General features: G+C 32.7%; 1 protein-coding gene across 1 annotated transcript; it reads right to left on the reverse strand.

Annotated features, from left to right (window-relative positions):
- Window positions 1-24,585: 24,585 nt before the first annotated feature.
- LOC107918763 (phosphate transporter PHO1 homolog 7) lies at window positions 24,586-35,238 on the reverse strand. Its single transcript, XM_016848348.2, has 12 exons — window positions 34,521-35,238; window positions 34,104-34,431; window positions 33,951-33,999; window positions 33,783-33,854; window positions 33,524-33,653; window positions 33,332-33,452; window positions 32,979-33,237; window positions 32,782-32,886; window positions 32,495-32,689; window positions 25,306-25,584; window positions 25,083-25,216; window positions 24,586-24,968 (listed from the first exon to the last, which is right to left on the reverse strand). The coding sequence occupies exons 1-12, from the start codon at window positions 35,029-35,031 to the stop codon at window positions 24,869-24,871; spliced, it is 2,283 nt and encodes a 760-aa protein (XP_016703837.1). The 5' UTR covers window positions 35,032-35,238; the 3' UTR covers window positions 24,586-24,868.
- Between the last annotated feature and the right edge of the window lie 36,851 nt (window positions 35,239-72,089).

A 72,089-nucleotide genomic window follows, 5' to 3' on the forward strand; every position in this document is an offset into this window, starting at 1 on the left:
CCGGCATAAATATATGATCCAAGATAATCCAAGAATAAAACACATATTCGTGTATCTAATAAGGCTAGGGTGTAGTTCTACCTAGGGTAAGTTCCTAAGGTTCACTACATGCGGTTTGGCTTCTAGGGTAAAGGTACCCGAACCGACAGATTCCTTGATCATCACCTATCATAGGCTCATATAGATCGAGTTCAGTTCAGGGGAATACTTTTCCCTATGGCCATGCGGAGATGAAAATCTCACGAAGACATAGGTACGAAGTATCCCGGAAGAGATTCACTATCCCATGCGGAGGTGAAAACCTCACTAATGCGTAGTTTCTCACTCTCACTTAAAAGGGTATAACTGAGTGGTCATGCAATGCAATATGCAAAAAGATATAAATCATAATGATGAAGATCGTAATAAAGACGAATGAAAATGCAACGAAAGGATCGTATATTTAAACCAAGTTTTTGATTTGGACAAAAAGTAATCAACTCGTGGCTTGACTCTCGTGTTTGTCCCCAGCGAAGTCGCCAAGCTGTTAACACCATTTTTTTGTAAAACGAGGTCGACTTGAATTTTAAAAATGAAAATGAATATGGGAGTCGCCACCAATCATTTTTGATAAGGTGTGATCAGGCCAGCTTGAACAGTGGTTGTTTTTAATAAACAATTTAATTTTATTAAAACAACAATTTTGGTCCACGAAATTCAGAAAAACGGGTTCGGGAGTCGGTTACATACGAGGAAGGATTAGCACCCTCGTAACGCCCAAAATTGGTACCTAGTTGACTAATTAATGTCTTAGTGTTGAATATTGAAAACTTTAAAGAGATTTAAAATACGATCCTTTATTGAAATGTTGAAAATTTTAGGGAAAATGGCATATTTCACGTTACTCGAGAAAGAGAATTATATCCAGTAAGTTAGGACACAATGTCTTGAATTACCAATGCACGAATGAATGCTGAAAATTTACTTATTTAAAAGATATTTAGCTATCTCGGATTTAAAAAAAAGGATCATGCCCAGTAAGTTAGGACACGATCTTTTCTTAATTTTCGAGATTGTTTAAAACTTGAGAAAAAAAAGGGATCATGCCCAGTAAGTTAGGACACGATCTCTTCTTAATGCTCGAGATCGTTTAAAACTTGAGTTGGAAAAGATTCATGCATTTAGATTTATTGTGAAAATCAAAACCCCGTAAGTTAGGGTACGGCCTTCTCAAATCTAAACACGAGATTTTGGTTATTCAAAAATCATAATTTATGCATTGAATAAAATTAATCTAACACGAAATAGTAGAAATGAAACACGGTGCCAGTATGCGTAACAAAATAAAAATGAATACGATGATGTAAGCATAAATAATATGAGCAATAGCAACAAAAATAAGATAAATAAAAAAGACAAATCAATAGCATACAAAATAACAAGTATATAAGCAAATAAAAGTAAAACATTCTTTTAAAATAATAATGAAAACGTAAATGATTAAGTAAAAAAGATGAATAAAATTATAAAATGCAAAAAGATATATGCATGTACATATATATATAAATTATAAGATATAATAAAAATATATATAAGTATGTATATATATAAATTATAAAAAATATGTGCATATATTATAAAAATGTATGCATGCATATATATATAACGAAATTTGAAATTAAAAAGGTATGAACGAGTAAAAAATTATAATAATAATAAGGTAAGTAATAATAATAAACACGATAATTCTAATAGTAACATTAAAAATAATAATAGTAAAAATAATGATAACACTATTAAAATTAATTAATTTAATAGCAAAAGTAATAAAAAGGGACTGATTTGAACTTAAAACAGAACTTTGTGAGGCAAATCTGCAAATAAAGTAAAAGGGGAACCTTTTTGAACGCGCGTATATTATGGAGGGACTAAAAAGGAAAATTTTCCTTCTCCTCCAAAACGACATCGTTCCAGTGAGGACCAAAATGAAATCGCTAAAAAAAGTGGGGTAAAATTAAAAAATTAAAAATACCTAATTAAAAATACATTAAAAAGCGGAAGGGCTGAATGCAAAAATAGAACCTTCCGCAAAAACACGCGGATGCTGCTAGCGGGTCGGGTCGGCTGGATTGGGTTAGGCCAAAACGTCGCCATTTTCAGACCTATGCGCACAGGCCAAAACGATGCCGTTTGGCCTAGCTATATAAGTCAAAAAAAATTTTAAATCTTTATTTTTCTTTCCTTCCCCAAAAAAATAGAAAAATTTTTTCTCAAAACCTTCTCTTCCTCTCTAGGCACCGGCCCAAAATCTGGCCATCGGCCGCCATGCTGGTCGCCGGCACCGGCCGGCGGCAGAAAGCCAAAAAATTCCCCCTTTTGTTCCTCCTTCCGAGTAGAGCCCGTTTTTGGGGTTTAAAACAGATTAAAACCTTCAAAATAAAAAATGATGAGGAGGAAAAAGGGCAAAAAATTAAAGACCTTTCGGCTTTCATTGCGCGGCCGCCATGGCCAGTGGCCGACATTGCACAAAGAGGGGTTTTTGGCCCCGCCCAGGTAAGTCTTTTCCCTTCCTTTCTTTTTTTGTTATTTTCGTATATATATAAAAATAAAATAGATAAAAAATAGGAATAAGCACCTAAAACGAAAGTAAAGATACCACCTTGAAAGTGTTATGCTTTTATTTCATGTTCGTAAAAAAAAAGAGAGACCTCTACAAGCCTTAGATCTCGATTTTTATAACCGAGATATACATGATTTATTGACGGTTTTTCTTGTTTCTGTTTGCTGCTTGCGTGTTCATCTTCTTCTTGCAGGTGATTTAATGGTGCAAGTGGGGCGGTGCTGAAGAGTTGGTGGAGTGGCGGTGGCGATGATGGGACAATGGCAAAAGGGTCAGAAGGCTGTGTTTTTTTTCTTTCTGAAAATAGGTCTATTGGGCTAGGTTTGGTATTGGGCCTATTGGGCTTCGGGTTTTGGTCTAGGCTATTGGGTTTCTGGTTGTAATTGGGTTAGTTAGGCCCCAAGCAAAATGGGCTTGTACACTAGTAAATTGGTATTTTGAGTTTCACGATATGTGCGAACATTCTAATAAGATCTTAAAAAAGAAAAGCTAATATAAGCTTAGGAAAACTTAAAAAAAAAATTGAGAATATTTAGATTATGTAACAATGAATCCTCAATTGGATGGGAAAAAAGAGGTAAAAATATGGAAACCTATACCATCCTCGATATTACTTAGTCGGGAACTATGTTAATTGAGAGTAAATGTGCTAGATTTTGATAATGTTATAAAATAGAAATTATCAATGTTAGTTGAGAGTGAAGATAGATATCGAGGGTAAATAAAAAGGCTTGTTTATTGTGACAAATAATCCGGGATATTGACTATATTGTAAGAGAGTAAAAAGTATTGGGGCAAAATTAGGAAAATTAAAAGTTGGAATGATTAGATTGAATTGAAAGAAAAAAGAGGAGAGACTAGTGGTGAAACTTTACCAAAAAAGAATATGACTCATGAATGGTATTGTAAAGGAAGTTAAGGGACTAAATGGGTAATATGTATTTTAAATAATTATGTATGTTAATAATTACAGATTGAATTAATGTAAAAGTATGATTGGTGAAAATATTGTAATATTTATTATTTTAATTATTAAATTACTCAATTTTTATTTTTAAATATTTTACAGAGATGATGATATTCATTCATCTTTCTCCCATTTTTGCACCACTCTCTCTTTTATTCCATCTTTACAACTTTTGTTTTTATTATAAATAGATCTTTTCATCATTTCTAAGCTTTCCATGTTTATTCTTCCAATTTCTTTCATGAATAATTAACAAAATCAATAAAAAGGCCTAATAACTATCGTAGTTTTATAGGAAGTGCATCTATAAATATCTTAGAGGAAAGAGAAAATAAGAATCAGAGATTAATCATAAGAAATTAAGGTAAGTATAATAAAATTTTCCGTGAATTTAAAGAACATAAATATGTTATTTGATTATATTTTGAAGTTTATTTAGCTTGTTAAGTTCAATTTTCATCTTGATTTATTCAACTAAATTATTTAAATTATTGATTAATCTTTGAGCAATTGAATTTTAATTTAGTCTAAATTACATCAACTACATTCCATGCCGTAATAATGTATTTTTGTTCCAATTCAATAATTTAATGTTAAATTTTAAGCCAGGCGCAGGTCAGGGACATTTGGATGTCCGTATGGGCTCATTTTAGAATTTAATTTGCATGAATAAATCTGCTGGGTGAGGATGATCATATGCTGGTTTTGAAGAAATTAAATTGACATTGGAGCAAAAGAAGAAAATTCGGTCCAATAGAAGAGCAGCAGGCCGAATGTACAACCGGTCGGCAGGGGAATTATTATTAACTCTCCAAATTTCCTTCTTGCTAGCGGTGGCCGACTCTAATCGAATCAAGGAAATCAAATCAGCCTTGAGAAGTTTAATTAAAGTAAAACTCTAGTAGGCTGGAGCTATTTTTATGCGACGGGTTCAGCTAGGATCAAGGGAGATAAGATCAAATTTTGTTTTGAATTGTTGGAGGTTATTATTATTCCATAAATAGAGGTGACCAACAGCTGAAAAAAAATAGTCGAAAAAACAGAGAAGAACAGAGCAGAAGGGCGTGGAACTCGAGCAAGCAAAATCTCTAATTGAACCAGCGAAAGCCAATCAAGCAGTTGGAGTAGCAGCGCAAAATTTCAGCTAATTGAGAGAAGGGAAGCTCGACGATTTGAGGTAGTTTTTTTTTCTTTCCAAGATTCAATTTGTAATTCATGTTGTTTACAATTGATTTTGCTTTTGTTTTGCTTGCTATGAGTGGCTAAATTACTTATGCTTAGTTAGACACTTATGAAACCTAGTACAAGGAATTTGAAAATTTATTTTGTTTTAAATTCGAATTTGGCATTCTTGAATTGCTTGTTTTATCGTTCAGGGAATTTTTCTAAATCAATTAGATTGATCAGCTATTTAATTTAGGAATTTTCTTATAATAATCTAAGTGAAATTGAGTAATCGAATTTCTTAATTAGACTTAGAGTTGGTGATGATTAATTGGCCTGCAGCTAATTAGAGCAATTACAGATTTAATTTTAGAAGCCGCTGGAGGATTTTTCTTTGATTAATGCAAGGTGAAGTCTCTAAAATGCTAAATGCACCTTTAATTAGTTAACGAAGAGATAATTAAAGGTAGATTCTCAATTATGAGTGTTTTCTAATTGAATAAAATTTACTAGAGATAGGAAGTCACTTCGTAAGTGATTTTTCAGCCTTGCTGCTGATTTAGTCTATTAAATAATTTAAAGTCACAAAGGACTTGTGTTAGGTGGATTAAGGCATCGATAACTACGCATTTTTTCTCTTTAATTTGATAATTTTTCAGCATTCACAATTTGAGCTAAAACTTATTCGCTACTTTAGATTATTTTTAGAAAACGTAGAAACATAAACCCCCATTTTTTTCTTTCTAGCATGCATTTTACATTACCTTAAGTACAACTATCTTCAAATAGATTTAACGTAAGCTTCTTCGTGGGACGATTCCCTATTTACCCTATATTACCAGTTATTGTTGGTTGAATAGGGAATTTAATTCGGTAGTCGTAAACGACAGCTACCAAATTTTGGCGCCGTTGTCGGGGAAGCGACGTAGTCAAATCTTTTTGATTTTCAGAACTTATTTTGTTTTCTTATTTTTGTCTATGCAGGTACATTAATTCCTTTAGTATATGTTATTAAGGAGAGGCTGACGAACATCGAAGTTCCCTGTTAACATCACCAATCAGCAAGACGAATCTTACAATCTCCACATTGAACCTAACGATTTAAAGGACATCGACATGGCCAACCAGACCTTGAAGCAATTGGCTGCACCTAACTTGGCTGCACAACCACCATCTATCACTTATCCCGCCCTTGATAGGCCATTAAAACTCAATTCAGGATTCCTGAATTTGTTGCCGAAATTCAATGGACTTCTAGGTGAGGACCCTTATCGACATATGAATGAATTTATAATTACTTGTTTAACTATGCAGCCAGATGGCATTGAAGAGGAACAAATCAAGCTCCGAGCATTTCCTTTCTCGTTACAAGGTTTGGCGAAGGACTGGTTATATTATATGTCACCGGGTTCATTCACAACTTGGACAGGGTTACATAAAGCTTTTCTTGAGAAGTTTTTTCCGGCATCAAGGATAAGGTCAATTAGGAAAGAAATTTGTGGCATTAAGCAACTGGTAGGTGAGTCACTATATGAGTATTGGGAAAGATTTAAACGGTTATGTGCAAGCTGTCCGCAGCATCAAATTAGTGAGCAGCTCTTAGTGCAATATTTTTATGAGGGGTTAACACCACAAGATCGAGGAATGATCGATGCAGCGAGTGGAGGTGCACTAGTTGATAAAACACCGGAGCAAGCCCGAAATTTGATTGCAATATGGCAAAAAATACACAGCAATTCGGGCTCAGGAGGTCCGACTTGGGTAAACGAAGGGATGAGGGTCAATCGAGCATGATGGAGGCTCAGTTAGCTAATTTAACAGCTATGGTAAGCAAGTTGATGACTGGAAGTAATTCGAAAGCTTCACTATGTGGCATTTGTTGTTTAGAATGACATACCACAGATATGTGTCCGACATTACAAGAAAGGCAAGCTAACGCCGTCTTTCCAAATCAGAGAAGGTATGATCCATACTCGGCTACTTATAATGAGGGATGGAGAGATCACCCTAATTTTAGATATCAAAATCGTGCCACACCCCTGGGATTTGAGCAGCAAAATTCCCGACCATATAATATGTCACAACCAAACCATCAAAACCTTAGTGCCGAAACCAATACCCATATCATGCTTGAACAAATGATGAAGATGATGTCTGACCAAAAGAAGGAGACCGATGGTAGATTCCAAGCTTTAGAAACAGCCGTGAAGTAACTGCAAACTAGAGTCTTATCAACCGATGTTAACCTTGGGAATTTGCAAGCACAAGTGAATAATCAGTTGCCCTCACAGTCAGTGGCGAATCCAAGGGATAATGTTAGTACAATAACTTTGCGAAGTGGGAAGGAATTAAGACCTATACTGAAAAAGGTCCAAAACAGCAATGAGGAGAGTGAGACTGAGGTAAAAAGGGTTCGATTTGGTAATAGAACAGAGGAAAATTTAGCCATGCCAAAGGCTGATTCACAATCATCACAAGCTAACCCAAGAGAGGTAGAAAAATCGCACCTACCACAGTCTACTGTTTCGCGCGATGCAGCAGATTTTGAGCAGGAAGCGCAAACTTTCGAGCCTCAAATAGAAGGAAGTTTACACGCTAATGACCAGCAGCGATCTTATGTGTCGAAAGCTCTGTTTCCACAGCGTTTGAGGAAGGAAAAATCAGATGACGTCAATGCCGAAATCCTTGAGACGTTTCGTAAGGTACAAGTTAATATTCCATTGATTGATGCAATTAAACAAGTGTCTAGATATGCTAAGTTCTTGAAAGAATTATGCACATCTAAAAGGAAATTAATTAGAAATGAGAAGATTAGCTTAGGCAAAAATGTATATGCGGTATTTCAAAAGAAACTTCCAACTAAATGTAAAGATCCGGGAATGTTTTCGATACCTTGTAAGATAGGAGACCTTAAACTTGATAGAGCTATGCTTGATTTAGGAGCTTCTATAAATGTCATGCCTAGGAGCATCTACGATAAGGTACAGTTAGGTTCATTAAAAGGAACGGGATTGACAATTCAACTTGCTGATAGGAGTAATGCATATCCTGATGGCGTCTTAGAAGATGTTCTAGTACAAGTAAATGAGTTAGTCTTTCCAATTGATTTTTATGTTTTAGACATGGGACCTAATGATAATTTGATTGATGTACCTTTACTTTTAGGCAGACCTTTCCTAAAGACCGCTAGAACAAAAATTGATGTTCATAAAGGGAATTTAACTATGGAATTTGATGATGAGATAATAAAATTTAATATATTTGATGTTATGAGATATCCTACTGATATTAATTCTGTGTTTGCCCTTGATGTAATTGATAATTTTGTTCAAGATGTTTATGAATTAGGAAGGGATGACGAGTTAAAAAGTGTTCTAGTTAAAAGCATTTTTGATATCAATGAGCATGAATGCATCATTTCTGATTCCTTAATTAATTTGGTTTGTGCATTAGACTCGTTTACATTGACACGCTTCAAGCCGGTTCTCCCTAGCCTTACAGTGACTGATAGGCAAGTTCCTTCACTAATTGCACCACCTAAATTGGAGTTAAAATAGCTGCTCGAAAATTTAAAATACATATTTTTAGGTGAAAATCAAACCTTGCCATTAATAGTGTCAAATGCCTTAACCGAAATGCAAGAATCCAAGCTGCTTAGAGTTCCTAGGGAACATAGAGAAGCTTTTGGTTGGACACTAGCAGATATTAAGGGACTTAGTACGACTTTATGCACACATAAGATAGCCTTAGAACCAAACTCGGTCCCTAAAAGAGACCCCCAACGCCGATTGAATCCACCGATGATGGAGTTGGTTAAGACTGAAATTTTAAAATGGTTAGAAGCTGATGTTATTTATCCTATAACCGATTCAGAATGGGTCAGTCCGATTCATGTTGTCCCTAAGAAAGGAGGACCTACAATTGTTACCAACGCAGAAGGGTTAGAGATTCCTACAAGAGTGCAGAACGGTTGGCGGGTTTGTATAGACTATAGGAAGCTGAACAAAGCCACTAAAAAAGACCACTACCCCCTCTCATTCATGGATCAAATGTTAGAAAGGCTAGTTGGTCATTCACATTTTTGTTTCTTAGATGGCTAATCAGGTTATTTACAGGTACCCATCGCACTTGAGGATCAAGAGAAGACCACTTTCACTTGCCCGTTTGGAACTTACGCCTTTAAAAGAATGCCTTTCGGATTGTGCAATGCACCAGCCACGTTCCAACGAGGTATAACAAGTATTTTTTCAGACTTTATTTCACATTTAATAGAAGTATTTATGGATGACTTTACTATTTATGGTGATTCATTTGATCAGTGTTTTTATCATCTTGTGTTAGTACTTAGGCGTTGCATTGAGACTAAACTGATTTTGAATATTGAGAAATGTCATCTTATGGTTGAGAAGGGTGTAGTGTTGGGGCATGTCGTCTCAGCTAAAGGTTTAGAAGTCGACCAAGCCAAAGTCGAGGTGATTAAAAATCTGCCTTATCCGAGTACTGTGAAAGGAATTCGATCATTCTTGGGGCATGTAGGTTTTTACCGTCGGTTCATCAAGAATTTTTCTCAAATATCTTCATCTTTATGTGCATTGCTAGGTAAGGATGTTACGTTTGAATTTAATGAGACCTGTAAAAAATCAATTGATGAATTAAAACTGATATTGATTACTGCACCTACCATTCAAGGACTAAATTATGCATTACCCTTTGAGATTCTAATTGATGCTAGTGATAAGGCTGTTGGTGCGGCACTAAGACAAAGAAATGGTAAGAGTCTTATATTATTAGGTATGCTAGCGAGCTATTAAACCCAGCTCAGTGCAATTACACCACGATCGAGAAAGAACTCTATGCCATAGTCTTTGCCTTAGAAAAATTTAGAGCATATTTGTTAGGAGTCAAAGTCGTTTTTTCTGATCATAGTGCTCTTAAATATTTGTTGCATTAAAAAGAAGCCAAGCCCAGATTGATTAGGTGGATTTTTCTCTTGCAAGAATTTGACCTGGAAATTAAAGATAAGAAAGGTAAAGAAAACCTTGTGGCTGATCATTTGAGCAGGATAGAGACTGGGGGCGTAATGAGTGAACCGAGCAATTTATTTCTCGATGAGAGACTATATAGTATGACTAGTGCCTTACCATGGTATGTCGACATAGTGAACTACTTAGTGACTAAAGAGTTTCCCACGAATGTACCTAGGCAGTTGAGAGAAAAAATTAGAAGTCAAGCTCGATTTTACTTATAGGAAGACCCATACCTTTGGTGATTTTGTAGTGACCAAATAATTAGGCGTTGTGTCGATGATAGTGAAATAGAATCGGTGCTTAATTTTTGTTATAGTCGAGAAGGTGGGGGACATTTTGGGCCTAAGAGAACAGCTCATAAGTGTAACACCCCAATCCCGTATCCGTCGCCGAAATAGATAAAGGGGCATTACCAGTCTTGAAACTCATATCAGAACAGTAAAATTTTTTTTTTTGAACATTCCTTTAGATAAGTACTAGAGACAGTCAGGGATACAATTTAAACTTCTATAAGTACACATTCAAAAGATGCCATTTTCGCATGGCTTATATACATTAACCAAAATATCCTCTCACTACTAGTCTATTCTATACATGCCATAAGATAATCCAAAACGTAGCAGTACCAAACAATGGATAGTGATAGTGTGACTAGTTGCTGATGATCCCCGAGCCTCTAGCTTCGCAATGAGATCTATAAAATAGAGAAAACAAAGTAAACGGAGTAAGCATTACAATGCTTAGTAAGTTTTAAGCAGTGACAACAGATAACTATCAAATTATAACATAGTTGTTCATATTTTTATTTCACTCTTCCTTCGGGCATACCATCCCTTTACCGGATATGCGCATCTCATCATATACAATAGGCAGATAAACTTTCACATAAAAGTGAGCTCATGTGACATAGATATATTGTGTGATTTCACATATCCTCTCACACTGATCCGAAGTCACATAATCATAGGAATAGTCTCATAGATTGCTCTCATATGCATCACATAACTACCTTATGATTTAGTTCAAATCAAGCTCACCTATAAACTTGGAGTACATACATGTTTAACCTTTCACGTTGAATATATTTATATGCAATTCTTATTACGAAGTCTTATAGCTCTAACCTCTACTCGGATTATCGGCGAGACCTTTAGCTCAGACGAAATCTCCACATGAAGTTATCGGGTCTTACCCGGACAAAATCTCCACACGTAGTCATCGGGTCTTACCCGGACAAAATCTCCACACGTAGTCATCGAGTCTTACCCGGACAAAATCTCCACACGTAGTCATCGGGTCTTACCCGGACAAAATCTCCAAGTTTCATGTACATTTAATCACATGTTACAACATTCACATCGACTGTCATATTTGTAATTCATTTGCCTCATCCAAAAATCTAATAATACACACCTTTCACCGTTTGTCATTTGGCCACAATATATATATACACATCTAGTACATATCTCACATTAGCCATTTGGCTTTACCACATATCCATCTCATACACGTTTCGCATTAGCCATTCGGCCTTACCACATATATTCATGTTCACATTTATCACATTGGCCATTCGGCCTTATCTCATATATGCATGTTCACATTCATCACATTGGCCATTCGGCCTTATCACACATACGCATGTTCACATTCATCACATTGGCCATTCGGCCTTATCACACATACGCATGTTCACATTCATCACATTGGCCATTCGGCCTTATCACGCATATATATATACAGGTTCACATTCATCACATTGGCCATTCGGCCTTATCACACATACGCATGTTCACATCCATCACATAAAATCCTAAATCAAAATATAAATTTTCATGTATTCACATCACAATTATCCAAATATACTTCACATACCACATATACTTTCACGTATACACACTGTCTTGGCTGAATCTACATCTATCATTTTCCAATATCACAATTTAGAATTCACGTATGGGTTTAATCAATAGCTTATGAGCAACTAAAACAAGTTTATCAAGGTTTACAACATAATCTCAAATTCAGCACAAGCTATTTTTCCTGAGCAATAGTCACTAAATTATTTATAACTGGAGCTACAAAACTCCAAATCACTTTCCGTTAATTTTTCCTGAATATAGACTCGTATATATTCCATCCATAAAATTTCCAGAATTTTAGGTTTGGCCAATCAATACCAGATTTTTCTTAAAGTTTCCCCTGTTTCACTGTTTGACTAATCTGACCACTCTTCACTACGAATCAAATTTCTCATTTTACAGAATTCAAAATGTGTTGTATTTGATTTCATTTGAAACTAGACTCATTAAGGAGTCTAAGCATATAAATTTTATCTTATAACCATTTTTGTACAATTTATAATGATTTTCTAAAAACCGAACAGGGGATTTCGGAGTCATTCTGACACCGTCTCACACAACTTTAAATATCTCTTTATAGGAAATTTCTTTGATCACAAGGTCTCTTTTATAAGAAACTAGACTAATTAAGCCTTGATTACATATTTTATGCAGCCTATAATTCCACACCAACAATTTATAGTAATTTTCTAAAATCACGTTACTGCTGCTGTCCAAAGCAAATTATTACAATTTGCTCTTAAATTTCCAAGTCCAAACACTTATGAACTTACCATTTGAGTTTAAGACATATCATGGCCACATCATATCTTATTAAATCAACTCATTATGTCCTATTATGATTGAATTTACTCAACGTTTAATCACTTAAAACTTACCTCGGATGTTGTCGAACGATTTCGGCGGCTATTCGATCACTTTTTCCTTTCCTTTATCCAACTTTGGTCCTCTAAGCTCTTGAGCTAATTCAAACAAATTTAACTTATTAAAGTCTCATTATGCTAGCTTATGGCCGAATGTACAACATCAATCTATGCATTCATTCGTGTGGCCGAACGTGCATGTTTATGTTGAGGCCGATTGCATACTTAATACATTCTACAAGTATGGTCACTTGTATTGACCAAATACCATTTTGTTTCAAGTTCAAAACTTGGCTAATACACATATATGCACTATTAAAACATCCTCTCCATTCCATCAATTCAACACATGCATTACTCATTAATATACAAAATTATATTCGGCCTTAGCACACCTCTTGCTGGCCGAATTTTTTCTCCATCTAGCAACATTTTATGTACTATGCCGAACCAAAAAGATCAAACACCTAGCTTAATCATTTCCAAAACACTTAACCGGCCTTTGACCAAGACTTTAAACAAAGTCTATGTTCGGCTATCACACATATGGGCATTATTAGTTCAAAGTTTTAACAAGATTAATTTCTTTGATCTTAACCTAAATGACAACCCCCATTGTTCATCTAGATTTAGCATGAATCAAACACCAACCAAGAAAACAACACCCATGGCCGAGTATCATCTTCATCACATAGCAAGATTTAAACCATAGGCTAGGTAGAACTCAAACTAACATAAAAATATGCATGAATCTCATGGAACAACATCAAACTTACCTTAACCTAGCTACAAGCATGGCCGAATCTCTTCAACATTTCCTCCTCCTAAACACCAACCAACCGAACATGAAGCAAGAACTCCTTCCTTCTTCCTTAGAATTTTCGGCCAAAAGAAATGAAAGAGGATGAACAAATTTTCTTTTTTTTTCTTTTCTTCACTCACGGCAATAGGGGGACAATCACACACATCCTTTCTTTTTTTCTTGTTTCTCATCCTACTAACACTAATATTTTATTGCCCATGCCCTTTATTTTATTAATCCTTACATAATGCACTACCCCAACATGTTTATGACATGTTTTTAGCCATAACATCTTGTCCACCCATGCTCTTTATTTTATTAATCCTTACATAATGCACTACCCCAACATGTTTATGACATGTTTTTAGCCATAACATCTTGTCCACCCATGCTCATGGCCGGCCACTACATATTAGGGGGGGAAATTGACATGCAAGTTCCCCCTTTTGATTACATGCACTATTAGGTCCTTGTAGATTAGCCTATCACATTTCAAAAATGTCACCCATAAGTCCTTTTGACTAAATTCACATGCAATTTACTAAATCGAAGCCTAAAACTTTCACACATTCATATTCACATATCTTAGACAATAATTATCATATTCAAATAATTTGGTGACTCAGTTTAGCGGTCCCGAAACCGCTTTCCGACTAGGGTCACTTTAGGGGTGTCACAACTCTTCCCCCTTTAGGGATTTTCGTCCCCGAAAATTTCTACCGATGCATAGTTTAGGATAACGTCCTCTTATTGAATTATATTCATATAAACATTGGCTCATCGATAGCAATTGTAATTCATTATTGATTTCTCATCGATCTATAAAATCATTTTCTTATCTTAAAACAAATACATAAACATTTCTACAAGTATGCACATATATCTCGTTTTCTTGATTTCATAAGCAATAATCACTTAATTTAATTCACAAATGCATTTCAAACACATATTAAGCACATATTAACATGTATAATTCACATCATCAACCCACATATTTGTAACCCACATTTTCATTCATGTATAAGCTGTAACCTAACCGAAAGTACACATATACTCAAACATCCCAATAAATATCCTTTATGACTTTATCACATCTCAATATTCAACTTAACTCATTTCCAAAAGAAAAGTCAACTTCCACGTACCTGAACATTTAGTTCATTTAGCACATTCAATCATAGTTAACGTTACCCGTATACAGTCGAATAGGCATAAAGCCTAATATAATACACTGGCATGAGATTTATTCTAGCGCATAACTCGTATATCCAAAATTATCAACATTCATCAAAAATTCTTTCAAACTTTCGAATGTCGAAACTTAATCAAAATAATTTCTTGAACAAGATTAACAAAATAGTGTCCATTCAGCAATAGCACATATAACTTCATATACCGAGAATCTCATAGACTAATTCCATAACACATTTTCAACTAAGCACTTAAGTGCACATATAACATAAATCTATTCCTTAACAACATATCCACCATTTTTTTTTCATGTATCCACTTATAACAAAATTACAGCCGAAACAATAATCAATCGTCAATTTATATCTATTAATCCCCAATTCAAACTCAAATACCGAATATCATTATCTAATTAAAATTCAACATCTAACTTCAATTCTACTTCTTAAGATTTGTCAATTTAAAGAGCGTCGTACTTGTCTGAGTATGTCACTTACTTAAAGCCATAGTCCAACCATGGTCTTACATATTATCACATATCGAGTCGATGCCATGTCCTAGACATGGTCTTACACAACATCTCAAATCAATGCCTTCATCCCAGACGAGGTCTTACATGAATCTCATTTCACACACTTAGTGCCCACTGATCGATCTCGTACACATAGTGCTTGGTTGAAGAACTCGCACACAGTGCCTCAATTACCGATTTCGCACACATAGTGCTCGGTTAAAAGAATTTGCACACACAGTGCCTCTAATCATTCGCACACATAATGCCCATATTCATTCGTTTACACATTGAAATGACTTAACTAAGTCTATAAAACATCATATATGTACACTTTTAAACATATCATCCCATTTAAATTTGAATTCGTATAGTAATGAACACTTAAACTTTGCTCAAATTACCGGCACGAAGCCTACTAGGCACGAAGGCCCGAATACACGTCACCAGCATGATTGCTCCTCGGGACCTAGCCCGGATATAACACCAGCACGAATGCTCTTTGGGGTTTAGCACGGATATATCATTAGCACGAATGCTCTTCGGAACTTAGCCCGGATACATCACTAGCACGAATGCTCCTCGGGACTTAGCCCAGATATATCACTAGCACGAATGCTCCTCGGGACTTAGCCCGGATATACCACTAGCACGAATGCTCCTCGGGACTTAGCCCGGATATACCACTAGCACGAATGCTCCTCGGGACTTAGCCCGGATATATCACTAGCACGAATGCTCCTCGGGACTTAGCCCGGATACATCACTAGCACGAATGCTCTTCGGGACTTAGCCCGAATATATCACTCTCAATTCTCATGTACATATACACATATAGCAATACACATTAGTATATCATTTACATTACTTGAATACAAACACAACATGCTTATCGACCATTCAACTTCTAGTTCCATAGCCACATACAAAAATCACATTTATAGTCATAACACTCTTTCAAAATTGCATCACTTATACCCTTATAATTCAATCCAAATCGAAATTCAAATACGAGTACATGATACGTACCTGATCAACTTAATAATTTAGGCATATCTAAGTGAAGTTATATCGCAAATTCTCATAGTTAGAAGCTTGCTACAGCTCGATCGGGATCAAGATTCATTACAATACAGCAAACACATTTCAATAGCCAAAAATCATCACACTATCATTTTATCACTTTATGGCATGTATAAATAGACTCGCGCATGCTACGTTAGTCCTAGAATCGACTAAACCGTAGCTCTGATACCAATAAAATGTAACACCCCAATCCCGTATCCGTCGCCGGAATAGATAAAGGGGCATTACCAGTCTTGAAACTCATATCAGAACAGTAAAATTTTTTTTTGAACATTCCTTTAGATAAGTACTAGAGACAGTCAGGGATACAATTTAAACTTCTATAAGTACACATTCAAAAGATGCCATTTTCGCATGGCTTATATACATTAACCAAAATATCCTCTCACTACTAGTCTATTCTATACATGCCATAAGATAATCCAAAACGTAGCAGTACCAAACAATGGATAGTGATAGTGTGACTAGTTGCTGATGATCCCCGAGCCTGTAGCATCGCAATGAGATCTATAAAATAGAGAAAACAAAGTAAACGGAGTAAGCATTACAATGCTTAGTAAGTTTTAAGCAGTGACAATAGATAACTATCAAATTATAACATAGTTGTTCATATTTTTATTTCACTCTTCCTTCGGGCATACCATCCCTTTACCGAATATGCACATCTCATCATATACAATAGGCAGATAAACTTTCACATAAAAGTGAGCTCATGTGACATATATATATTGTATGATTTCACATATCCTCTCACACTGATCCGAAGTCACATAATCATAGGAATAGTCTCATAGATTGCTCTCATATGCATCACATAACTACCTTATGATTTAGTTCAAATCAAGCTCACCTATAAACTTGGAGTACATACCTGTTTAACCTTTCGCGTTGAATATATTTATATGCAATTCTTATTACGAAGTCTTATAGCTCTAACCTCTACTCGGATTATCGGCGAGACCTTTACCTCAGACGAAATCTCCAAATGAAGTTATCGGGTCTTACCCGGACAAAATCTCCACACGTAGTCATCGGGTCTTACCCGGACAAAATCTCCACACGTAGTCATCGGGTCTTACCCGGACAAAATCTCCAAGTTTCATGTACATTTAATCACATGTTACAACATTCACATCGACTGTCATATTTGTAATTCATTTGCCTCATCCAAAAATCTAATAATACACACCTTTCACCGTTTGTCATTTGGCCACAATATATATATACACATCTCGTACATGTCTCACATTAGCCATTTGGCTTTACCACATATCCATCTCATACACGTTTCGCATTAGCCATTCGGCCTTACCACATATATTCATGTTCACATTCATCACATTGGCCATTCGGCCTTATCTCATATATGCATGTTCACATTCATCACATTGGCCATTCGGCCTTATCACACATACGCATGTTCATATTCATCACATTGGCCATTCGGCCTTATCACACATACGCATGTTCACATTCATTACATTGGCCATTCGGCCTTATCATGCATATATATATACAGGTTCACATTCATCACATTGGCCATTCGGCCTTATCACACATATGCATGTTCACATCCATCACATAAAATCCTAAATCAAAATATAAATTTTCATGTATTCATATCACAATTATCCAAATATACTTCACATACCACATATACTTTCACGTATACACACTGTCTTGGCTGAATCTACATCTATCATTTTCCAATATCACAATTTAGAATTCACGTATGGGTTTAATCAATAGCTTATGAGCAACTAAAACAAGTTTATCAAGGTTTACAACATAATCTCAAATTCAGCACAAGCTATTTTTCCTGAGCAATAGTCACTAAATTATTTATAACTGGAGCTACAAAACTCCAAATCACTTTCCGTTAATTTTTCCTGAATATAGACTCGTATATATTCCATCCATAAAATTTCCAGAATTTTAGGTTTGGCCAATCAATACCAGATTTTTCTTAAAGTTTCCCCTGTTTCACTGTTTGACTAATCTGACCACTCTTCACTACGAATCAAATTTCTCATTTTACAGAATTCAAAATGTGTTGTATTTGATTTCATTTGAAACTAGACTCATTAAGGAGTCTAAGCATATAAATTTTATCTTATAACCATTTTTGTACAATTTATAATGATTTTCTAAAAACCGAATAGGGAATTTCGGAGTCATTCTGACACCGTCTCACACAACTTTAAATATCTCTTTATAGGAAATTTCTTTGATAACAAGGTCTCTTTTATAAGAAACTAGACTAATTAAGCCTTGATTACATATTTTATGCAGCCTATAATTCCATACCAACAATTTATAGTGATTTTCTAAAATCACGTTACTGCTGCTGTCCAAAGCAAATTATTACAATTTGCTCTTAAATTTCCAAGTCCAAACACTTATGAACTTACCATTTGAGTTTAAGACATATCATGGCCACATCATATCTTATTAAATCAACTCATTATGTCCTATTATGATTGAATTTACTCAACGTTTAATCACTTAAAACTTACCTCGGATGTTGTCGAACGATTTCGGCGGCTATTCGATCACTTTTTCCTTTCCTTTATCCAACTTTGGTCCTCTAAGCTCTTGAGCTAATTCAAACAAATTTAACTTATTAAAGTCTCATTATGCTAGCTTATGGCCGAATGTACAACATCAATCTATGCATTCATTCGTGTGGCCGAACATGCATGTCTATGTTGAGGCCGATTGCATACTTAATACATTCTACAAGTATGGTCACTTGTATTGACCAAATACCATTTTGTTTCAAGTTCAAAACTTGGCTAATACACATATATGCACTATTAAAACATCCTCTCCATTCCATCAATTCAACACATGCATTACTCATTAATATACAAAATTATATTCGGCCTTAGCACACCTCTTGCTGGCCGAATTTTTTCTCCATCTAGCAACATTTTATGTACTATGCCGAACCAAAAAGATCAAACACCTAGCTTAATCATTTCCAAAACACTTAACCGGCCTTTGACCAAGACTTTAAACAAAGTCTATGTTCGGCTATCACACATATGGGCATTATTAGTTCAAAGTTTTAACAAGATTAATTTCTTTGATCTTAACCTAAATGACAACCCCCATTGTTCATCTAGATTTAGCATGAATCAAACACCAACCAAGAAAACAACACCCATGGCCGAGTATCATCTTCATCACATAGCAAGATTTAAACCATAGGCTAGGTAGAACTCAAACTAACATCAAAAATATGCATGAATCTCATGGAACAACATCAAACTTACCTTAACCTAGCTACAAGCATGGCCGAATCTCTTCAACATTTCCTCCTCCTAAACACCAACCAACCGAACATGAAGCAAGAACTCCTTCCTTCTTCCTTAGAATTTTTGGCCTAAAGAAATGAAAGAGGATGAACAAATTTTCTTTTTTTTTTCTTTTCTTCACTCACGGCAATGGGGGGGACAATCACACACATCCTTTCTTTTCTTTTTTTTGTTTCTCATCCTACTAACACTAATATTTTATTGCCCATGCCCTTTATTTTATTAATCCTTACATAATGCACTACCCCAACATGTTTATGACATGTTTTTAGCCATAACATCTTGTCCACCCATGCTCTTTATTTTATTAATCCTTACATAATGCACTACCCCAACATGTTTATGACATGTTTTTAGCCATAACATCTTGTCCACCCATGCTCATGGCCGGCCACTACATATTAGGGGGGAAATTGACATGCAAGTCCTCCCTTTTGATTACATGCACTATTAAGTCCTTGTAGATTAGCCTATCACATTTCAAAAATGTCACCCATAAGTCCTTTTGACTAAATTCACATGCAATTTACTAAATCGAAGCCTAAAACTTTCACACATTCATATTCACATATTTTAGACAATAATTATCATATTCAAATAATTTGGTGACTCAGTTTAGCGGTCCCGAAACCGCTTTCCGACTAGGGTCACTTTAGGGGTGTCACAATAAGATACTTGAGTGTAGGTTATTCTGGCCGACTATTCATAAGGATTCATACGCATTTTGCAAAAATTGTGCCTCATGTCAAAAAACCGGCAATTTAAGTAGCAGAAATCAAATGCCATTACATAATTTTTATGTTTGTGATATATTTGATGTATGGGGTATTGATTTTTTGGGGCCTTTTCCTTCTTATTTCGGTTATCTATACATTCTTGTGTGTGTTGATTACTTGTTGAAATGGGTAGAAGCATTTCCAACTAGGGCCGATGATGCTAAAACTGTGGTGAAATGTCTTAAGACCAATATCTTAAATAGATATGGAGTACCAAGGGCTATAATTAGTGACAAGGGTACACATTTCTGTAATAGAACCTTGAAAGCCTTATTTGCACAATTTGGTGTCACCTACAAAGTATCGACAGCTTATCACCCTCAAACCAATGGGCAAGCCGAGAGTAGTAACAAGGAAATTAAGGGAATTTTGGAGAAAATTGTTAAACCCAATAGGAAAGGTTGGAGCCAACGGTTAGATGAAGCGTTATGGGCCGTTCGAACGGCTTACAAAACGCCAATAGGGATGTCGCCTTATAGGGTTGTTTTTGGAAAGGCATGTCATCTTCCCGTAGAGCTTGAACATAGGTCATTTTGGCTGTTAAGCAATGCAATTTGGATTATAGTTTGGCAGGTAAAGAGCGCAAGTTGAAACTGCAAGAATTGGAGGAGTTGCGCTTAAAGGTATATGAGAATTCAGTCATCTACAAGGGTAAGTCAAAGGCATTTCGTGACTCAAAGTTGATTCGAAAGGAATTTAAGGTGGGGGAAAAGGTACTACTATTTAAGTCTAAGCTTAAACTATTTCCCGATAAGTTAAAATCAAGGTGGCTTGGACCATTTATAATAACCGAGGTGCATCATCATGGGGCAATCGAAATTAGAAGCCTCGAAACTAATAAAATTTTCAAGGTGAATGGTCACAGGTTGAAACATTTTCATGAAGGGGAGCAAGCAGCTTGGTTGGAGGAGATCAATCTTGAGATTCCATGAGAAATTGCGATGTCGAGCCAACGACTTAAAGCAAAGGCGCTTGTGGGAGGCAACCCACGTATTCAGGGAAGTTTTCTTTTATCTTTTCCATTATTATTGTTTCTTTCCATTGGTAATTTTTAATTTTCTTTTGCATTAGGGGCAATGCAAACATTAAGTATGGGGGAGAAACAATCCATTGATTTTCTAACATATTTTATGCTTGTTTTAATTTAGCAAATTTCATAAATTTTGTTAAAATTTCTTTAAATATTAAAATAAAAGAATGAAGGTGTATTTTATGAATTCAAGATTGATTGTGATTGATGTATGTCGATTGGTTGGGATTAATTTTGTTTTCAATTGATTGATTTTCTTAAAAAAAAAAAGAAGAAAAAAATTTTTATTCTGCTTAATTGATCAATTATGTGGTCCTTGTGAGGAGTTTGAGCCTAGAGAGTAAGTTGGGACATCCATGTCAACTTGAGAGGTTACTATTCGTTCATGTGTGTTTATTGTTATCGACTGTCAATTACTCTAGAACTTGCTTTAGATCTTACCGCGGCTAGTAATACATTTGATTTCCATTAATATGATTTAAGAGGCAGTAGAAATTAAGCCACAATTACTTATTAAAGCCGACCTTGACATTATTCCAATTAGTTAGCAAATTTTAAGCCTTAATTTCCCATTTCTTATGTACCTCTAGAAATTGAACCGAAGCCTGAATCAACTCACCTTCTTAGGCTAGTTAATTCAGTTTGGAAGTTCATCTTAATTTCAACATATGTTGGCCAATTTGGGGTGGTTTTTAGCTGGAAATTAAGGGCTGATTTTCTTGAGGAAAAATCAGTAAGATGCAGCCTTCCTATTGAATTCAATGAACGAAGCATTATGTGATCAAAATTAAGTGGATCGGCTGAATCAAGTGGTATGGAAATGAAAATGATGGAAGGCTGATTGAATTAGTCCTCTACTCTTGAAAAGAAAAGAAAAAAAAAGAAAAAAAAAAGAGAAATAAGAGAATTGATGACTTCCGAACGGTTTTACTAGCCTAAGAGAACTAGCTCCACCATCCAAATAAACTCCTCCCGTCCACCACACATTACCTCGGCCCCATTACAACCTTTATTAATCCTCGATTATATTTATGAAATTTTATGTGTTATGTTAAAGGTAAGATGGACAAGCAAGCCTATGGTAGTTAATTACGGTTGATTTCAATTTGAGAACATTTTACTAGCCTAAACACATTGAGTGATGAGTGTTACTAAATTTTCCGGTAAGGATTGATCAAAGAAGCATTCGTGAATTTCTTTTGTACAACATTTATTTAAAGCAGATTTTCTTTTCTTGAATAAACCAAAATCTAGGACTGTGATTTCAATGTTCATCCCAAGCATGAGTGATACAACAACTCGTGATTAGTCTTGATTTTCTTGAAATTTTTCTTGATTCTTTTTAACTTGATTGCTCAGGGACGATCAATAGCTTAAGTATGGAGGAGTTTGTTAAGTTCAATTTTCAGCTTGATTTATTCAACTAAATTATTTAAATTATTGATTAATCTTTGAGCAATTGAATTTTAATTTAGTCTAAATTACATCAACTACATTCCATGCCGTAATAATGTATTTTTATTCCAATTCAATAATTTAATGTTAAATTTTAAGCCATGCCCAGGTCAGGGACATTTGGATGTCCGTATGGGCTCAATTTAGAATTTAATTTGCATGAATAAAGCTGCTAGATGAGGATGATCATATGCTGGTTTTGAAGAAATTAAATTGACATTGGAACAAAAGAAGAAAATTTGGTCCAATAGAAGAGGAGCAGGCCGAATGTACAATCGGTCGGCAAGGGAATTATTATGAACTCTCCAAATTTCCTTCTTGCTAGCGGTGGCCGACTCTAACCGAATCAAGGGAATCAAATCAGCCTTGAGAAGTTTAATTAAAGTAAAACTCTAGTAGGCTGGAGCTATTTTTATGCGAAGGGTTCAGCTAGGATCAAGGGGGATAAGATCAAATTTTGTTTTGAATTGTTGGAGGTTATTATTATTCCATAAATAGAGGTGACCAGCAGCTGAAAGAAAAGAGTCGAAAAAACAGAGAAGAACAGAGCAGAAGGGCGTGGAACTCGAGCAAGCAAAATCTCTAATTGAACCAACGAAAGCCAATCAAGCAGTTGGAGTAGCAGCCCAAAATTTCAGCTAATTGAGAGAAGGGAAGCTCGACGATTTGAGGTAGTTTTTTTTTTCTTTCCAAGATTCAATTTGTAATTCATGTTGTTTACAATTGATTTTGGTTTTGTTTTACTTGCTATGAGTGGCTAAATTACTTATGCTTAGTTAGACACTTATGAAACCTAGCACAAGGAATTTGAAAATTTATTTTGTTTTAAATTCGAATTTGGCATTCTTGAATTGCTTGTTTTATCGATCAGGGAATTTTTCTAAATCAATTAGATTGATCAGCTATTTAATTTAGAAATTTTCTTATAATCATCTAAGTGAAATTGAGTAATCAAATTTCTTAATTAGACTTAGAGTTGGTGATGATTAATTGGCCTGCAGCTAATTAGAGCAATTACGGATTTAATTTTAGAATCCGCTGGAGGATTTTTCTATGATTAATGCAAGGTGAAGTCTCTAAAATACTAAATGCACCTTTAATTAGTTAACGAAGAGATAATTAAAGGTAGATTCTCAATTATGAATGCTTTCTAATTGAATAAAATTTACTAGAGATAGGAAGTCGCTTCGTAAGTGATTTTTCAGCCTTGCTGCTGATTTAGTCTATTAAAATAATTTAAAGTCACAAAGGACTTGTGTTAGGTGGATTAAGGCGTCGATAACTAAGCATTCTTTCTCTTTAATTTGATAATTTTTTAGCATTCACAATTTGAGCTAAAACTTATTCGCTACTTTAGATTATTTTAGCAAACGTAGAAACATAAACCCCCATTTTTTTTCTTTCTCGCATGCATTTTACATTACCTTAATTACAACTCTCTTCAAATAGATTTAACGCAAGCTTCTTCGTGGGACGATTCCCTATTTACCCTATATTACCAGTTATTGTTGGTTGAATAGCGTATTTAATTCGGTAGTCGTAAACGACAGCTTCCATAGCTTAAATAATTTTAATTAGTAAATTTAATTAGATGTATAAATGTTTACATGAATTTTAATTAACTATTATGCTATACGTAAATAAGAAGTTGATTAAGAATTAATTATTTCATTTTACCAAGTGATTTGTTATAGTAAAATGAAGAATAGTGAAGAAATGACTAAATCATAAAATATATAAAAGTTTATAGAAATGACTAACCCTGTGCTACTTTGTTCTGCATTTCGATGCAGAAAGACATTACGATTTGTTAATTAAACATGTATACAAATTAAACATATTATTATTTTTCTTTAATTAAATAAAATTTTCATCTAAAACTTTAGTCAAGTGAAAATTAAATTTTTAAAGGAATTTTTAGAAATTCATTTTAAAAAATCAAAATTATTAAATATATTTAATTTGTAAAAACAAAATCAATACAGATAAAAAATTAGTATTTTAAAAAAAAAACTTTTTGCTTTATACATACATTGAATGCTTGCGTAATAACTTCTAATAAAGGAGAAATTACTCTACCCAACAATTTGGTAGGAAGGTGCAATTCTTATCTAATCTTCCATTTCCATCCCCTTCATAAAGAAAAAACAAAAGTAAAAATAAAAAAAATCTTCGGGCTTTCTTTGTACCATCTCTCTCGTATATTTGCAGCAATCTAATCAATCCGGTCTTCATCCTCATCGTTGTAGAAAGGTAGTGGCACTGATTTGAATGCACGAAATTTGCCCACGTTGTTCAAATGTTCATTCTCCAACCTGCTCATAAAGATATTAACCCCAAACTTAAAAGGTGACATCCACGAGAGTGAAACTCAAATTCCAATATAATAAACTATTCTCTTCTCTTCTATACATAGATATATAACATACCTGAAGAAATTCCATATCCCACGACGAATTATCTCTAGACTGGCAACAATAGCAATCAATGTTTCTCTATGCAATGATAAACTTAGATCCAAGACAGTTTGCAACCATGCAAATCTCAGCAATACATTCAAAACCTGCATTTTTATACCACCTTTGTTAAAACTGATGGCTACCCTAGCCATGTTCATGAACAGAGATATAAGAATCACACATTTTATTTTACCATTGCTCCGAAATATACACTTTTGTAAGGGATTAGAAGTCTGTCCCTCAACCAGCGGTTCTTGGACCGCCTTTGTAGTAGCCCCCAGTCGACAACAAGGTCCCAATAAGTACCATAGAGAGCCGCCATGGCTGAAAACGTCCAAGCTACTGCTTTCCAACTGGTTCCCCTGTCAAGCCCATAAGCAGTCCTCGTACACAAAGCAACAATTGTCAGAAAGTACTTCAATCCGTTGTACCCTTGCATTGGATCTTTCTCATCATGGAACCTTCGGACACACTAGCAATTGAAAAAAGAATGTTCAAGTTTCAACTCTCTCACTGTTCGTACACAGCTTAATATTTGTTTGCGTAAATTTCATCAAATGTAACCCAACTTTGTTTAATTTTTGTCACCAGTTTTTTAAACTTACAAAGATATCACTAAGGTTTTTTCGAATAATTATAAAGATGCCACTCCACTATTTACTCCATTACTTGAATAACTTGTGTCTGACTTAGTACGTTAAATGTGTCATATGTTCAAAAAGAATTTCTTCCATTTTCTAATATTAAATTATTTTTTTCTTTTTTCTTTTTTCCTTATCTTTTTCCCCTCATTTCCTTTCTTCTTCTACTTCATTTCTTTTCATTTTATTTCCCTGTCTCAACAAACCCTAACTACCGAAACATGAAACCAACTTTGGACCTAAACCAGATTTGGGTAAACCAGTTGTTGTCATAAAAATTTTCATGCTATAGTCTTTTATCATTTGCTAATGTCTCCAACATCTCCTTCCTTCAATGCAGAGAGAGGAAGAAGAAATACAAACTCAAACTAATTCAGTGAGAATGGAGGAATTTAAGAAAAGTTCAACTAGAATCAGAGGTGATGAGCAGCACCTTGATGTTAAAATATCAGCCTGCAGGAACATCGAAAATGGGCCAAATAGAACCGGGAAATGAAAGATCATGGCAAGATCAGGTGGCATTGAGGGCTTAAGTTTCTTGCTTGTAATAGAGGTGCTTACTGCTTAGTTTGAAGGATTGGAATTCTAGTCAGTTTAATTTGCCTTCATCCCTCCCTTTATTGTTATTTACTTTCTTTTCTTTTTTTTTTATCTCTTATGTAAAGAAAATATAGTTGCATTTGTTGGATTTATAAAGATAAATATAAAAATTGCTACTTCAGAATTAGATACATTCTCACTGTAAATGTAATTTACTTGCATCATATTCATGAAACATGGATGTTGCTCTACTCCACTTTTGTCCATCAGAGTAATTGAGAGGCAAGTGTCTTCCCTTACAATTATTTGTGATGTAAATGATGATTGTTGAAATGTTCCAAATTTTGTTCCTTAAGTTTTCTAAGCAATGGAAGATGATCTTAGCAGTTAGCACAGAAAATGGGGGTATTTGGAGTAAGCTGGAAAAAAAAGGTGTACTTTAACCCCTTTTTTTTTGGGTTGTTTTAGGGTGGTTGGCGGTGGAGGGATTTATTTTTAATGGAATTCAGAGTTTGGGGAATTTACTGTATGATTTCTTCTTTTTTAGGTTTTTAAAACTCTTAAGAAATTGTTTTCCCTTTTTTGAGAGTGAACTAATTAGGAGTAGGGTGAGGGTGGGATGGTGATAGACAGATGCGGGAGGAAAGCTTGAGGAAAAAGGGAGGGCGGGGGATGAAAGTGTAGTTCTAATGGAGTTTAAGATAATGGATTGTATGAAACTGTGATTTTATGTCATCTTTATTCTTTTTTAATAGTAACATGGCAAATCAGATTTTTCTTCCTAATTTTTAGTATTTTTAGTTGGATTTAATTTTTTTTAAGAGAAAAAAGTGTTCAAAAGGTGGCAACAACAGTAGCAACATGCAAGAAACCATGCAAAACTCACGTTGCATGCATGGAACCAGAAACTCAGCAGAAGCATGCTAGTGTCCATGGTGCAATTCGACAACAACATGTTTTTATTTTGTTGACTTTTGATAGTTAAAGTTGTAATCATTTTATGCTTTGGTCAGCTAAGATTAATTGTGTGCTTAGCTGATTTTGTAGCTTTTTAGGTTATTATTAAGATGATGTAAACCTTTAGTTACTTGCACAAGTAAGCTTTGTTTTCTTTCTATGTATTTTAATCTATTTATGTAAGCAACTATGTTATTATTCGGGTAATGAAGAAAACACTTTGTTCATTCATTTTTCAGCTAGCTTTGCTTCTGTTTTTAAGCTTTCAAACATTTAAACAACTGTTTTTGATTGTTTTTTGAACCGTGTTGCTAAGCTAAAAACCAACAAATGGTATCGAGAGCCTGTTGTCTTTGAGGGCTCTTGCTGTGTGTTGTGTTTGTTGAAGCTAAGTGCTTGAAAGAAAAGAAACAGGAGCTATCTTTGTTGCTCAGTGCTTGGAAGCTGCGTGAAGATGAGCTTTTCACCACCACCCCCACCTGTGTTTTCTGGTGAAAGCTACAACATATGGGCTGTAAAAATGAACATATCTACAAGCACATGACTTGTGGAATGTTGTTCAAAATGATGCAGAACCACCACCCTTGAGAGCTAATCCAAGGATAGCTCAAATAAGGCAGCACAATGAAGACTGTGCAAAGAAGTACAAGGCTATGTCATGCCTTCAAAGTGGAGTTTCAGATGTCATCTTCACAAGGATAATGGCTTGTGACACACCGAAAGAGGCCTGGGATAAACTCAAGGAGGAGTTTCAGGGTTCAGACAAGACCAGACAGCAACAACTGATCAACTTAAGAAGGGATTTTGAGAATCTGAGAATGAAAGACTCAGAAACCATCAAGCAGTATGCTGACAGAATTATGGCTACTGTCAACAACATAAGACTGCTTGGTGATGATTTTAGTGATCAGAGGATAGTTGAGAAAGTCATAACAACCCTGCCAGAGAAGTATGAATCAAAAATCTCTTCCCTGGAGGACTCGAGGGACTTATCTGCCATTCCTTTGACAGAGCTGATAAATGCTCTCTATGCACAAGAGTAAAGAAGAGCAAACAGAATGGAGGAGTATTCTGAGGGTGCTTTTCATGCTAGGAGCAGAGAGAGCTCGAGTTCGAGCTCAAATCACAAAGACAAGAAGCCTTGGTTAGAAAAGAAAGAGAGAGGGAAGAAGGAAGCTGTCAAGAAGAAGTTTCCACCTTGTGCTCATTGCAAAAAAACAACTCACCTTGAGAAATATTGCTGGTACAGGCCTGATATTCAGTGTAGAGGCTGCAAACAACTTGGCCATATTGAAAAAGTGTGTAAGAACAAGTCAAAAGCTCAGTCACAGCATCAGAGTCAAGCTCAAGCTGCTGAGGACATCGAGGCACAGGAAGAACATGTCTTCACAGCCTTCTGCTTTGCAAGCTCGAGCAAAGTCAGCAAGATTTGGCTGATCGATAGTGGATGCACTCATCATATGGCTTCAGATGAAAGCATGTTCAAGGAGCTTGACACCTGTTTTGAGTCCAATGTCGGAATTGGAAATGGTGAGCTTCTCAAGGCCAAAGGCAAGGGCAAGGCAGTGATCTGCACCAAGTCAGGTATTAAAACTTCTGCACCAAGTCAGGTATTAAAACTATCTCTGAAGTTCTTTATGTACCTGACATTGACCAGAATTTGTTGAGTGTTGGTCAGCTACTGGAGAAGGGTTATTCTCTCCTGTTTGAAGGCAAAACTTGTATAATCAAAGATGCTACTGACCAAGTGTTAGCAACAGTAGCTATGCAAGACAGAACTTTCAATGTGGATGTGAATCAGTTGCAAGCAAAAGCATATGCAGCTCAGACTGATGAGGCAGCTTGTGGCATAAAATAATGGGGCATGTGAACTACAACTCACTCAGGCAAATGCAAAAACTGAATTTGGTTGAAGAAATGGCCAAGTTCGAGCCAAAGAAAGAAGTATGTGAAGTCTGTCAACTTGGCAAGCAAACCAGACTGCCATTTCCAATCAACAAGGCATGGAGAGGCCAGGAGAAACTTCAGTTGGTTCATACAGACATCTGTGGACCAATGAAGATCAGCTCACTAAATGGCTGCAGGTACTTTGCCTTGTTCATTGATGACTGCACCAGGTTTTGTTGGGTAAGCTTCTTGAAACAAAAGTCAGATGTTACTGACTTCTTTTGCAAATTCAAAGCTTTGGCTGAAAACCAAGCCAACTGCAAGTTCAAGAGCTTAAGGTCAGACAATGGAGCTGAGTATGTGTCTCAGAGGTTCCAGAAGATTGTGATGAAGCTGGAATTCTACACCAACTGACCACTGTCTACACACCACGGCAAAATGGTGTTTGTGAAAGGAGGAACAAGACTGTCCTCGATATGGCTAGATGCCTCCTGTTTGAGGCCAAAATGCCTAACAACTTTTGGGCAGAAGCAGTAAACACATCTGTTTACTTGCTGAATAGATTGCCAACCAAAGCAGTTAAGGGTAAAACACCCTTTGAAGCCTGGTTTGGACAGAAACCAGTTATGTCACACTTGAAGGTGTTTAGATGCCTGTGTTATGCATTGGTTCCAGTAGAAAAGAGAACTAAGCTGGAGAAAAAGTCCATGCCAGGAGTGTTTATTGGCTACAGCAATGTAAAGAAGGGTTATAGGATCTTTGATCCATCAACCAAGAAAGTGATTGTAAGCAAAGATGTCAAGTTTAATGAAGCAAGCTGTTGGAAGTGGAATGGGACAGATGCAAGCTTAGTTGAAGAAGACTTGCAGGACCTTGATCTACAGCTAGCTGAGTTTGAAGATGAAGCTATGGATGATTATGATGATACACCTGTCAGAGGCACTAGGACATTGGCAGACATCTATGAGAGATGTGCTGTGACCATGGTTGAGCCATCCTACTACAATGAAGCTGCAAAAGAAAGGTGCTGGCAAGAAGCTATGAAAGCTGAACTAAGGATGATCCAAAGGAATGACACTTGGGAGCTGGTTGATAGGCTAGAAAATAGGAAGATCATTGGAGTAAAATGGGTGTTCAAGATCAAGAACAATGCAGATGGATCACTAAACAAACACAAAGCCAGATTAGTGGTGAAAGGGTATAGCCAACAGCAGAGAGTCGATTACTTTGAAACTTTTGCTCCTGTTGCAAGGCTTGACACTATAAGGATGTTGTTTGCCTTAGCAGCTCACAAACAATGGCAGGTGCATCAACTGGATGTCAAATCAGCTTTTTTGAATGGATTCCTCATGGAGGAAATCTTTGTAGAGCAACCTGAAGGGTTCGAGGTTCATGGAGAGGAACAAAAGGTCTACAAACTCAAGAAGGCCCTGTATGGCCTGAAACAAGCTCCAAGAGCTTGGTATGATCGAATAGTGCCTACTTAACAAAGCTCGGGTTCACCAAGAGCATTAGTGAACCTACTCTCTATGTCAAAAAGAATGAAGAAGAGACCATGTTGATCGTATCCTTGTATGTGGATGATTTGTTAGTCACTGGTTGCAAAAGTGAACTAATTGAGATCTTTAAGAAGCAAATGTAAAGTGTGTTCGAGATGACTGATCTTGGCTTGATGACATACTTCCTTGGCATGGAACTGAACCAGAACGAGCAATGCATCTTCATAAGCCAAAAAGCTTTTGCATCAAAGGTTTTGAGCAAGTTTTGCATGTCAAACTGCAAACCTGCCAACACTCCTGTGGCTTTAGGAGAAAAACTAACTAGCCTAAGTGATGAAGATCGAGTGGATGAAAAGAGTTATAGAAGCTTGGTTGGTTGCCTACTCTACTTGACTGCAACTAGGCCAAACATCATGTATGCTGTTGGTCTTCTGTCGAGGTTCATGCATTGCTGTACTGTTGCTCACTTTAAAGCAGAAAAAAGAGTCCTAAGGTATGTCAAAGGGACTTTGAATTGTGGAGTGAAGTTTGAGAGAGCTGAGGAGTTGAAATTGGTGGGATATTCAGACAGTGACTGGGCTGGCTCAACTGATGACATGAAGAGTACATCAGGTTACTTCTTCACCCTTGGTTCAGGTGTTTTTTGCTGGAGCTCGAAGAAGCAACAGACAGTGGCTCAATCCACTGCTGAGGCAGAATACATTGCTGCTGCATCTGCAGTAAATCAAGCCATTTGGCTTAGAAAAATGTTGTGCGATCTGAATGTTGATCAAAAGGAGGCTACAGTGATCAAGGTTGACAATCAATCTGCTGTTGCCATTACTAAAAATCCGATTTTTCATGATAAGACTAAGCATTTTAAAATTAAATATCATTTTGTAAGAGAAGCTGAAATGTCCAAAGAAGTAAGCTTGTTTTACTGTTGCTCGAAAGATCAACTTGATGACTTATTGACCAAACCAATGGCTTTTTTAAGACTTGAGCATTTGAAGAATGAAATAGGAGTCTGCTGCTTTGTAGCCAAGGAGGAGTGTTCAAAAGGTGGCAACAACAGCAGCAACATGCAAGAAACCATGCAAAACTCACGTTGCATGCATGGAACCAGAAACTCAGCAGAAGCATGCTAGTGTCCATGGTGCAATTCGACAGCAACATGTTTTTATTTTGTTGACTTTTGATAGTTAAAGTTGTAATCATTTTATGCTTTGGTCAGCTAAGATTAATTGTGTGCTTAGCTGATTTTGTAGCTTTTTAGGTTATTATTAAGATGATGTAAACCTTTAGTTACTTGCACAAGTAAGCTTTGTTTTTTTTTCTATGTATTTTAATCTATTTATGTAAGCAACTATGTTATTATTCGGGTAATGGAGAAAACACTTTGTTCATTCATTTTTCAGCTAGCTTTGCTTCTGTTTTTAAGCTTTCAAACATTTAAACAACTGTTTTTGATTGTTTTTTGAATCGTGTTGCTAAGCTAAAAACCAACAAAAAGTTGAAAATGAAGAAGAAAAATCTGAAAGTGATAGTGACGTAAAATCACAGTTTTATACAATCTAAGTTTAATGGGTATTTAAGATATTTAAGTGAAGAAATAAAAAAGAAAATAAATAATTTAAAAATAAAAATGATAGAAAATAATTTTTTTTAAACCCGTGGCATATTTAACTTGCGACGGTAGATGCACAGAACCCAAGTAATGTTATAAATGGAGTGGTATCTTCATAGTAATCAGAAAATATTAGTGGCATCTTTGTAAGTTTTAAAATGTCGATGGTAAAAGTTAAAAATTAAATAAAGTTGAGTGGCATCTAGTGTAGTGTTCTCCAGGGATTGAAACATAGATATAGAAGTGAAATACCTGAAGGAGACGAGACCAGTAGGGGACTACAGCAACGATGAAATAAAAAGTGTTGAATATGTCATTTGATTTGCATGTGTTTTGTCTGAGTTTGAAGTCTCCCCAACCATAATGGCAAATGTAATATTCCACACTTCTAAATGCTTGTACCTCACTAGTAAACTGATCTGCCAAGTAAAAATCTTGAAATTTTACCTGCATCAATATTACAAGTCACAGACCATCTTTGCTGAAAATCAACTGAAAGGTTCCCAATTCAGCTTCTTCAACAAACGATATATATTTACCTTGTAGAGGGGAGCACAGATACAGCGAAACAAAGTTCTGAGCAAGAAGAAGCGACTTGAGCGATAAAGGATGTTGAAAGGACAAAGCAATACAATTATCACAAGCTGGTTGTGAAAGCAAAAAGTAAATAGATCAAAAAATGGTTTTGCTGAATTGGGATTTGCGATTATGAAGTGAAATAGTTTTTAGTTTTTACCAAAAGCAAGCTTAAAGGAAGTAGCTCAGTTAATGCTTTATAATCTCCAGTTTTAGGGTCCATTTCCATGTCAAGGTTGGAGACCACACTGATCAGTGCTAGCGTTGCAAGGCCAAAACTCAAGAAAAGAACTTCTCGAAATCCCAGCTCTGTTCCTTGCTTGAACCCAAATATGAAGGAATAATTAACTCTGTATCGCCTCCAAAAGTATATATTCCCAGCATGCATGAGCATATGTAGAACCATGAACCCAAACAAACTGCAATGTTCATAGTTAAGATGACTTTGTTAAATTTGTCACATTTGCAGTGTAGCTGAAACAACAGTGGAGTAAAATAGTAAAAGAAAATAACCTATATACTGGAAACATGCTTTCCATGTATTGAACTCTTCCTTCCTTATCGAGGATATTGCGAGCATGTATAATCAATACCAGAGCTAGTATGAGGGCCGCTGTGCAGCCGGCAAAGAAGCCTGAAACATCAATTTTCCAATAAATATCTTCTTTAAGGGGTAAAAGGCATTTACATGGGTATAATGATTACCTGTGCCAAATGATGTACTATGCCTTTCTTTCTTCGATTTTGGTCTCAACTGGTTCATCCCTTTACTTCGGTTTGAATTTGAGAAATGTTTGATAAATGTGGCTTCTACCCTCTCCATTAGCTTAGTTACCTGAAAAAACAAGCTTATGTTACCCGATTCTTCAATTTTTCTAAAGTATCTATGTACGAATAACAATGACACTAGAATCTTGAATTGTTAATTATCAAAACCAAGGTATTTTACTAGGAAGCCACCTACCTCGTCAGAGTTGCCTATATAAGAATCATCCACTGTCCTCATATAATACTTTGATGCTCTTCTTGATGTGATCTGAGACCCATGAAAGAAGAACAATCAGTACCGACAAGCCTGGTTGAGTTGACACCAAATAATGTTTGATGTTAAGAAGGCTTATAAGTTATATACCTTATCATATTTCTTCATGATTTTAGAGAATGCTAACACATTCAAGAAGCTGTTCTTAGACACAAGCATCGAAGACTAATCAATATACATTTGTTAAAAAGTAGAAGGAAAAGGGAACCAAATACATACAATGGGTTATTAGCCATTTGTTACCTGTAGTTCTTGAGAAGCCGAAGCTTGTAATAAAATTCAATAAAGGCTTGTTTCAGTTGGTTTTGGATTTTCTTTAGGTTGTCCTTGCTAAAATTCATTTGTGTCTCGTTAGTATTGCTAGTACGGTACACTTTGGCAGCTGAGAAAGGAGCTTGAATAGCTTCATTCAACTTCACATGATTCAACACCTCTTGTGGAGCAAGTCTAATGCTGCTCATTACTTTCTTGGGGTTCTCTTCTTGAATCTCTTGGCAGCAATTACTGGATTGCTTAGCATCATTGTCTGATTCAGTTGTGCCTTGTAATGCATTCATGGAAACCATGATTTCTGCAAATGAAGCAATGGATATAAATTAAGGTGTCTCAACTGTAAAATTGAAAACAATTTCTGCAGAACTTGGAAGAAAAAGTACTTACTGTCATTAGAACCAGAAACATCAAAATTCTCTTGTAATTTATCTACTTTTATCCTAAAAGCAATTAAAGCATGCATTTGATTGGTAAGTGTTTCAGCTTCAGCCATAACTTCCTCCACCTTAGACCTGTAAAACTTGTCAACTTTATTCAACTCCTTATCAAGCTTTTTAAAGAACTCTTGCTCATATTCAGCCCCTTCTTCTGCAACCATAAGAAAAGTAGTCTCGTACTTCCCTGAGCCATTTCCTTGCACGGAATTCACAAGAATCGCTTGGTTTTCAACATCATGATCGTCGAATGAACTCCCACGTTTGTTTCGTCTCGGATCCAAACCACTAAAGCTTCTATAAAGCGTCAATGCTCGTTGAAGCCGAGTTGGGGTATCTGGTTGCCGATACTTTTGTTTCACACCATGGATTTCTTTCAAAAATGTCTTTAATGAACTGTAATCCACATAAGCTGCCTGCCATTCAGGCACCATTTGAGAAGCAAATTCCTTCCCAAACTTCATTTTATGGCAATGCGATATAGTATACTTAATTTGCTCCTCAAGTTATAGAAGGAAAAGATGAGCAAAATAGCAGAAGGAACTTGATCAATCAAAGGGGTTAGAGACACTAATGTTTTATAACTTTAGGATTTATGAAAATGAGAAGAAGGAAACTTTCACAATCTTTCAATCTCTCAGTCTACTTTTTTTTTTTTTAATTCGTAGCTTATAAAATATGCCAGCTATATGCGCCTGTAATGAACTTTAGTATTTTAGTGCATATTTTTATTTATTATGATTAATATTTGTTTTGATATTGAAACCATATATCCAAAATGTAATTTAATAAAATCATTCCATTCAAAAGATTGAGCCCATACATCAATAAAACGTGTCACCGAATCCTGTTCTTGCTTTGTTTCTTACACCTTTTCTAGCTCTCTCATTGTATATTATTTTTTTAAAGATATATATACATATTAAAAGAAATTTATATAAAAGAGGTAGCATAGTTTGAATCCATGCAAAACACATGTTTAATAAAAATTTTAATTACCATGATTTACCTTTAATTGAAACCTACTTAACTATCCCAATCAAATTGATGCAAAGGTTCATATAGCTTGGATAAATTTAAAGCAAAAATTAAAATTAAAGCGTTTATTTTTCGAAAAGTTCCCAAATATAAATTTTCTTTTACCTTTCTTTACAGGTAATAATTTTATATTCGCTCATATTTAAAATTTTAAATATTTCAAATTTATCAATATAATTCGTTGTGCTTAAATTCTTACACTTATTTACCATCTCAATCTCTAATATATGAATTTTTTAAATTTAATAAATCCAATCATAAATATCACATGTTAATATAAATTATTATACAAAATTCAGGCATGAGTCACATGATTATTGAATTCCATTTCAATGGTCTTATTCATATATTTTCAAGCACAAGGTCAGCACATAGCACAAAATCCAATTCTGTTAACGACTAGAAAAAGAGGTAAATAATTAAAAGGTTAAAATATGTAGTTAGTCTTGCACTTTAATAAAATTTAATATTTAGTCCATATACTTAAAAAGTTAAAAATAAAGTTGTCTTACTTTATAAATCTCAATTCAATAATTAAAAGTGGAAGTATTTTCTGTCAAAATTTATTAATTTGAAATTTTGATTAAGTTGTCGTTTTATGATGTGACATAAAAAAAACATATTAAATTAATAAATTTTGAAGAAATTATTAATGGCGATAATAATTAGACTATATTTTTTAAATTGAAAAAAATAAAAAGATTGAATTTTTAACTTTTAAAGTATAAAAACCAAAACTCAAATTCCATAACAGCCCATTTTAACTGCAATTAAATTAAGCTTATAATAAATTATGAAAAACAATAGCAATGTAGATTTTTGTTTAAAAACAAGATAATCAAACCGAGTAGATTATGAGCCCACACAATTCCCTGTTTGCTACTTTCATTTTAGTGTTTCATCTTTAAAAAGTAGCTCGAAGAAAAACAGGGTGAATTGTGTTTTCCTTTTTCCTTTTAATAATGGCCACGGAGTGGACAATTAATTCTTTTATATTCTTTTCACGGTTTCATTTTTTACTACTCCTAGAGAAAAATGGTAATTAACTATTTTATAATTTATATGAATTTCAAATTTCTTGACGTTAGATTTAGAGTTGTTTACAATTTTTCTTTTCTCCTACCTCATTATAATATAATTGTTCAATTATATAAAAAAATATCTTTCCATACTTTGATAGAATAAAGTTGGTAAACCTTGCGGGTCATCTTTTTTCCGCATGTTGTCTCTTACATGCCATTGTTATATCGTTTTCGGTATAAAAAAATGGTTGTTGTTAGTATAATTATTATTAAACAAAAAAGTTAGCTAATGCATGCTTTGAAATTACTCGTTTAATGTCGGAAATGGAATCATATAAAGTAAGAAATTGAGGTGTGATGTTGGGAACTCACTTTGACTATCTAATTCCTTAATCTTTGTCGTCTTACCACCACCACGTTGATCTTATGATTGCCTCCTGTAGTTTTCAAATGAGCGTATAAAATCAAACTCTTAAAGGAATCCCATCTCGCACATTCAACCATTTCAAATCTTATCTTTAGGACAAATATATACTCTAGCAACTTCACTTAGAACCCTGGGATTACTTTGACACCAAACGTATCAAATGGTGATATTTTATTCAAGTATTCTAGATTTTAAGTTTTTGAATATAAAATTTCGATTAAATTATGCTATTAGTCTCTCTATTTAGTAAAATTTATGAATTTAATCCCTTTACTTTTAATTGATCATTTTTAGCCTTTGAGTTTTCTAAATTTTAAAATTTCTGTTCTCATCAAATAATAATTGTTAAATTCATTAAGTAAAGCTTTGCTATTTCCAAAATCTTATTCGCTAAACATATTATCATATGTATAATGTCATGTCAACTTATTATTTTCACATATTGCTTACTAAAAATCCAGTTAATGGATTACTGATTTTCATTTGCATTAAGACTAAAATTTTAAAATTCAAAAATATAGGGACTTAGAATGATTCAATTGGAGAAAGTGGATTAAATCTATAATTGTACGCATAGTACAGGACTAGTAATTGGATTTAACTAAACAGATTTAATTGCTACTATTTGGGCCTCAATTAAAATTTCAAAATTTTAAAAGTACGGAGACTAAAATTTACCAATTTAAAAAGTATAAGGACTAAAATTGATCAAATAAAAGTACAAAGATTGAGTCCACAACAGGGGCGAAGCCAGAATTTTTTTTTAACAGGAGCCGAAATTAAATTATAATTTTTATGATAGTAAAAATGCAATCTCACCATTTTAATATCCTATATCTTTATAATTTTTAAAAGAGTAAATCAAAAATTTTATCATTCTTAGGGAGGCAAAGTGCAATTTTATTTTTACTAATATAAAATTTTTAAAATTTTAAAGAAGCTTAAATGGAAATTTTTTCATTTAAAGGGGGATCGGAGCCCCTGTCAACCCCTAACTACACCCATATTCCACAACTTTTACAAAATATAGGGATTAATAGCAAAATTTAACCTAAAATTTAAAGTTGAAATCATTATCATTCCATTACACAAGACATCAACAAGTACACATCCAACAAGAAGCATATCTCAACAAACATTCTATAAAGGATACTACTGGGTTGTATGCATAGATCATGATTCTATGAATCTCCTAGCCCAAGAGCCTAATCCTTAGGCAGGGGAACATGGTAAAGTATCCATTTTCAGAATGTTAACACTTTCAACCTCAACAATTGCCTCTGAACCGCCTATGTTTTCCCCACCCCATCAATCAACCTCAACAATTGACAGTTTCAAACTCTCAATCAATGCATGATTAATCATCCTTCTTACCAATGCCTCAAGCCGTGATGTCTTCCATTGAAAATTTTCACTTACACCTTTCCTTCCATGTAGTCCGGCATAGATGAGCACAAGAAATTATTAATCTGATCTTACCCTCCTCATTTAACCTGGTATATGAAGAAATTATTTAGCCAATTACATGGCGTCATATGTTAAGCACGAGTTGCCATCTGCCAAAAATGATGAGACCATACCCATATCATTAGTATTTTTAATTGATTTAAATAATAAAAATTTATATTATCACTAGTTAAATTAAATCAATCATATGATAATAAATTATTATTTTATCTCTATCTAAATTAAATTAATATGAGATAAATAATAATTTTAAATTTTACGGATCACTCATATGAATATATTAGAATGTTCTACTAGAATTCACTTTTATTTGATGAGCTAACATTATAAGAGGGAGTCACTTCCAAGTCATCCAATACATTCACAGGTTCAAAAATCTTGAAGTTTATAAGTTCTCTAAGGAGAAGATTGTAATAACCTATTTTTTTGTGGTGTCAAAAATTGTGATTTCGGGATTACAAATCTGACGAATGAGTCTGTAAATATTATTATTTAATATTTACGAGTCAAATATACTATTTTATTGAATTTTGATATGATAATTTCTGCTAATTAAATGAATAGCTAAACACAAGTGGTTTATCTCTAAAATCAAGTGATTTTGAAAAATGAGGTATCAGAACCTCATTTTTGTAAACTGAAACCGTAAATATTTAAAAATATTTATGGAGTGCTTATATAGGTGTATTGAAATTTAGTCCGGAAATATTAACATTTAGATAGTTAATTGAGAAAAAAAGACTAAATCGTAATAATTGTAAAAATTAATCGCTATTAGTTTATTTGTGTATAGTGGTTATAAAATCTTAATGAAGGGGTTTTATAAAGCAAATTAACCTTGTTGGATTTTAGTGGCCGGTTGTTATGCTTAATTAGTGCAAAATTTTTTTAATAGAATATTGGTTAATAATTTATATATGAATTAAAAATATAAAGCAAAGGCATAGTCATTTTACTTTCCACTTTCTTCAACCTCTCATGACCGAAACTCCATTGTTGAGCAAGGAAGCATTCGACCAAGCTTTAAGTCTCTTGCATGATATGTGTTTTGAATCTGTTTTTAGTAATTTTTATGTTTTTGAGATCGTTGTAGCTTAATCTAGTAACCTAGGGACTAATTTGTAAAAATGTTAAATGTTTTGATTTATGCCATTGATGAATTTGTGAAGTTTTTGAAGTTTGATGGTAGATTTATAAGCTTGATAGTTAAATAGAACTATTTTGTAAAGTGGATTTGGTTAATTTTAAAGTTTAAGGATTAAATTGTTAAAATAGAAGAGTTAAATGAAATTCTTGTAAAAATGTGATGAAGATAGGCTGTATAGGGACTATAGAATATTCGGCTACCTTGATTGGATTAAATTGTGATAGATTTGAAAGTTTCGGGTTTAGAGACTAAATTGAATAAAAGGTAAAAATTTAGGGTAAAAGTGTAAAATGTTGATAAATGATCAAATATGTGAATTAAGTGTTTTAAGGTATCTGAATTGATTAATTGAATTAAATTACTATATTTAGATCAAGAAACAAATTAGACGATTGATAATCGCGATAAAGGAAAAGTTGTTGAATAGTCATCGTTGAAGTGTTGGTAGCTATTGTGTTTTGATAAGTTCATATTAGATTTTGTTTTGTCTATTGATGTTTTGAATTATATTTGTATTATTTGAATAGGTATATACATGTATATATGTATGTACACATGATTTATATGGTTAAGTGAGGTAAGTTGTGAAAATTGAAATAAAGAAACAATTTGTAAAACGTGTATGTATGAATTGAGTTGTAACATTATATGGAATATAAATGTTCATGTTGGAAATAGTACAATATTATAAAAATGTAAATGTAATACCTTCATATCCGACCCGATCGTCGAGTTAAGGCACCAGGATGTCACATTCGTTACCGAAGCAATTACTGAAAATTTCAGATCAAGTTATCATATCATTAATTAATGTAGATTACTAACTCATTTTAGTAATAACTAAATTTACGACATAACTAATTATGAGTTAAAGGAGCTCATTAAAACATCCACAATTGATCAAATGCCAAATTGTAAAGTTCATAAAAAATTTTAAACTGTCCTCGCGACGTCGGGGTTTTCACGTTGTAACATGGCGAATTTGTCGTCGTGACGTCGTCTCCATTTTCTTATAAGTTTCACGCTTTATTTTTATTTATTTTTTATATATCATTACCTAAACTGTATTCAGATGTCAGAACCGCCACTTCATTTTACATATCATCCACTTACATCTATTTCTAATATCAAGTCCTCATAAAAACATGATATTCAATCAAAGATAACAAAGTTTATAAAATTAACACAAATGTTAATGTTTTACAAATAAGACCATTAGAGGACTTGCACTTTCAAAAGTAGTTTACCCACTTTATGTATATTTCATATTTATTTCTAAATTGTGCCAAACAATTTAATTCTTCATAAAATTTTAACAAAGAATTCAATATCACCTCAACTAACAATTATTCACTTATTATTTCATCAATTTGTTTAAACATACTCACATGTATTACTCATTCCACATCACTTATAATCATTTCATCACTTACAACCATTTCGAAACATTTCAAATTAATCTACTATATATATATTCATATATTTTTTTCTCCTCCTCTGTATTCCACATCCTTTATGCATATATTTATTAGAGTCTTTAGCTTTTAGTATATAACATGCTTATATGTAACATTATCTATAATTTCACTATTTACTTATGTGTTCATATCAAAGCTGTCCACTTGAGTCATAGTCACTAAATTATTTATATCATGAGCTACAGAATTCAAAATTAAGATCCGCTTAATGTTTTTGAAACTAGACTCAAATATCTTTTTACCATAAAAATTTCAGAATTTATAATTTAGCCAACTAGTACTGTAAATTCTTCAAATTTGACCATGTTCTTCCGCTTGACAACTTCGACCTTTTTTACTAAAAATTAATTATCTCTTAATATGAGGTTTGGATGATATTTTCATTTGTTTCTATTGAAAGTAGACTCATTAAGAATTTAAATCCCTAATAATTTTTTTAACAATTTTTGATGATTTTCCAAAGTCAAAATAGGGGAACTCAAATTCACTCCGACCTTGTTTCACGAAAATTAATATATCTCAAAACATAAAATTCTATTTCTTTCACTGTTTCCTCCACATAAAACTAGGCTCAATAAGATTTAATTTCATATTTAATTAAATCTCTAAATAAATTCTATAATTTTTTGTGAATTTTCAAAGTTAAGCCATTGTTGCAGTCCAAACTGTTTTAATGAGAATATTTTCTTTCCAATGGTTCTTTGCATTATCTTTCATTCAATCTCACATAATTGCCATACTTTTGATTACTATACAATTTATTCACTTATGTTTATGTGTAGATTACATATTCATTTCTTAATCTTAGTACTTTCACCATGCAAATCACATTCTCTCTTACCAATTTAGTGTTTTAAGTCTCTATTCTTCATTAAATACTTTCTATTTCTAAGATTTAGATTAAATACATGTTTCATACATCTCACTAAAAATATCTTTAGCTCAATCTATTGAAATAAAAGTAGATTTAGTATGAAACTTACCTCCATTGTCAAGAATTTCTTCATTTCTTCTTCATTTTCATGCATTTCTCATTTTCACCACTTTCCTTCCTTTTTCTTCTCATTTTCTCCACTTTCATCTACTATTTTCTTGCTTTTAAATTGATGAAAATAATTTCTAGAATCTCTACTTTTTCTTCTCTCATTAATATCTAAGGAAATTTTCAAAACTTTTGGGTAAAAAGGTAGGTTTTCAAGGCAAAGGACTAAATTGTAAAGAAAAGAAAACTTCCTTTATCACCCTTTCACTCATGTTGGAAGGATGATAAATTTCCTTCATTCATTCTTTCTTTTTATACTACCATTTTCTAAATAAAATAATAAATATCTAAGTAAAATATTAATAAAATAATATTTAACTATTTAATTAATTAAAAACATCACCAAAATATCATCATCATTACATTCTAGGATTCTCCATCATGCTAATTAATCATTTTGCCCTTTATGATCTTTCAAAGTTTCATCCTTAAATCATCACTTAATTTGGTAAAATTATAATTTAGTCCCTCATAATTCTTCACCTATTCAATTTGGTCATTGCATGCCAATTTCATATCTTAGTAAATTGGGTTATTTTCATTTTTGGTCCATCAACTTTCTCATTTTTACACTTCAATCGCCTAAATTTTGAATATTTACACTTGAGCCAAAAAATTTTCACATATCTACAATCTAGCCCTTACTTTAAATCAATATATTAAAACCTACTTCTTTATTATTATTATTATTATTATTATTATTATTATTATTATTATTATTATTATTATTATTATTATTATTATTCTCTTTTATCATCTTTATATCATTTTCTCATTTTATCGAAAAATCAATTATTCATTATTCAATTTATTACTACTTTTATTATATATCAATTTTAGGGATGTTACATTTATACTTGTGCCATAGAACTTTTTGCATATTTACAATTTAGTATCTTCCTTAATAGATCATGTCATGCTTCTTGATTTAACTCTCTTTTGATATATTGCAACTTTTATTTTCTTTGATCTTATACCTTATTTCGTTAAGATTTTATCTCATATTATTTACGACCAAGGGGATTTTGAAGATGTTACAATAAAGGTTATGGAATACAGAACAAGGCTTGTGTGAGATTAGTGAATAACTATGATACAAATGACATGTCATTAGGGCGTACTAGAAACTAGGTGTCGGTGATTACAGTTTTAGGCACTATGTATCGATGTTTCAGTTCCAGGTGCTCTATGTCATTATTTACAATTCCAGGTACTATGTACCGGTGGTGGATACCATACCAATGGCTTGATATCCTGCATGTGTTGCGGATTCTCTAAAGCTTGTGTGAGCAGTACCGTGTATTGGTTAATGTTCTGCTTGTCAGCTTGTGTGAGCAGTTCCCTCCCGAGTATTTGAAGTCAATTTACTATAGTTCTTCGGGCAAAACAGTTAATTATTGAAATGGAAATGAAATAAGATGACATGATGAATTATGTTATATTTAGTATAGCTTGGTATATAAATCTTGGCATGTTATGTTTTGATGATTTAATTTATCCAGGCCTAACCATTTGACATGGTAGAAATTATGGAACAAAGCAAATGAATGTAATTTCTATGTTATGTATGAATTGTAAACTTAAATTGACAGGTATGTAACGTTTTGTTTTACAAACTTACTAAGCTTTATGTAAGCTTACTCTATTTGATTTTCTTCTTTGTAGATTATCAAACTCTTATTGTCGATTAGAGCATTGTTGGATAAAACACTATCCGATAACTCTTTCGCTAGCTATTTGTTTATTTTAGTCCGATTATAATTGGCATGTAAATAGGTTTTTGGTTTGTTTTTGTTAATAGGTATTTTGGTGATGATTTGTGCTATTTGAACTGTAAATATGTATATGGCGCTCTGATGACTTGAACTGGTAGCATATCATTTAATGCCTATATTGGATAATTTTTGTTGAAATGGCCATTTTGTTTTGGTACTTACCAAAATTTGGTTGGATTATGTTGGCATTTGGAAACTTGGTACAAATGGATGAATTTTGGCATTTGATGTTTATGGTTTAGTTAATGTATAAACAAGCTTGACAAGTTAGTTATGTTTTAGTTTAGATGGCTAATGGTATTGGTTAGACATTTAGGTTGGATTGATTATGTTTATATATGTTACATGTCTATCTATATGCATCCATAAGCTACGTTTTGAGATTAGTATGAAGTGGTCTTTTCAACTCGATATTTTTTTATCATTTTGGTGAATGTATCAATAAAATGGACTAAAGTATCAATACCAAACCATATGAAAAATTCCAAATTTGAAAGAATTCAAATTTAGTATCAATGATTTTACTTAGTATCGATATTTTTCTAATTTGTATCGATACTTTGGAAATAATATCGATACCTTGATTTGGAAAAATGCCAAAATGGTATTGATAAATATTTTCATATTGATACTTGTTATAAAATATCGATACTTATTTACTTGGTATCGATACTGGTCCAAAGTTTTGAAAGTTTTACAATTTAGTTCATTTATTCTAACTTGAATCAAATCTTTTAGTAGTTTAAAGCTCGATATAGTTTTATTTTCATTCTTAATGGTTAAAGTTTGTATCATTATGTATAGTTGGTGTTTCAATTGAATGAGTTTATTATGGTTTGTTTGTAGCATCTCGTAACTCAGGCCTGGTGATCAGACCGGGTATGAGGTGTTACAAAGATTTTGAAGAGTTGAAGCTTGTTGAGACTTTAACTATCCAATACATGTAGTTACACTCTCTATTCGAACATCTCTTTGGACAATAACTTGGGACAACTTGTTTTTATTCCTTGTTTGAACAACAATTGGGACAACAAGTTAAGAAAATACTCTAGACATCATGTTGGGACAATTAAAGTGAAGTGATAAGTGCTAAAAGTAACATATTTTAATCCCATTCTTAATGTGTTTTTGGATCATTATTCGGCAAAAGGAGAAAAAAATGAGTGAAAATCAAAAACCGGAGCAAGTTATAGAAGCCACATATGCTGGACCATTCCACACGTCTTAGACACACGGCCGTGTGAGCCAGACTAGCTACTACACGGCCATGTGGTAAGCTGTATTGATTTTGCGAATTGCACTCCGAATAGTAGAAAAACACTATTTTTAGGGTTTTTTTTGGCATTCTAAGACCTATATATTACAAAATAAGAATATAGGAGGGAGCCCTTATAGAATATTCAAGAAAACAACTCGAAAAACACCATTGAAGTCAATTCTGAAATAGATTTCCATCAAGATTGAAGATCCCCTTTTGATTTTTTTTGGAGATTATTATGAGTTTCTTTATTCTTGTGGTTATATTGTATTTTGGATATTTTTATTTGCTAGCATGAAATAAATTTCTAAATACCTAGGGAGATGAACCCTATAACGAATTCTGTCGTTTGGTTTTTATTTTATGCAATAAAGAATTGGATCTTGTTCTTAATTATGTGTGCTTAATTCTTGGTTTAATATTTATTGACTATTGATTCATGTTTGATGTGCTTAAATTAGAGGAGGATTAGATCTTGTTTAAGAGTATATCTAGCATAATTGAGTGGAGTTGTATGCAATCCTAAAAATAGGACGACATAAATCTACTGGATAGAGTCAAATCTAATATAGGAATCCATAGATTAAGTTAATGCGATAATAGGGGTTTTAATTAGAAAAATATTTCAATTAATCAACCTAGAGTTAGTTGCTTTTATTCTTAAAGAGATATATTAGCATAATTTAGGATTTCTACAGATCAAAATATTAAGTGAAGAAATTGCATAATTTAGTTTGATAGTGATAGATGAAGTCTAGGTGAATTATTTCCTGGGTATTGTTTCTCTTCTTGGTTATTATTCAATTATTTTCTTGATTTGTTCTTTGTTATGTTCGTAGTTAATTAATTTAGTTTATTTTAGTTATAATCAATCACTCAAATTTATTCGGTTAAATAATAGTAGAAAAACGGTAATTACTAGTACATTTAGTCTTCATGGAAATTATATATTTGCTCATCGTAGCTATACTATTAATTGATAGGTGCACTTGCCTTAGTCAGATTTTTATTTGGTTTCGTGAACATCAGTATGTTTGTTGGATTTTTTTACTTGGTTCATCTTGGTTAGTTTTTCAACAAAAGATTCTCGAATTGAAGCTACAATTATTTTTCTTTTGGATTGTAGATAATTCAATAGGTAAATTCAGCTTTTAACTAAAATTTTTAAGCTTATTAAAAAGTTATTGAAGAGATCTTGTATCAGTGCCAAGCCTTGATTCATGCAAGTCTCAAGACATCAGTGCCAAGCCTTGAGTCATGGCTCGAGCCAACAAACTTCGAACCTAAATTCAATTTGGAGTCTCGAGAATGGAGGCTTTTGTGTCAAGACGACAAACACCAAAGTTGAGGACTTGGAGACTCTATCTCAAGTCTAGAGACTTAAGGGTTAAGTTTCGAGAATGAACCCAATGTCTCTATAGATTGAACTTTGAAGCAAAAAGTTTGAAACAAGGAAGGCATGTCTTGTGACATGGTTTCACTGTCTTGAGACACAACCCTTCAATTTTGACAATTTAACCTAAGATTCATATATTGACTCTATGTTTGACCTCATATGACATCGGGTTATTACTTGTGGGCTCCTTTGGCGTCGTGTATATGCATTTCACTTACACAGCATAATATTTTGCATTTACACCACGCTCGATAGTTAGCTTTGATGTAATGAATGATTTTCGTTTAAGTTGCTTCGATAACGAATATGGTGTCCTATATTTGGATCCACCATCTAGCTCGGGTGTGGGGTTCATGATCTATTATTTTGATGTTGTATGATGTTTCCACCAAAAAGTAACCTTAGAGGATCCCTTTGACATGCCTTAACATCCATAAGCATCGAAATTACGCCATCTAGTGTGTAGGGTTCCTTGCTAGAAGTTATGACAAACAAAAAAAAAGATCAAAATTCTCGAGGCAATCCATTTAAAATCATTGTAATATGTTCAATATTCAAGACTGGATGCCTACATACTGCTAAAGTATCATACACTTCTTTTATTTGAGTAATATACTTGCACATATTCAAGGCATCTTTCTTCATGTCTCTCACCTTATAATGAATGTGCATACCTTTGTTGTGGAATAAGTCAAAAATATTATAAGCTATATATTCCAAATAGATACTAAAGTTTCAAGCCTTATAAGAGAAGATAGTAGATATGAACTACCTATTTAGAAAAGCCAAGATGCTAAAGCATGATTTTCCTTCACATAAACTTCATATTCTACTTTATTTCCATAAATGTAGACAACAAATCGAGGAGGAACTTTCAATGATAATTTTAAAATCTTTTTTAATTCACGACTCCATACTATCACTTCCAACATAGAAAATTGCTACCATCCAACTTTACATTTACCTTTTTATTTGTAAACATCTGACTAACCTTAGAAGCAGTTGCATACTGTGTTATTGTCATTGAGTGTTCTGATTCTTAATCCAATGTCATGGTTAACCTTCATATAGACAAGTTTATCAAAAATTCAAGATCTTTTTATTAAAGTTACTACAGAATTTTAGTCAGTCACATGACTTACTCATTTAGTCACATGTTTTTCATTAATTAAAGAAGTCATCTTTGTTTGTTGGAATGTGTTAGTATTTATAAGAGATTTGCATCTCATAGTTGAGATTATTTCTAGTTTTGTGGGATATTCTATTGTAATTCTACTATATATATTTCAGTAAGCTAAGTTAATAAAATAGGTCAGGTCTCTTCATATATTGTGTTTGCCCAATACCTATTTGATAAAATCTCTCAGTGGAATTTTATTATGTGCTCTGCTTTTCTTGATTTAACAGTCAAGTAGAGACGCTTTGTGTCTTTAATTAGATTCAACACTTCTAGCTATGTAGAAGAAACTCTGATACCATAATAAAATATGAGCAAGTTAAGAAAACAGAGTAAAAACAATCAAGAAGACGAAAAAGAGAAGAAGATAAAATATGAGAATTTCTTTATTTGATCACTGTTGCAATATATGAGTTATCTCAATGTATACAGACTGAAAATACATGTCAATAACCGCTACTAACATTTGGTAACAAAGTAACTCTTTTGTAACAATTATACAACTAAATACAAAAGAATAATCTCGACTGCCAAGAACTATTGGGTGTGTTTACCAACTTTAATTATTGTTGGCCAATTAGCTAGGTTGTAACACCCCTAACCCGTCTCCGTCGCAGGATCAAGGTTGTGCATCATTACTATACAAATCAGAACATTTATCATCAAAATAAAAATTAACATACAATTATATATTAACATTTATTAACATAATTTATTTATAGCAAAATACTTTTACAGCTTTAAATCAAGCCTTAGAGACCCTAAAACAATTTGAGAACAATCAGGGACTAATTCGAAACAAATCAAAAAATTTTGGAAAAATATGAAAAATTGGAAAATATGGGTCACACGGTCGTGTGGCCAAGTCGTGTGACTTAGCCCAGGCCATGTGGAGATTCGAACTATGGAACACATGGTCATGTCCTAGCCCGTATGTCAAACCGTGTAACCCACTAACTCAGGTCACATGGCCGTATCGCATGCAGTGTGAAACCTACACCTGAAAATAAAATAACACCTTAAACACCTACAAAACATGTCATTCAATCATCCTAATTGTTCTAACCAATATGCCATTCAAAGGCAGCACAACTCAAACATTGATTCTACACGTTTAAAGCCATTTTCATACCTTGAACATATACCATACAAACACACAATTGACATGCTTCAATGCTATAAATATGTCATCTATTTACTTGACCTTCAAATGAACAAATACACATATTAACTTAAGCATTTTACAAGGCCAAAATAAACATATACACAAGTTTTGCATCAACTGAAATATCTCAACTTACCAAGTAGTAAACTAGCATATGCATTCAAACCTTATACATGCCAAACACACATCACACACTCACCAATTAATTACTTCATTCTCAAATTATACCCCTTAATCACATTCCTTCACAAGACACACACATAAGAGACCAAAATCACCTATTAACACAAGCATATACCAACTTATTTCAAAACACATATGTAGATACACAAGTATGTTCGGCATATGATCGAAACATAACAAAATAACATACAAATCTATACATGTCATTTATAACTATTAGCCTAACTTATTCAAAATCTTTGAAAATAGTCGATGGATAGTGTGATTGTGCTCCAACGAAGATTCCAACTGATCTAGCCTTCCAATGATCTATAAAATAAGGAAAACAACTATATAAGCAATTAGTGCTTAGTAAGCTCGTATATAGGAAACTTAAACTTACCAAACATTTTAAATTAAACAACCAAACCTACTTTCATCATGTCATATGCCAAACTTCTTTTCCTATGCACACCACCTCAAAGGTTAGTAAGTATAACATTACATGTAAGTTCCAAGTAAATCATGGCATATACATAAATAAGCATTTAGGCTTTCTATATCATCCATTACATATATATATCTAATACACATTCTTCTGATTTGAATCCACATAGTTAGTAGATGATAAGCAAACATAACATCTATGGAACATATCAGATATTAAGAAATAAATTCCATGCATATTTCATCCATCACATGATACATTCTCATCATTTTCATTTCATATATGCTTATCCATATTTCCATTTCATATGAACATAGTAGCATTAAGTTTTTATACATGCCTTACCATTAACCTTTACGTACCCGTTAAACCGTATAGAATAACATTGGATACTGGGGAATGTTCACACATAGTGTGCCTTTTCATGTAACCGTAACACTTCATTTCTATTAGTGCTCACACAAGCTGTGAAATGGGTCTGCTCACACGAGCTGTGGGTCGGAATGTTAGCTACACGATGCTGCTCACACGAGCTATGGAGTATTTGCAACAAATGCAAGACCTCGGCTGTTGGTAGGACATTCAAGACCAGCACCGAAACCGTATAACCCTAATGACATGTCATTCGTATGCTGAGTATTCACAAGATTCAAACAAGACTTTTAAATCTCAAATCCCTTATTTCAATCGCATTATAACATTTTTGTATACTATCATGAACTTTAAATCTATAAATTACAACTTTAAGTCAACAAACCTTCCAACAATATCCATAATATCAATTATCAAATCAAGATTATAATTCACATAATTATACATAATAACTCATCCAAAACAAAAAATGACAAATTTAATCTCTATACGAACTTACCTGAACTCATAACAACTTCCAACACGATCAAACCACTATTCTGCTACTTTGACTTTACTACGATTTGTATCTATTCGAGTTGTTTCTTAGTCTAGATAAATATTTTTATTCAATTAACCCTACTCCAACATTTAAAATAATCAATTTAACTTATAACCCTTAATAATGAAAATTTACAAAATTACCCTTAAAATTTACCTTTTATGCAATTTAGTCCCTAAACTCGAAACTTGCAATTTCACCATTTTTAACCATAAATCATGCTAGCCATTTTTTATCTAATCATACAACAGCCCACATTTATCATCAATTTATAATTTTTTCCTTGAATTTTACCATTTTCATAAATAAGTCCTTAAACCTTAAAATCATCAAAATTACTTAACAGAATATGTCTATTTAACAACTAAGCTTAACAATCTACAAAAAACTTCAAAAACATATCAAATTCACCCATGACATAGTTTATAACATTTAACAGTTGCTAGATTAAACTTATACGAGCTTAAAAACATAAAAATTACTAAAAATAGAAACAAAAATCACTCACATGCAATGAGGAATTCAAACCGAAGCTTCAAGTTCACTCCGAAATACATTCGGCTGGTAAAAAATATAAATCGAAGAAGATGACACTATCTCATCTTTTGTTTAACATAATTTACAACCTAATTACCATTTTGCCCTTATGTCATTAACTTATAAAATAAAAAAAAACATGCCCATAATTGTCTACTACTAATGTATGTGGTATAATCACCCACTAAGTCCTTTAATTTAAGATTCCATAGTCATTTGACCCCTTTAACATATAGAATTCAACTTTTATATCTTTTGCAATTTAGTCTTTTTCAATTAATTAACAATCTAAACATTAAAATTTCTAAACCAAACTTTAATATGACCCTAATAACACTCGGTAAATATTTAATAATATATTTACAGGCTTGGTTTATAGAAATGAGATCTTGATACCTCATTTTCTAAACTGACTTGAGTTTAGGGGCACACCACTTAAACTTAGTTATTCATTCAAATAACAGAATTTACCATATCAAAATCAAATATAATACAATATTTGACTCGTAAATATTAAATAATAATATTTGCTGACTCACTCATCGGATTTGTGGCCACGAAACCATTGAGAAACGGGCTGTTACTTAGGTACTACCCATGCATGTTAAAAATGATAGCAATCCTAAGTTGGGTGGTTTCGTTTTATAATGTTTTTCTTGAAGCTAATAGCTTGGATGATACTATTGTTGAAGTTGGTATTGACTACAATGATATGTTCATCGCATGGAGGTGAGTCTAGTTTGTGTTCTGCATATTTTATCTGTTGTTTTTGTTTTCTTTAGTGTAGGTTTTTATCTAGTTTTGGTGTACCATGTTGTTATGCTTGTTGCTAGTGAAGGTTTTGTTTGTATTACCTTTTATTTTAATAACTTTTTTTTAGCTTAGAAAAGGATGCGGTAAGCTTTTCTAAAACTAACTTCAAACATCAGCCTCCTATTCCATCAAAATGAAAATTAAATATTTGTTGGCCCATCATGAAAGCAAATTGATTATTACCTGTAGCTTCTCCCACAAGTAATCTTTTTCCAACATTTTATAGATACTCCTAACAAGACTTGTTGGCCTATACTCGTTAGCACAGTGAGGACCAAAACATCTACGAATCAAGGTGATAACCCAAGCATTAATGTATTGCTGGACAAAACACCCCGTTAGCGAATATATAATTAATTATAAATAAACACATATGAAGTAAAATATAAATAGAATGATTTATAATTAATTTATCAAATACGAATATCAAATAAAACCATAATAAAAGTTGAAATAAAGAAGGAAGAATAGGGATTTTACGAAATGTTAAGGCTTGTGAAACACAATTTCCTTAAGATAGATTCGTCCGTTCCTATGGTACTTAAAGAAACATTAGTCGAATGTCTCTCATGATACAACAACAACTGTGGTCAAAGTAGTAGCACTTCTATAATGATCAACGAACAAACTTTGCATTTTTCTATCACCGGAAAATTGTAAAAAATACAGAGAGGTAAAAGAGTTTTGAAATGAAAAGAATTTTGGTATAAGAAATTATTAGAATGTGTTTTTTAATCCTACAGAATACACAACCTTTTATAAGCATTTAAGATAGTGGAAAATTTGGAAATAACCAAAAAATTTGCCATTAAAGAGCCAAAAAGTCAATTTTATTTAAAAATTAAATCAAATCAAATACTGTCCATAAATGATGTGCCATTTGGAGCACCAAAAATAACTTATCCCTATAAAATAACAAAAAGAATAGTATAAAGGAAGTAGGGTCAAATCCTCAAGGATTGGATTTGCACAACTTCTTGTTCGTCGAGATTTCGAGCATAATTGTGCCCAAGAAAAAGTAGCGTACCTAGAAAGAAAACAGAATTAAAAATATGGAGGGGTTGAAATTGTATAAATTGAAATCGAAATTGTAAAGAGAAACAGAATTGAGAAAAGAGATTCTTTGATTGAGAAATTCCAACCTCCAGTTATGTCGATCCTCCTAGGGTTCAATCCTAGGCTTTTAGGTGATCCTTCTCATCCAAGAATAAGCCAATTATAGTGGAAGAGGACGCCTACGACCACCAACTCCACTTAGATTTTAGACTTACGATTTAGAGGAACCTGACTTTAGCCAACCATCACTTTTGTGGGACCGTCTTACACTAGATCATCATTTCTCAATGTCGAATGCTACGCCATTTTTTCTCTTGGGCTCAACAACCACTGACGCAGTAAGCTAACAAACTGACAGTGCAACCTTCCCAAAACATACAAAGCAGCCACCTTTGCACAAGATGAAAATATCACTTTTGGAAGGACATGGATGGAAGCATTAGTCTCGTAATGCGGAGAAAGGATGAATACTCGTTGAGAAGGCTAAGTGCGGAATTAAGACTCATGAACCTTTTTTTGAGAAATCTCGACAACCTTTAGCTAGATGAGTTTAGTGGCTCATGCTTTTTGGGAAAAAAGAAATAAGTTTAATCAAATGGAATTTTATTGAATAATAAAATGAGTAAAAAAAACTAAGAGCTTTTTGGGAGAGGGAGCTTTTACAGAAAAGATGAGTGTCAAATTGTGTCACTCCATCCCCTATTTATAGTACATGGAAAACTTAGTTTGTTCCTATTTAAACTCTAAAGGATAAATGAAGATAAAAGCTGAAATTAAATCTAAATAATAATCTTAACCTAATAAAATTCAAATTTAAATAGAGTCTTATGTTTATAAATCTCTTTCTTGAATTTTTTCCCCCAAATCTTCCACACTTTGTATTTTTGGCACCACGTCTTTCCTATTTCGCATGCTAGCCCATTTTATCTTTAAATTCACGCTTTTTCCCCTCAAATTTCCTTTTGCCTTCAATTTAGTCCCTACAAGATAAAAAAACCATAAAAAGCACAAATTAGTATAATCATACTCAAAATATAAATGCAATTAACACATAAAAGTATGTCATTTTAGATTATTATCAATAAATAATCCGATTATGTCTGTTGAGGAAAAATAAATTTGTGTTGGACTTAAAATATCCGCAGGCCCATTTGGGCACGACCGGTTCAGACATTTCGCGTCACCCACAATGTGCAAGTGCGCCCCAACCCTGTCAGGTTTGGACTTGCACCCCCTACGTGCGAGGCAAGGTTACAAGCTTAGTCATTCAGCTACTCTTCAAGAGGGTTTACATATATAACCACATCTCACACTTGGTATTTAACCAATGTAGGATCTAAGTCTTTTCTCTTCCTCAATAATATTTCCAAGTAGCTTACTTTGAGCATCAATTTCTCATTCATCACTCAACCATTTTGAGCATATGATATACCATTGTAAAGGCTCATGGAGTACAATATGAAACCATAATTTTATGATTCAACTCTCCACCTTTACCTATTGAGAATATGCCTCAAAGTTACCATAAAAATAATTTTTCCAACAATCCCCCACATGAATGAAAATTAATAGTTTTATTGAAAAATATTGACTCGTTGTGGTGATAGAATCTACTACCGATAGTTGCATAGGATAGGTAGGTATCCACCCTTGAACCTTCCTTTGCGAAAGTATATTTACTTTACTAGCTGACCAGTAGACGTGATGTCTTTGAATTGTTCTGCCTTTTGTGTAAACGATGATATACCTCACACAACTACCTCTCTAGCAATGTTTTAGTTCTCATGGGTATGTTCATATGGTCATGAACATAACTATGCCCCAATAGTCTCCTTGAAGCGGCCCCACTTCAGTCTCACATAGGTGACTTGTCTTGTTCGACTCACCGAAACATACAATGGTCATTAAAAGCATTGCTTAATCTATCCTATTTTTAGTCACTGTGACCTCACAAGGTCTTTGCAATTAGTTTGTCCCTTTGAACCTAGATCTTGAGATCTCTAGTCAACTAAATAGGGTTTTCCTTCACATAGAGCATTTTATTTTCATGGGCTTTAGTCACATTCCTTTCAACATTTTATCAACATGATCTTGTTTTAAGCCTTTAATTAGTGTATCATCAATGTTATCTTTTTATTTTTTTAAATCAATATAGATAACTCCGTTTGAGATCATTTGTTTAATGGTATTGTGTCGACGACACATATGTCTTGACTTACCATTATACGTTACACTGGCAAGACACCCCACACACTTTCAAGTGGTTGTAGGATGGTTTTCTACCTTTCCATAACTCATATGATGTCTTGTCCCTTTTTCTTATGGGGTACCTTATATAAAAGGTAATTAACTCATAGAAGCATTCCCCCCACATTTCCAGTAATAACCCAAAGCTTTTTAGCAGTGCATTCATCTTTTCCTTTAGAGTCCGATTTTTTGCTCGGCTACTCTATTTGAAAAAAGTATGGTGGTGTTGTTAAGTTGTGTACAGTATTGAAATGATTCAACATATCCACCACCACGATCATTTAATCTTTTAATTAAGTTGGCTTTTAACTTCTTACTTATAGAGAATAAATTCTCTTCGAATTAGCTCGTAGCAATGAAGGTAATAAACATTTTTATTCCTTCCTTTAATTTAAACAAGTTTTACGAGCATTGCTATGCATTAGATCAAGTGGTTTTTGACCTTTGTTAATTTAATCTTTTAATTAAGTTGGTTTTTAACTTCTTACTTATAGAGAATAAATTCTCTTCGAATTAGCTCGTAGCAATGAAGGTAATAAACATTTTTATTCCTTCCTCTAATTTAAACAAGTTTTACGAGCATTGCTATGCATTAGATCAAGTGGTTTTTGACCTTTGTTAATTTTGCCTCAAAACATGTTTCACATTTATAATTATAATTATTGTGAAACAAAAGAATATGCTCTAAGTTAATTTATGTATGTGAAGTATCATAATTAACATGTCCAAGCCTACTATGCCATAAATTAAATGACTTAAGCATATAAACAGAAAAAAGAACAATACACTTATTCATTTTTTTGCTTTTACTGAGATATCATTTAGTTTAATATATATCTCCTTCCTACAAACATTCCCCCCTTTTAAAGAACATTCTTATTCATAGTTCTTGTGTATGTTAGGCACATAATTCCATATCGGACACTTCCTTGGAAATTTCTTCCACAGCATTAGCCTCATTGACTCTAACTTTCTTTGGGATCCTATAGTCAGATGACTTGTGCTCCATCTTGTTGCAATTGAAGCATTTTCTTTGAAATTTTTACTTCTTGGAAACACCACCTTTTGGTCCCAGTTTAGACCCATTCTGCAGTTGTTTTCCCTTTTTGAAGTCTTTCTTAACTTCTACGACGTTTGCCCTAGCAACATTGTCATTTGATACTTTGTTGAGCCTATTTTCTGTACCTCTATTGTCTTTTTCAATCCGAAGTCTGACAATTAGGTCTTCCACTAACATTTCCTTTCTTTTGTGCTTTAGGTAAATCTTGAAGTCATTCCAAGTAGGAGGCAACTTCTCAATAATGACTGCCACTTGGAATGATTCACTTATTATCATCCCTTCAGCAAGAATTCAGTGAATGATCAGTTAAAGTTCCTGCACCTAACTCTCAACTAATTTAGAATCAACCATTATAAAATTCAAGAATTTAGCAACTAAGAACTTTTTATTTCCAGTATCTTCTACTTTGTATTTATGGTCCAACGATGTTCATAATTCCTTAGCTATTTTCTTAACACTATACACTTCCTACAGTGCATCCGACAATCCATTCAGGGTGTACTTTTGGCATAGGAAATCTGAATGTTTCCAAGCTTCAACAGTAGTGAAAGCAGTAACTTCATTTACCTCGCCCTCTTTAACAGTAGACGGTCATCTTTAAAAAATTTGGCCAAGTTCAACATGGTCAAATAAAACAACATTTTCTGTTGCCAAGTCTTGAAATTCTATCATGAGAATTTTTCAGGTTTCTCATTGTGGCTTACAGCAGTCGCCACCGGCAATACTGAGTCTTGGATCGAAGATTGCGCTTGAACCAAAGCTTCATATTGTGAATTGCTTGAATTGATGGGAGTCTCCATTTTTTTTGTTAAGAAACAAAACCAGAATTAGAAAACTTATCAACTTTTGTTAGACAATAGAAATCTAATTAAACTCGAAAATAAATGTTTATACGGTCTAATAAAAATACAATAAAATAATGCACCAGGTAGGTAACCCTAAAAGAGAGGTGGTGCACTCGGCACGCTTGAATGCCAAGTCTTTCAAAGAACCAATCCTAGACATGCATTCTCATATTGTCTTTTTAATTCACCGTTGATAAATTTATTTTAATTCAATTTAAAGCCACAATTAAGGCCACCATAAACAGAAAAATTTCCCTTTGATTTGTTAAACAGAAAAATAAAAATTTTGAAACAAAATAAGAAAAAATTGTTAAACAGCAGGATTAAATCTCGAAATAAAATTATATCATTAAATCAAAATAAAATTTATTAAACGGCAGGAATAAATCCCGAAACCGAATTATTTTATTACGTCTTTGTTTGGAAACAAAACAATATTGAATAAATCTTGTTAAATGGCAGGAATAAATCCCGAAACAGATTTTATTTAATTTAATTTCTCATTTTTAGCAACAAAATCAAATCAAATAAAACTTATTAAACGGCAGGAATCAATCCCAAAACGGATTTTATTTACCTTTAATTTCCTGTTTGGAAATAAAATCAAAATAATGGAATAAAATCAGTTGAACGGCGGGAATAAATCCCGAAACAGATTTTATTTACTTTTAATTTTGAAAACAAAATCGAATAAAATCTGTTAAACGACGGGAAAAATCCCAAAAAAAATTTTATTAGTTTTAATATTCATTTGGAAATAAAACAAAACTAGAGGAAAAAGAAATATGTTGAACGGCGGAAAATATCCTAAAACAGATTTATTTAATTTCTAAAAGAAAATTGATTTTCAAAAAATATTTATTTTTTTCGCATTGGTGACTCGTTTGTCTTTTATTAGAAAATTGCAAAAATAATCGGATCTGTCTCAAAATTGTTCGACAAAACACCCCGTTAGCGAACATATATTTAATTATAAATAAAAACATATGAAATTAAATATAAATAGAATGATTTATAATTAATTTATCAAATACGAATATCAAATAAAACCATAATAAAATTGAAATAAAGAAGGAAGAATAGAGATTTTACAAAACGTTGAGGCCTGTGAAACACAATTTTCTTAAGACAGATTCGGTCGCTTCTATGGTACTTGGAGAAACGTTGGTCGAATGTTTCCCAAGATACAACAAAAACAGTTATTAAAGTAGTAGCACCTCTACAAAGATCAATGAATGAACTTTGCCTTTTTCTATCACTGGAATATTGTAAAAAATACGGAGAGGCAAAAGAGTTTTGAAATGAACAGAATCTAGATATAAGAAATTATTAGAATGTGTGTTTTAATCAAATAGAATATACACCCTCCTCCCTACGTGTAAGGCAAGGTTACAAACTTAATCATTCAATTATTCTTTAAGTGGGTTCACATATATAGACACATCTCACACTTGGTATTTAACCAATGTGGGATCTAAGCCTTTTTCTTTTCCTCAACAATATTTCCAAGTAGTTTACTTTGAGCATCAATTTCTCATTCATCACTCAACCATTTTGAGCATGTGATATATCGTTATAAAGGTCTCATGAAGTAGAATATGAAACCATAATTTTATGATTCAACTCCCCACCTTTATCTATTGAGAATATGCCTCAAAGTTCCCATAAAAGCAGTTTTTCCAACATTTATTTTGTAAAAAATAGAATGTCGGTAATGACAATATATCACAAAGAAAAGAGAAATAAAAATAAAGAACACACAGACTTTTACGTGGAAACCCTTTTGGGGAAAAAACCATGGGTAGAGGAGAAGAAAATTCACTATGTCGAACTCGAATAATTGCAAGAGGAGTACACTATGTCTATTTATAGGCTTGTAAAACCATATTCTAATAGGAGTGTAGTAAGCTTGAAACACCTTATTCTAATCAATATCAAATAGATGGAGTTTAATAAGGTTTAAAAAACCTTATTCTAAAATAAAATAAAAGAAGTATAGTTCTATAGGTATTTTACTTTTATTTTATTTTACCACTATATTTTATTTAAATAAGGATTCGGGTCACTTAATTCTAACAATCTCCACATTGACACAAATTCTCAATGAACAAGTTCTTCATCGCGAGCTCTCAACGAACAAGTTCTCCATCTCGCCCATAAAACCCCTTAAGGGTTTAACTTCAACAATAAACACCAATCAAGTCTAAGCAATGCTCAAACTTGGTTATAGGAAGTGACTTAGTCATCATATCTGCAGGATTTTCATGAGTACTAATTTTGCTCACAACAATACCACCACGAGCAATAATATCACGAACAAAATGATACTGAACATCAATGTGTTTTGTTCTCTCATGAAACATTTGATCTTTTGTAAGGAAGATGGCACTCTAATTGTCACAAAATACTGTATTGATTAGAAGGTCTTCATTGAGTTCACTAAAGAGTCCCTTCAACCAAATAGCTTCTTTACAAGCCTCAGTAATCGCCATGTACTCAACTTCAGTGGTAGACAAAGTGACTGTCGTTTGCAAAGTGGCTTTCCGACTGATTGCACAACCTCCGATTGTAAAGACATAACCTGTGAGAGATCTTCTTCTATCGAGGTCTCCAGCAAAATCAGCATAAACATACTCAATGACTCCATCTCTAGTTCTTCCAAACTGTAAGAAAACATCAATTGTAACACCCCTAACCCACATCCTTCGCCGGAACAGGGTTATAGAATGTTACCGGAGTTTACAGAATAATTACACATAATCCCACTATTTACTTATGATCATATCAAAGTTGTCCACTCAAGTCATCATCATTAAATTATCTATATCTTGAGATACTGAACTCCGAATTAAGATCCGCCAAATTTATTTGAAACTAGACTCACATATATTCTTACCGTAAAATTTTCAAAATTTATGGTTTAGCCAATAAGTATATTTTAATCTTTAAAGTCGTCCCTATTCTGTTGTCTGAAAGTTTTGACCCTTCTTCACTAAAAAATTATTATCTCCTCGTATAGGATTCAGATGAGGTTTTTGTTTGTTTCTATTGAAAATAGACTCATTAATAATTTTAAACATATAAATTATAACCCAAAATTATTTTTATACAATTTTTAAGGATTTTCTAAAGTTAGAATAGGGGATTTTAAAATCACTCTGACCCTATCTCATAAAAATTTAAATAAATCATAATATGAAATTATTTTACTTAAACCGTTTCTTCTATACAAAACTAGACTCAATAATATTTAATATCATGTTTTATTTAACCTCTAATTCAATTTCCACAATTGTTGGTGAATTTTCAAAGTCGGACTACTACTGCTGCCCAAAACTATTTTAGTGAAAAATGTTGATAACTAAGTTTATAACACCTTCATTTCCTTTCAATTAAACCCTATACATGTCATATGAACCTTAAGATGCACAATAAAATTTACCGAAGTAATCTAAATAGTGTGCCCTGATGTGTTGATCCGATCCACCAATTTGACATCAATATACAAAGAACATTAAACACACAGGTGTAAGCTTATGTAAGATTAGTAAGATTTTATATATAACTTTAACTCTTCTAAATTTATTTATTTTCATTTGTATTTCTTTACTTTCCACATTTATCCCATATGCCTAAAACACAAGTCATAATCATATCATTCAACCATGGTCACAAGCGAGTGCATTTAACCAAAGCCTTTTTTTTTCGAATTGATCGCATGACAAGTCATTTCATAAAAAAATTGCATAATTTAAACCTTACCACTTTTTCATGAACACCAGCATATTTTCACTTAAATACATACCAATTCAATGCATTATATAAATAATCATATTACCATTCCACCAATGGCTTGGCACTTGCTTATGCATCAAGCAACCACACTGGTTAGCGTACTTGCACATATTATATATAAATTCAACTTTGATAAACTTATTTTCTCGACATGTCACACTTGAGTTTATTACAACAATCATATCATATTTCATTTGTTTCACAAATATCTCAATTCTCATGCTTGCTATATAAATAGCTTTTCACAATTTATTTCACATTTCATTATACAATTGCAATATCCATTCCATAGTCATTTCATGAGTATATAACTCATATATTCCATATATTTGCAATATGTTTCACATTCTATTTTCAATTTACTATTTCATATTCTTAGCCCAAAGTAGACTTTATAGAACACACCGAATATATGGAACAAATACAGATGCGCATTATTATGAACTAATGAACAGAGAGCACTAAAGTGCTATACAGAGAGCATAGATGTGCTAATCAGAGAGCACTAACGTGCTAATAATCAGAGAGCACTGATGTCCTAATAAGCAGAGAGTGCGCTAAGGTTCCTTAATGGCATGCCACTAATATTCTAGTAGTTCTAATCTCGTCTGGTTGGGCAAATTATATTATGCACATATATCACTTTTACACTTTTCGTAATTTAGTTCTTAGCACAAAATTTCATGTATCAATATATTTTACTTTTAATAACACATATAACATAATTCAATACTAACATATATTTCTCATTCAATTCAATTTTCTAAATTCAATTCAATAAAGTTACTTACCTTAATATTTACTTAATTAAACTCAATATCAAATAATAATCAATTTCAATTTCTTGGGTCCATTTATCGCTTATTTTTCTTAATCAATTTAGGGAACGGTTACGAAATTGAGTATTTCGTTTTCATAATGCCATCGTATAACTATGGTCTTGCACATAATCACATATCACACACCAAAGCCATAGCCCAACCATGGTCTTACACGGAAGCATATATCACACCGATGTCATAGCCCAACTATGGTCTTATACAGAAATCGCATATCACATATTGCCATGGTCCAACCATGGTCTTTTCCGTCAATGCATATGAGTCACTAAACGAAAGTACTCAATCCAATGTTTCACTAAATTAGAACTTTTATTCAAACATTCATATTTTCACAATTATCTCAGTTTAATAACATTCATATACAATAACATACCATAGCATTGATGAAATTTTCATAACAACTCATTAAATTTAGCCATATGAACTTACCTGGGCCAATCAGTAATATTTGTAAAAATTTAGGGACTAGTTTGATATTTTCTCTTTTCCGCGTTTATCTTCGGATTCCTGATCTATAATATAAATTTTTCCATTAATTAGCATCTAATCCAATACTAATTCACTTTTCAATTTATGCCCTTCAATTTTTGAAATTACACTTTTACCCCAAAATTTATAGTTTTTACAATTTAGTCCCTACTCAATTAACACTTCAATTGAACTAAGTTTTCCTCAAATAACACTTTATCTAATGATTTTAGGCTATTATACTGCCTTTTATATTCAAAATTTTAGTACAAAACTCCAATTCCTAACTTTTTCACAATTAAGTCCTAAAAATCATTTTCTATTAAAATCACTTAATTAAATCATAATATAATGAAATTAAATATTCAAATCTATGATAATTCATAATAAACTTCCATTAATCACTCATGGTAACTTTCAAAATCATTCATAGAATAAAAAACAAATGAATTCAATAGTTGGACTTAATTGTAAAAGTCACAAAACATGAAAAATTACAAAGAAAACGCAAAAATTGAACTTACATGATGAAAAATATGAAAAAATAGCTTGAAAAATCTCTCCTATGGCGTTTTGGCTGAAGAAAAATGATGAAATCTCTAGATTTTTCAATTTTGTCTTTGTTTTATATGTTTAATTTGCAAAATTTCCAATTTTGCCCTTGTTTCTCCTTATTTTCTTGCTGATTTTCTTGCCCAAACCATCCAGACCATGTAATTTAGGCCTAATTGCCTTTTAAATCCATCATTATTAGTCACTTAAGCTATTTAATCACAATTTAATAATTTTTCACCATTTTCAATTTAGTCCTTTTTAATTAATTGACTATCCCAATGTTAAAATTTTCTAGCGAAACTTTAATACTAAATCAATGACACTTCATAAATATTTATAAAAATATTTATGGGTCGGCTTATGAATTTGAGGTCTCGATACCTCGTTTTAGACCTAATTTACCTATTAAATTCTTTTTAAATCACAAAATTCATTAATTCAAATATTTTTCTAAATTCACACTTGACCCATAATTATTAATTCATTAAATTTTCAAGCTTACTTGTCGGATTTAGTGATCCCAAATCACTATTTCTAACACTACTGAAAATTGGGTTGTTACATCAGTAGTACCTCATAAGTATCTTAAAACCCACTGATCTGCTTTCCAATATTCTTTACCGGGATTCACCATGTATCTGCTAACTACGTTGACTGCATATGATAAATCTGGACGTGAACAAACCACAGCATACATGAGAGATCCCACTACACTAGAGTATGAAACATGTGACATGTACTCAATCTCATCATCTGATTGTGGAGACAAAGCCGTTGAAAGTCTGAAATAGGCTGCTAAAGGAGTATTAACAGGCTTAGCATTCTGCATATTGAATCTGCAAAGAACTTTCTCAATGTACCACTTCTGACTTAGGTACAATTTACTTACTTTTCTATCTCTGAGAATATCCATACCAAGTATCTTCCTTGCTGGTTCCAAATCTTTCATCTCAAATTCTTCACTTAGTTGGGCTTTGACCTTTCTTATCTCTCATTTATCTTTCGCTGCTATCAACATGTCATCAAAATAAAGGAGTAGATACACAAAAGAACCATCACTGTTTTTCTTAAAGTAAATACAACTGTCAAAGCTACTTCTTTTAAAATCATGAGAAGTCATAAAGGAATCAAACCTCTTATACCACTGCCTTGGTGACTGTTTCAAATCGTAAAGGGACTTTTTCAGCAAGCAAACATAGTCCTCTTTTTTTGAGACTGTAAAACCCTTTGGTTGTTACATGTAAATATCCTCCTCAAGTTCTTCATGCAAAAATGTAGTTTTTACATCTAACTGCTCAAGCTCTAAATCATGAATGGCCACAATACCAAGCAAAGCTTGAATCGAACTATGCTTCACAACTGGGGAGAACACATCTGTGAAGTCCACTCCTGGAATTTAACTGTAACCCTTTGCAACAAGCCTTGCTTTATATATGGGTTCTTCAACTCCAAGAGTCCCCTCTTTCTTCTTAAACACCCATTTACAACGAACAACCTTTTTACCTTTAGGAATTTTTACAATATCCCATGTTTTGTTTTTGTGGAGTGATTCCATCTCCTCTTGTATAGCAAACATCCACTTTTCTGAGTCTTCACAACTAACCACCTCAGAATAATTAGATAGCTCTTGGTTTGCATCTATATCTTCAACCACATTTAAAGCATAAGCAAGTAGATCAGTCTCGGCATACTTCTTTTGAGGTTTAATTTCTCTTCTAGTTCTATTTTTGGCGATAGAGTATTATGGTGAAGAAGCAACTCTATTTTGAATTTTTGTACTGGCTTCAGTAGTCTACTTTGTTGTAGATTCTGGATTAATCTGATGCTCCACCTATTTTTTATTTTCTTTATTGGAAGAGTCTTTAAAATATAAGTTTGGTAGCATAGCAGTTTCATCAAAAACATCTCTACTAATCACAACTTTTCTAGTTTTAGGACACCATAACTTATACCCTTTTACACCAGCTTTATAACCAAGAAACACATTTAATGGATCTCGGTTCCAATTTTTCATTATCAACATGAGCATACGCAAGACACCTAAAGATCTTTAATTAGAATAGTCAGCAAGATTACCAAACCATACCTCTTGTGTAGTCTTTTTCTCAATGGCAACGGATGGAGATCGATTGATAAAAAAAATGCAGTAGAGGCTACTTTAGCCCAAAATGACTTTGGTAAGTTGGCATTTGACAACATACATCAAATCTTCTTCATGATCGTTCTGTTCATTCGTTCTACAACACCGTTTTGCTGTGGAGTATGACGAACTGTCAAGTGTCTCACGATCCTTTCTAACTTGCACAGTTTAACAGAATTCTAAGCCATTGTCTGTGCAAAGGTATTTTATTTGTTTTCTCATATGTTTTTCAATCATAGTTTTCCAATACTTAAATGCGAAAAAACAGATAGCTTTTCTGCTTTAGGAAGAACATTCACACTTTTCTAGAAAAATCATCAATAAAAGTTAGCATATAATTAGCTCAACCTCTGGAAGGCACTCTAGATGGCCCCATACATATCAGAATGAATATACTCCAACGTTCCCTTCCTATTATGGATTCTTCTGGTGAATCAAACTCTCTTTTGCTTCCCAAAAACGCAGTGCGCACAGAACTTCAATTTGCATATTCATTTCCCATCAAGAAGTTCTCTTTTACTCAATTTTTCCATGTCATTCTCACTCATATATCCTAGGCGCATATGCCAAAGTTTAGTAATATCATCATCTGACAAGGAAGATGATGCAACAGCTGCATCACCAGTAACAGTAGAACCCTGCAAAACATATGTAACAACTCGGTTTTGACCCTAATCAGAATAGTGGTTTCGGGATACAAATCTGAGTCAAAAAAATATTTTAATATTATTTTTAGTGTTTATTATATGTTAAGTTATAGGTGTGAAAATTTCGTGTGGAAATTTAATCGTTTGAAGGTTCAATTCGATGAAAAGGGTTTAATCGCGTAAAATAAAAGTTAGAGGTTAAATTTTAAAAGCACCTATTTGTTGTTGTCTTTTTAAGTGGGAGGTATAAAGATGTAATTAGACCAAGATTTAGTTAATGGGTGGTATATGACAACATTGCCCTTAAGTTATATGATTTATAATTTATTTAATTAAGGTTAATTTAGTCATTAAGTAAATTATAATATTATAACTAAAAATAAGTCATAAAAAGATGAATATGTTCATCATTGTTAGTCGAATATTGGAAAGGAAGAAACCATCCATGGCTTCTTAAGTTTCAGCACTTCCATAGCAAAATTAAGGTATGTTTTGGTTTCAGTTTTTGATAATTTTTATGTTTTTGAGATCGTTGCTTTGTGTACTACAAGACCTATACTTTAATTTTAGAATTTGATGGTGATTTTGAGATATGCCATTGATGAATGCTTGAGCTTTGTGATAGTTGATGATGAAATATGAAAGATATGTAAAGGATTAACATGTTTTATCTTTGAATGTTTAGTGAAATTAAGTAATTAGGGTTAAAATTGTGAAAATAAATTTTTGAGGGACTAAAATGTGAAATAAATGAAATGTGTGGACTTGTATGAAGCCTATGAATATTCGGCCCTAGCATAGTATGGGCAAATTTTGTGTATTTTGTGTTTTGTGCAAAAAGGACTAAAATGCAAAAAGTATAAAATGTTAGGGGCAAAATAGTAATTTATCCATTTATGTATTTTTGGATTTAATGGAATATTTTGATGAATAAAAAGGTTAAATTTGAATATGTTTAGACCAAGAAATGAAGAAAACGGAATTGGATCGGGAGAAAACGAAAGTAGTCGAGTAGTCGATCGTGTCCGCTGATATCCGAGGTAAGTCTATTAGCTATTTAATGTTATTAAATCGGTATATAGGTATGTAAATGTACTGTATTTTGTTGAACTTAAATTTAAAAGCATATTGATTGAAATAAAATAAAGTATGAATGATATACATGTATTATTAAAGTTCGAATATATATATAGGTTTATACTTATATAAACCTTTAAATTTAGTTAAAGTATAAACGGTATATAAGTATATACATGTATAAATTATTAGATTAATCAAAGATATGTATTAGGTATATGTATATATATAAGGTTCGAATGATTATATAAGTATATTTATATATAAACTCTTGGATTTGATTTGTGGTATATGTATGTTATAATTGTATATATAGATTCGAATGAGCATGCAGATATACATATATGTGTTGTGCATTGAATTTAGATATGTCATATATATATATGTATAAGTTCTTGGTTTGAAATTGAGTATGAATTTATATATTTATATGGTATATTCGAATATGTTTAAATGTACATGTATAATTTCTTGAATTGAAATTAGGTTTGGAATTATATATGTATACATGAAGTCAAATGTGAACGTATATGCAAATGTATAAATTTTGTATTGAATAAATGGTACGAAATTATTAGCTTAGATTATTTTAATATGTTCGAATGTTAAAGGCACATAGTATATTATAAGTTAAATCTTATGATATTAGTAGTAGAATCAAAAGTATGAGATTATATAAACAAATATGTTTTGGTTGAATTATTGAATTATCAAGTTAGATTTGGTGATGGAGATTTATATATCCATGTGTTTTAAAAATATAAGTAATGAATTTTGAGCTGAATCTCTATGCATGGATTTTATATACTATATATATAGTTTGAAAATAAGATGGTTCAGACTTTACGTCTAGGAGGCTTGATGCCGATGAAATGTTTCAGACTTTATGTCTAGCAGGCTTGATGCCGGTGAATTACTTCAGACTTTATGTTTAGCAGGCTTTGTGCCAGTGAAATGTATCGGGCTTTGTGCCTAGCAGGCTTTATGCCGATGTTTTATACAAGTCTCTATGTTATAAAAATCTTATGTGAGCAATAGTAAAAGCAAATAATGTGTTAAGAAAGCTAAATTATTCAGGTATGTGTTAGCCATTTGCTTAATTAGTGTTAAGGTAAGTTGATTGTTATAATTTGATAATAGTTTCAAATGAAATATATAGTATGAGTTTACCATTTGAGTATAAGCATGTTTTGGCATAATGATTTATTGAATATTTGGCTTTGCTAAATATTTATGTGTATTTGGCCATATGGTTTGTTTATATGAAAATATAATGTGATTTTTATTAAAGTGTTAGATGGTACAAAATATTAGGATATTTGGTTTATTTTATCTTAATGATGGAATAAGTATTAGTATATATATAAATGAATTTTTGCTTATAACTTACTAAGCTTTAATAGCTTAATGTGTGTTTTTATTTGTTTACTCTATTTTATAGATTTTGGAGTCGCGTTACCAGCTCGGGGATCATCAGCATAGTCTATCACACTATCGACTGTCTTTGGTATTTTATAAATTTTGAATTCGAACCTATGGCATGTATAGTCTAGTTAATATGTTTAATTTTGGGATGTGTGAATATGAGCCATGCGAAAATGGCATATTCATTTTGGTTAAGTTTGGTTTTATGTTTGTGATCTATTTGGTATATATATATATATGATGTTTAAGCTTATGCAAAATTTCGGTTATTTATATGGAAGTGTGATGTGTTTAGCATATTTGTTAATAGTTCTATAAATTAGTTATAGTTAAGCCTAATTTGAAAATAATATTTGTATTATATGTAGTATAGTTAGTAAATTGAAATGAAATAAATGTTTGGATAATTTCTTGATTTATGATATTAAATTTTGATCGGTAATGTCTCGTAACTCTAATCCGTCGATGGACTCGGGTCGGGGTGTTACAACATATAACTTGACAGTCTTTCTCTGCCCTTTCATCACAATGAGGGAACCTTTGGAAATCTTCAAAACCCCACTTTCAGCTGTTTATTTGTACCCATTTGAATTAAGAGTACTCAACGAAATTAAATTTCTCTTCAATTCTGGAACATGTCGTACGTCACTAAGTCCATCTGTGTAAAAATTGTCTGCATCTTTATCTTCCACAACGCGAATCTGGTGTTGCGATCCAACAGCGGAATTTCATACTTCAAAGACGCCATTACCGTGATTGAGATGAACAACCCGGAAGCTCGGATACCAATTTGTAAAAAATAGAATGTCGGTAATGACAATATATCACAAAGAAAAGAGAAATAAAAATAAAGAACACACAGATTTTTACGTGGAAACCCTTTTAGGAAAAAAAACCACGGGCAGAGTAGAAGAAAATTCACTATGTCGAATTCGAATAATTACAAGAGGAGTACACTATGTCTATTTATAGGCTTGTAAAACCATATTCTAATAGGAGTGTAGTAAGATTGAAACACTTTATTCTAATCAATATCAAATAGATGGAGTTTAATAAGGTTTAAAAAACATTATTCTAAAATAAAATAAAAGAAGTATAGTTCTATAGGGATTTTACTTTTATTTTATTTTACTACTGTATTTTATTTAAATAAAGATTCAGATCACTTAATTCTAATATATTTACTAAAATAAAATTTAGTCCAAAGCTCCGCCATAAATTTTGTGACCTCCGCTTTAATAAATTCCCAATGTAGGATGAAGCCGTCAATCTCTTGAAATTGAGACTACCAACTATAATTCCTCTCTTTTCCAACTACTCGACCATGTATTGTTCCCTGATTGGCTGAAAAGAGGTTTATTGATTTGCTTGAAAATGTTTAGAAAATCCTCTAAATACTAAATATTATTTATCTTGAATGGAAAAGACAACAAATTGGCTGGAAAATAAAACTACTAATTTGGCAAAACGAAAGAAACTAAATATTATTCAATTAGTTCAAATATTACCAAAGAAAGGTAAGCAAGAGGCTTATTATTAGTCCAAAATAGTCACTCGGCTTATTAGATAGAATCTCATACTCATTGCGTCAACTTCAGGCCTTGTGATGAGCGTGGGCTTAGGTTGTGTTCTAGTCCATTTAAAAAAGCTCTTTTTGAAGTTTTTCTTGATAAAACTCACATACCTTTTGCAACAGTAATTCATTGCCATGCATACGTCACGATTTTAAAGTTATGAACTAAATTATAGAGTGAACGCCCATGATCAATAAGTTACATATTAAGGGTTTTTTTTTAAAAATTATATCAAAAAGAGGTTTTTGAAAGTCTTAAATGAAGCTTTTTTATTTTAAAAAGAATATTTAGACTAATCTAAACTTGGTCGTTGCCCATCCCCTTCAACCATGTTTATTTGTGGGAGCTAATTAATACAAAACCCAAAACTCAAAGTCATAGTGGCTAAGAGAGCATGGACCAAATTGGTTTAGAGTCAATTTTCCTCCAGGTCATAATTAATTAAAAGGGATTTTGAAGTTCTGTACAAGAATTTGCAACCCAGAAAGTATGCCTTGTTCACATTGGAGAATTTCGCCTATATATGGTAACAAATAATAAATATATAGGGCTTGGATTATCGAATAGCCTATATCTATATGGTCGATAATGTCTATGGTCTCCAATTTGGATTTGAAAAGCTGAAGATCTGAAGCTTAGCCGTGTATGTCCTGTGGTCAATAACATTCCTCAATTGGTTTTACGTCCCAATCAAAAAGGGGACCTCCCTTTCCTCTGTCTATCCAATAGGTTCGCTAACACATGTATTCTTTTTTCAAAAAACCTACTTACACGTCTAGGTCGCAAACGGACAGGTTCGAATCGATTTTTTTTAACTTTTTTTTGAATTTAGGTTTTTTTTCGCTCCGGCCCTTTTAAATTTGAAATTTTTTTTAAATTTAGACTTGGACTAAGTCAGACTCGATTTTTTTTCAACTTTTTTTTAATTTAGGTTTTTTTTGCTCCGACCCTTTTAAATTTGATTTTTTTTAATTTAGACTTAGACCAAGTGAGACGAGTTCTCATAGATTTAAATAATTTTGAATTTTTTAAGTTATAAATATTTTAATTTTAATTTTAATAATTCATTTTACTTTTATTTGAAAGTTTTTATTTAAATCACTAGGCAATTAAGTTTTTCTTTTAGAAAAATAAATCTTACTAGTGAGCATGAAGCGCCGATTCAACGATCAGTATGGTAGATCAGTAGTCATCAACGAGTAGAAAAACATGCTTTAGATCCAAGTTAACCTGACAGTCAATGTCGAAGATTGAATAAGAAAGTTGTTTAGATTTGAGTTCACAAATTCGTGACATTCAAAATTGTTTCCTGAAAAAAAATTTGATTTGTCGAAAAGAATGGGAATAAAAGCTTTTGATTGGTGCAGATGGTGCGAGCAGAGAAGGCTATGCAACAACGATTTTAATAGCCTAATAACTTAAATAAAAACTTTGAAATTATTCAATATCTATTTTGTAACTTTTAAAAGTTAAATGATCAAAACATAATATTACTATTAATGACCTTAAGTGTAGTTTACCCTTGCAAAATAGGAGTACAATACAATTAAAATTAATTAAAATATAAAATATGCAATATATTACAAAATAAAATAATACCAATACAATAATGCTTTAAAATTTAAATAACTTCCAATTATAGATCATTTAAATCTATATTATATATTTTACTTTTAAAATATTTAAGTTTATAGGCATAAAAAGCCCTTAAGAAAAAAAATTCAAAAATCAATTAAGTTCCTTGACTTAATTCATACATAATTGAGTCATTATCGTTAATCCAAAAAATCAATTAAGTTCCTTCGTAAATAGTTTCTGTCTTTGATCCCCATTAATAGTTAAAATCAACTAATGGATCAATTAGATAAAGACACATGGCAACCCCTAATTTAATCTTCCATTTTTATAATAATAAATAAATCATAAAAATATTACAAATTTATAAAAGATATTAAAAGTTTATAAAAATATATTAAAAATCGTAAAAACTAATGAATATTATAAAATCTTAGAAAAAAGTTATATAATGTTAAAATATATTATTAAAAAATTCATTTATTGGTTCATCATTTTTTAAATTAAACCCCTAAAATCATAATGAACAGTGGCATCAAACCAACCGTTGGATAATGAGAATAGTCGTTATTTCATGTTGACATCTACTAATATTTGCAACCGTTGGATAATGAAATTTTGATTTTCTAGTATCTAATCATACCAAAAATATTTTATAGCTTAGTAAACAATTTTCCATTTTTAGTGTCCAAACTATTATACTGTAATTAAAAAATAGAGATAAAAAGTTTAAAAATAATAAATAATAAATTATCAATAAAAAGTAGAGGTTTCCACAATTGTCGTCTTATTCATGGAAGATTGAGAACATTTAATCAACATGAAAATGACCCCAACCATATGATGATTATTCTCATTATCCAAGCGTTGGTTTGATGCCACATGTTCATTATGATTTGAAGGGTTTAATTCTCAAAATGATGAATCAATGAATTACTTTTTTATTATTTA

Source organism: Gossypium hirsutum, chromosome D13 (assembly GCF_007990345.1).
Source record: "Gossypium hirsutum isolate 1008001.06 chromosome D13, Gossypium_hirsutum_v2.1, whole genome shotgun sequence".
Classification (NCBI taxonomy): Eukaryota; Viridiplantae; Streptophyta; class Magnoliopsida; order Malvales; family Malvaceae; genus Gossypium; species Gossypium hirsutum.

What these genes read in the sequence shown, in the direction of transcription:
- LOC107918763 (XM_016848348.2), bottom strand. Translation starts at nt 35,031, where the DNA reads ATGAAGTTTGGGAAGGAATTTGCTTCTCAAATGGTGCCTGAATGGCAG. An exon ending in ATATAGGCAACTCTGACGAG is followed by an intron (nt 33,654 to 33,782) that starts GTAGGTGGCTTC and finishes TTGTTTTTTCAG; the next exon opens with GTAACTAAGCTAATGGAGAG. An exon ending in TAGTACATCATTTGGCACAG is followed by an intron (nt 33,453 to 33,523) that starts GTAATCATTATA and finishes TTGATGTTTCAG; the next exon opens with GCTTCTTTGCCGGCTGCACA.